General features: G+C 40.8%; 5 protein-coding genes across 23 annotated transcripts in view; 2 read left to right on the top strand and 3 right to left on the bottom strand.

The window, feature by feature from the left end:
• Positions 1-3,225, top strand: part of rrp12 (ribosomal RNA processing 12 homolog) — a 7,701-nt gene extending 4,476 nt beyond the window's left edge. The window contains exons 19-34 of the mRNA XM_072437582.1: positions 1-63; positions 141-234; positions 309-467; positions 546-626; positions 697-802; positions 885-992; positions 1,063-1,220; positions 1,297-1,388; positions 1,468-1,623; positions 1,698-1,867; positions 1,948-2,058; positions 2,131-2,174; positions 2,247-2,325; positions 2,406-2,467; positions 2,541-2,623; positions 2,709-3,225. The exon at positions 1-63 is cut by the window's left edge and continues 5 nt beyond it. Coding sequence (XP_072293683.1) covers positions 1-63; positions 141-234; positions 309-467; positions 546-626; positions 697-802; positions 885-992; positions 1,063-1,220; positions 1,297-1,388; positions 1,468-1,623; positions 1,698-1,867; positions 1,948-2,058; positions 2,131-2,174; positions 2,247-2,325; positions 2,406-2,467; positions 2,541-2,623; positions 2,709-2,811 — 1,669 coding nt within the window. The 3' untranslated portion in view covers positions 2,812-3,225. The remainder of the gene's footprint in view (positions 64-140; positions 235-308; positions 468-545; positions 627-696; positions 803-884; positions 993-1,062; positions 1,221-1,296; positions 1,389-1,467; positions 1,624-1,697; positions 1,868-1,947; positions 2,059-2,130; positions 2,175-2,246; positions 2,326-2,405; positions 2,468-2,540; positions 2,624-2,708) is intronic.
• Positions 3,226-5,107: 1,882 nt separating this feature from the next.
• antxr1d (ANTXR cell adhesion molecule 1d) lies at positions 5,108-23,829 on the bottom strand. Its single transcript, XM_072436318.1, has 18 exons — positions 23,525-23,829; positions 18,793-18,864; positions 18,646-18,717; positions 18,474-18,555; positions 18,323-18,353; positions 18,173-18,246; positions 18,015-18,083; positions 17,871-17,951; positions 17,745-17,805; positions 14,859-14,957; positions 14,703-14,772; positions 11,790-11,868; positions 11,438-11,533; positions 11,326-11,364; positions 10,036-10,134; positions 9,793-9,957; positions 9,618-9,698; positions 5,108-5,499 (listed from the first exon to the last, which is right to left on the bottom strand). The coding sequence occupies exons 1-18, from the start codon at positions 23,668-23,670 to the stop codon at positions 5,191-5,193; spliced, it is 1,725 nt and encodes a 574-aa protein (XP_072292419.1). The 5' UTR covers positions 23,671-23,829; the 3' UTR covers positions 5,108-5,190.
• A 1,269-nt stretch (positions 23,830-25,098) lies between these two features.
• On the top strand, positions 25,099-26,889 carry znf488 (zinc finger protein 488). The gene is made up of 3 exons (XM_072436814.1): positions 25,099-25,308; positions 25,439-25,667; positions 25,739-26,889. Exons 1-3 carry the CDS (start codon positions 25,102-25,104, stop codon positions 26,722-26,724), a joined length of 1,422 nt encoding a protein of 473 aa, XP_072292915.1. The 5' UTR covers positions 25,099-25,101; the 3' UTR covers positions 26,725-26,889.
• Positions 26,890-29,569: 2,680 nt separating this feature from the next.
• gdf10a (growth differentiation factor 10a) lies at positions 29,570-32,979 on the bottom strand. Its single transcript, XM_072436319.1, has 3 exons — positions 32,534-32,979; positions 30,599-31,659; positions 29,570-30,526 (listed from the first exon to the last, which is right to left on the bottom strand). The coding sequence occupies exons 1-3, from the start codon at positions 32,757-32,759 to the stop codon at positions 30,335-30,337; spliced, it is 1,479 nt and encodes a 492-aa protein (XP_072292420.1). The 5' UTR covers positions 32,760-32,979; the 3' UTR covers positions 29,570-30,334.
• A 22,740-nt stretch (positions 32,980-55,719) lies between these two features.
• Positions 55,720-59,502, bottom strand: part of ptpn20 (protein tyrosine phosphatase non-receptor type 20) — an 18,717-nt gene continuing 14,934 nt past the window's right edge. For 9 of the 19 annotated variants that reach the window (XM_072436267.1, XM_072436268.1, XM_072436269.1 and 6 more), the window contains exons 39-46: positions 59,425-59,502; positions 59,001-59,125; positions 58,786-58,934; positions 58,622-58,712; positions 57,845-58,179; positions 57,561-57,776; positions 57,414-57,476; positions 55,720-57,331 (exon numbers count right to left, since the gene is read on the bottom strand). The exon at positions 59,425-59,502 is cut by the window's right edge. In XM_072436267.1, the coding sequence (XP_072292368.1) occupies positions 57,221-57,331; positions 57,414-57,476; positions 57,561-57,776; positions 57,845-58,179; positions 58,622-58,712; positions 58,786-58,934; positions 59,001-59,125; positions 59,425-59,502 (1,168 nt within the window). In that variant the 3' untranslated portion in view covers positions 55,720-57,220. Of the gene's footprint in view, positions 57,332-57,413; positions 57,477-57,560; positions 57,777-57,844; positions 58,180-58,621; positions 58,713-58,785; positions 58,935-59,000; positions 59,214-59,424 lie in introns of those variants that run through there. The other 10 variants (XM_072436280.1, XM_072436279.1, XM_072436282.1 and 7 more) reach the window with 3 other exon arrangements.

Raw genomic sequence — 59,502 nt, 5'->3', positions numbered from 1 at the left:
TTGTACTTTCTTGGCAAAAGCAACAGAAAGATTAAGTGGCGCTGACAACACAGAGTTCACCCGGTAAGTACCTACATTCAATCTTTAGTTATCCTTACACTCCTATACACTTTTTGTATTCAGTAGTATCTTATTCACAGGCTTTCAATGATGGACCTAATTGTTGCCATGGCACCATTAGTCGACGAGGCCACAATGACTAAAACGTTTGAATTTACAAAGCCATATTTAGAGGTAAATGTTATATTTGGACTTTTCCTGAAGCCTCTTTGTTGGTCTTACGTTTCATCTTGTGTTTGCTTTGGCAGATCAAGGAGCAGGGGATGCAGAAGAAGGCCTACAGAGTGCTTGAGGAGTTGTGTGGTGGAGAGAGTGAAGAGTGTAAATCATTTGTTGTTAAAAATCTGGAAGCGCTTCAAGTCAGCCTGCTTGAGACTTTGAAAAATGCATCTTCACCAGCAAAACGGGTCAGATATGACAGTAAAGGAAACCTTGCTATGCTTTAGATTTTTTTAAATGAATTTCATTGTTTTTTTTTTCCTCAGCCAAGACTGAAGTGCTTACTTCACATTGTAAAAAGCCTCGGAGAAGAGCACAAGGACTTTATCACTGCTCTATTGCCGGAGGTACACTTTTGCATCCAATAAATCTCTCTGTGCTACTGACCTTTATCATCACAAGATGTTTTTCTTTCAGGTTATCATTTGTACTAAGGAGGTATCTGTTGGAGCTCGTAAAAATGCTTATAGCCTTTTGGTAGAGATAGGAAAGGCATTTCTGCGTTTCTGCAGTGACCCAAATGGTAAATATTCTATAAAAGCAGTGGTTTTGTGGCTGAAAGTTGCAGCTTAAGTAGTAATATCAGTCTTGTGTTCTTGCTTCAGATGCCATGGATCAATATTTGGTGTTGCTCTATGCTGGACTCACTGGCTCGGTCACTATGATCACTTGTACAGTTTTAGCACTGACCAGACTGGTCTTTGAGTACAAAGGTAAAAAAAAAAAAAACTAACTACATCTCGACATCAAGAGTTTTTACTTGATTGTTGCTTTTTGTTTCAGACTCCATAGAGGTTTGCACTATGGAGCAGCTCCTACAAAACATCTGTCTCCTGTTGACATCTCGGACGAGAGAGATTGTTAAAGCTTCACTTGGATTCATAAAAGTCATTCTCTTTGTCATGGATCCCAAAACACTTTCCTCCCATGTTACTGCCATGGTACGCACCTTTTGTAGTATTAAATGTATGCGTTCGTGTCATGTATAAACTAAACTTTCATGCACTACACGGTTAGATGGAGGGCATTGGGAACATTAAAAATGATGTAAGGAGGCATTTTAGGACCAAACTAAAGAATATATTTACCAGATTCATCAGAAAGTTTGGGTGAGTGTCATGATCATTTTAGTATCTTTCTGAAGTCTACCATTTACAATGGATTTTTTTCTCTTTCTACTGTGTTTAGGTATGATTTGGTGAAGAGTATGCTGCCTGCAGAGCACCACAAAGTTCTGGCAAACATCCGAAAAGCCGAAGCCCGCAGCAAAAGGTCAAAGCAGGCGGCAGAACATCAGGAGGACTCTGACGATGAAGAAGATGCACCTCAGAATAAGGCTGAAAGGTACAGTATTTTAGCCATTTGTATTTTGTTTGAAAGAAAATGTTCCAGATAAAACAATGACACATTTTTCTTAGTATTGAGGACATCCTGGCGGAGTCTGACAGTGACATGTCAGAGGATGAAGCTAAGCCTAAAAAAGGACAGAAAAAAGCAGGCAAAGCTAAAGCTAAAGCTTGGCTCAAAGAAGGAGAAGATGACGATCCACTTAACTTCCTGGATCCTAAAGTTTCCCAGAGAGTCCTAGGTGACTAACCAATGCATTTATCTTAAAATAATTGACATCTTGCAACAATATTTATCTTATACTTGTTCCCAATGTTGTAGCCACGAATCCGGAGCTGAAAAAGAGCACCAAGAAAGAACATGGCTTCAAGGTGACTTCAGATGGACGTCTTATCATCAGAGACGAGGAGGAGGACAATGTTAAAACAAAAGGTATGTTAATTTTAAATGTGCATGTGATTATTTCATACTATTTTCATGAATTTTCTTCTCTGCATCTCTCAGATGGAGAAATGGATGATATTCTGGAAGAGGCTGGAGTTAAAAGTGTAAGCGACTCAAACTGGTTGTGGCTCTTGATTGTATAATTTTCTCTTCATAATTTGTGTGTCTATATTTAGAAAAAGACACAGAAAAGACGGTTTAAAGATGACAACTTTGATGAGGAAATGGACATTGAGCCAGAGTTAAAATATAAAGGTAATAAAAATGGCATTTTACAGACTTAATCTTATGTCTCTTCCAAAGCATTTATTTAAATCAAAGCTTCTGTTTCCCAGCTGGAGGTTCTGGCATCCACAGACAATTGGGAAAAGACACTGGTGCAGAATATAAGTCAAAGGTACATTGCAAAATTGTATAATACCTATTAGATAATAAAATAGTAATGTGGGTGTGTCTTTTCTTTTTAATAGAAGGGGAAAGGAGACATGAAACAGAAAGGAAAGCTTGATCCCTATGCATATATCCCACTCAAAAAGGCTCAGCTCAATCGCAGGTATGGCAACAAATTGGAGATGTCAATATAGATGATTATATAATGACAATTATGTTGCTGAATACATGTTATGTTTGAATTTCAGGAAGCGTGCCAAGCTTCAAGGCCAGTTTAAGGGTATGGTACGAGGAGCCCAGAAGGGGGCACTAACCGGAAAGAAAATGCAGAAGAAAAAGCGGAAAGCCTGAGGAGTTCTAAGTGGACTTACAGAATGTGGGTTTTTCCAGTTCTGAAAAGACAATTATACAAATGTATTTGCTACAGTCCCTTTCAAACTAAAACACATGGAAATGTTTGTCTACTGTTTGGTGATAAATTCCATGGCTCTGATAAACCTGTTCCAAGAGTTTACTTGGACTTTTGGGTCTAAGACATATTTTTATGTTATGAAATAATTGAATACTTAAAAAGTTAAATATTGCAACATGTACAGTCTTTGTCTTTGACTAATATCATGCAAGTTCCACTTTGTGAGGAGGATCCAAGAAAAGCATGTTCACTGTTGAGCATAAAAACATTTATTTAAAAACACAAACCTGTTAGTACAGAAACGATGCAATGGACCATTTCAGTCATAAAAATGTAAAAAAAACAAGATGAAATATAAAAAACATCTCAACATTGATACCATAAAGATACAATCAAGGTGCAGTCTTTCTCTTTACTGTGTTAGTAAGAAGTTATACATTTGATGCAGTTTTGCTTAACATGCCAGAATATCATATTTCGCAATTAACGAATTTGCACAAGTGATCTTAGAGGACTTGTTTTCAGACCTGGAAATAAATACAATTTTGAAAAAATACTGCCCTGCAGTTGCAAACAGATTGGAAAGTTGCATTTGTAATTAACAATTTCATACAAAAAGTATGATTTGTTGAAAACATGCCATTTGATACTCTCATCATGAAATATTGTACAAAAAAAACTCGACAAGAGTAACAAGTCGTTCACCCTTAGATAAGATCAAAATTAGTGCCTTTCATTTTCAATAAGAAGCAAACAAAACCACACACCACTTTAGGGCTAAACCACAAGAACATGCTCAAATTACAAAATAGCACATGATATTTACCAGGCAATTGACTCAAGTGTGTTTGTTCCCACGTATGTACATACTAGTGTGACTTAAACCCACGTACGTACGTACGTACTAGTGTGACCTAAACTCAGGTACGTACATACTGTGTCACCTAAACCCACGTACATACATACTAGTGTGACCTAAACTCAGGTACGTACGTACTAGTGTGACCTAAACCCACGTACATACATACTAGTGTGACCTAAACTCAGGTACGTACACACTAGTGTGACCTAAACCCACGTACGTACATACTAGTGTGACCTAAACTCAGGTACGTACGTACTAGTGTGACCTAAACCCACGTACGTACACACTAGTGTGACCTAAACCCACGTACGTACATACTAGTGTGACCTAAACCCACGTACGTACATACTAGTGTGACCTAAACCCACGTACGTACATACTAGTGTGACCTAAACCCACGTACGTACATACTAGTGTGACCTAAACCCACGTACGTACATACTAGTGTGACCTAAACCCACGTACATACATACTAGTGTGACCTAAACTCAGGTACGTACACACTAGTGTGACCTAAACCCACGTACGTACATACTAGTGTGACCTAAACTCAGGTACGTACGTACTAGTGTGACCTAAACCCACGTACGTACACACTAGTGTGACCTAAACCCACGTACGTACATACTAGTGTGACCTAAACCCACGTACGTACATACTAGTGTGACCTAAACCCACGTACGTACATACTAGTGTGACCTAAACCCACGTACGTACATACTAGTGTGACCTAAACCCACGTACGTACATACTAGTGTGACCTAAACCCACGTACATACATACTAGTGTGACCTAAACTCAGGTACGTACACACTAGTGTGACCTAAACCCACGTACGTACATACTAGTGTGACCTAAACTCAGGTACGTACGTACTAGTGTGACCTAAACCCACGTACGTACACACTAGTGTGACCTAAACCCACGTACGTACATACTAGTGTGACCTAAACCCACGTACGTACATACTAGTGTGACCTAAACCCACGTACGTACATACTAGTGTGACCTAAACCCACGTACGTACATACTAGTGTGACCTAAACCCACGTACGTACATACTAGTGTGACCTAAACCCACGTACGTACATACTAGTGTGACCTAAACCCACGTACATACATACTAGTGTGACCTAAACCCACGTACGTACATACTAGTGTGACCTAAACCCACGTACATACATACTAGTGTGACCTAAACCCACGTACGTACATACTAGTGTGACCTAAACCCACGTACGTACATACTAGTGTGACCTAAACCCACGTACGTACATACTAGTGTCACCTAAACCCATGTACGTACGTACTTGTGTCACCTAAACCCACGTACGCACGTACTGGTGTCACCTAAACCCACGTACGTACACACTAGTGTCACCTAAAGACTGCCAGGTTTTTGCTGTCCAGCAACAAAAGGAGCACACTTAAATGTTTGAGGCTCCATGTCTGATCAGAGACGAGGCGGGGGCCGTGATGGTGGTGGACCTGGAGGTCCTGGAGGAGCCCGTGCGGAACGCGGGCCGGGAGGGGCTCTGGACACAGGAGGGGGCACACGGGACGGGGGCGTAGTGTGGGATGGGGGGGTGGTGCGAGGCCCTCTGGATGGAGGCTTTGTACGGGGCACAGAGTTGGAGACTAAAGGCCGCTGCTCGGTGGATGGAGCACGCGATGGGAGAGACTGATGAGAGTGACTGGAGGGCGTCCGGTGGTTCAAACTGGAGTCTGGATCTTTCACACGCTGAAAACTTATACAGCGACCCTGTCAAAACATCACCAATAAACAATTAAACAGGTGCACATCAGCAGAGATCTGCAGTCTGGAAATACAAACTACAAAGACACATTTCTTGAATGTTTACAATCCAGTTTATTCATAGTTTAGGTCATAAAAAAGTGAAAGCATGCTTGTACTGAATAAAAAGCTTTTTGCAATGTGCTTAGTTCAAATGAGTACAGTTGTATTTGTTTCCAAATGCTCTGCTCAGTGTCAATGAGCTCTTTAGATCCCTCGGCCAAAGCTTGTGTGATACGTGGCCCACTGCAGCTGACAGAGGCAGTATGTGTTTGGTCCTCTCTATACAAACAGAGCAGCCTCTATCTGCTTCCACACCTGCTCTACAATCGCTGTGATGGGAGCAAAGACGTCCTCTGACTTTGAGAGGGTGTAGTCTTCCTAACACATTTATGCTCTTTTTCTATGTCATAATAAAAGAACAGAAAGTGGATTATGTCTCGTGTGGCTTGTAGGAATGTTTTGCATGAAGACTTTTCAATAGGATTACAATGGTTAACACTGGGCCCCTTGACATTTAGCATAATTTACAAGTCAAAGAGAATGGAGATCTTCTCTTATTGTTCTCATTGATGGTTATTCCCTCCACATCTCTGGAACACCACACTGACTCTTTGAGAGAATGTGGGATAGAAACTCCTAGAAGCCCCTCTGTCGGAGCCTCTTGGTGGTCTGATTACAACACCTTATTAAACAGAGAGGCCCTAAAGTCACCTAGGGGTCATTAAGGAGGGCCTCAGCAGCAGTTAGCTTTGTGACTGAATGCCCATTGTTGATGAGGGTATATGAGGGTGGTGTAATTGATTAGGGGTAAGCACAGTTGGCGGGGCCGCCTGTTTCGATCTTGCCGTGAAAGAGGCAGTTTGTGAGCACCAGAACAACACCAGAGACAGCATATGGACACAATGACGAGACAAGCTCATGCATATTGGGATAGTTTGTGTGAGGTGACTGTAAGCATGCTTCCACCAGGACATATGGCCTGAATGAAGCCACTTGAATAACAGGAAGGAGGAGAGAGGAAGGTTATGGGGACACTAAGATACAAACTGCACACTGACAGGGCGGATGTATAATCCCAAGAAACAATAAAATATGTGTCCATGGGGGTCATCTAAATGATTTTTATTACTTGAGCCATTATTAATATTCCTGTATTGTCTCAAATGTCGTATTAGATGGGTTTTAAATTAAGTATTTTGACACATTGTAAAAAGTATACCTGATAAAGTGGTCTACAATGTTTAGGTCAGTTATTTGTTATAGTTTAGATGTTTTTCTGCACTTTTGGAAGCTATTTACAACGTTCCTGGAGAGAGATGGGGAAAAACAAAACCTCACACTGTTATATTTGTTGTCTTTGCCATAAGACTTTTCCAATCTCAGACAAACATAAAATTATATCACACACCATGTTTATCTAAGTGTAACATTGTTAAATAGACACATGATCTTATCTGACAGCTCGGCATGTCACCTTACACGACGTTACAGAAATCCACATGGGGAAAACACAGCGCGAGGACACAGTTAAAGCTCCCTGGATACATGAAAATAATGTGCACAAACTCAAGCAGAGGTCACCTAGTTCATGTAGTGATTACTTCAGCAGAAATCAAAGTATATTTGGAGTGTACAAACTAGAGAGAAAAATGCATACAAAAGGCAGTTAGAAAATATACATTATGAACAGAGGTGTACTATGTTACTCAAGTGAATGTAACTGAGTACTAGTTGTTTTTGGTTCTTCTCCCCACAAATCTACAAGTGACTAAAGCTTCATGTTGACAATATTAAATGAATTGAAAAGTTACACTTATTACAAATCACCTTCAAATATGATTTGTTTTTGAAATTTCAAAATCTGTGCACTTGTTTATGTTTTGTCTTTACACTACTAACTAAACTGTTACTCAGTACTCAGGTAAAAGTTTTTACAAAGGCATTTTTTACTTTTACATAAGTTATTATTTGGGGAACTACATTTTACTTCTAATAAGACTTGAAATAGGTCCTTACATGAGGATACATTTGGGCTAGTCTATCCACCTCTGATTATACAGTACTTTGTGTGACGAATTATCCCTGCTTTGTTGCATGAAATGAAATCACTTTGAAATATTAAGTTATAATATGTATTAAGTAGAAATGTAATCATAAAGGTGCATTTGGAAGGTGTTGATGGTGATTTTGTGACTAATTGCAGAAGCGCTGTATCTCTTCAAGTCTAGTGTTAACGCGCTCTGTGCTTGTGTCGGGACCATCACTGGCATCACTGTCGAGGGACAAAAGAAGGGAATCTCTTATGTCACAATTCGGCCCGTGGCTTCTACACGGCGCATCTGTTTGTGTGGCTCTGACACACACATGAAGAGTGACACATATGTTACTGTAAGGGAATGTAAGAGACAGGTAGTGGCAGAAACTGGCAGCACATTCATGACACGTCGCAGATCCAGTGAAGGGAGGATAATAAAGGATGGGTTAGGGTTAAAAGATGAGGTGTCAGCTGATGTTCAACAACTCCATGTGACTTATAAAGGTGCCTTTTGAGACACAATTATTCAAAGTTCAAGAATATGTTTGGGAAACCGCAAAATCGAAATGTAAACTCAAGATTCTGTGGTTTACAAATATCAATAAATAACACATCAGCTGCAAAAACAATGGACAACTTTTGTGGCAGATACATAGGTAATGATTCAGCAAATATTTAGAACAGTTATATATTCATTCGTGATTATTACCTATATTAAGCTGATTCTAAACTAGCCAAAGGGATCACAAATTCAGTGCGCTGTGCAGGTCCATGGTCATAGTGCTGTCCCTATTTGGAGATTTTACTACATTATTACTACTTTACATGCTCGAAAGCAGATTGTTTACAGTGGAGACACCGAAAAAAAGTAAGTTAGTTAAAGTTAATTTTCTTAGTAAATCTGTTGCAGACCCTGAAAGAAAGCTACTTTTAAACAATTCAAAATGTCAACAATTGAGCATAGTCATTCAAATTAAGAGCCTTGTAAATCTTTCATTGTGTGTCTGTTTTTTGACCCCTTGACAGCTCCTGGCAAGTTTTTTTTCCTTGTATCTTTTCATGTGCGGAATGACATTTTATTTTTTCGCAATTAATGGCGCGTGAAGTCATTTCTGTGGGTCATTGTTGCACAGGAATAGGCGGCCATGCAAAGAAAGACCGACAAAAGCCCTTGAAACTTCTGCCCTAAGAAAGATGAATTGCTCAGTTCAGAAACGATGCCAAAACGATGGAAAGAATGAATGAAACAGTCACTTTTATAGACTCCAGATACAGTAAATGCTCCCACTGTTAGGCCGTACAGACGACTTGTGTCTTATAGTGAACAAATGGGTCGAGATACGGCCCAAGTGATGAAAGGCGACATTGACACTGGGGCAGATGCTTCACCATGACAACCAGAGTGGTGACAAAAGAACGTGTGTGATTTTGGGGACATGATGAACAGGGTCAAGGTTAACTACCAAAGCTATGTTTTTCTTCTTCAAGTTATTTTATACCAACATTCAAGACTTCATTCAGTCAAGCTCTTATCTTAAATAATCCATTTACACATATTATATTGTACAATGGATCTCCAGAATTATCTATTGTATTTTGTTCTTTTAAATGATGGTTTTGCTGTTTTAAAACTGCTGGAAGTGTTCTGCACGTTAATGAACTTTGCTTCAAACGCTGTATATATGTTACAAGGATTTATTTACAATTACAGCATGTCATTTTTGGTCTGGTCTGAAGTACGGCTCACTATGTATGGGCACAAAGGAGGTCTTCATACAGCCACAGCAGTCTCTTATTCACTTGATCTGTGTAGTGTGACTGTTTTAGCAATCGACCACATAATACACGGGAAAATAGAAACACTACTAAATATCCGGTAACTGGTCTTAGTCTTGTTTGCTTTCTCTGGTTGCCAGACAAACAAAATACAAATGTTTTACAGTGCTTTATAGTGTATAGCTGCAACCCACATCATTTTACCAGGCTTGGAATTGACAAAATGAGGCTTTTGAGTTGAAACAAAGCTGTAGTTTGTATGCAGGCTCACCTCATCTCCAGGCAGTGGTCTCATCAATGAAACCTGGTCGTATCCTCTCCTGAACAGAGCTAAGAGAGCATCAAGTTTCCCCTAAAAAGAAGTGGACAGAAAAGAATAAGGGAATTCTTGAGGAAACTTCATATTTTCTTTGTACTGGATCATTATTTTTCCATGAAAGACGCACCTTAATGGGTGTGTACCACCTCCTCTGCTGTGGAAGACGGCGGGAAGTCTTCCTTGGTTTTGGCTCATATGGTTCAAATTCTTGTTCTGGCATCTTTACAACTGCATTTTTTGGTTTGTCCAGTTTGGCGCCTTCTTCTGTGGACCCTTTCTCGCCCCACCGCACCTTATGAAAAACGAGACATACAAACTTACAAATCGCACACATCCTGGATCTAGGAATATTTTGTTTTTTTAAATATACCTCCATGCGCTTTATCCCTCCCACGCCTCTTCCTCCATAATAGGACGCATCCACTGTGGGCCACTTCTTCTTAGGCATCCCATCGTCCTCATCAGATTCCTTTCAAAGAACACAGCAAGTAATTATATTGCCTACATTATATACGGGTGAAAAAGGTTAATACACATCATTATTACCGGTAATAGTCTTATTTTACTGCACTTCCAGAATCTGTGATTTTTTCCTTTTACTCTGCTTTTTAAAATATTTTTTTTAAAATCTCACAGTAAATCCAATATTTAACAAAGGAGTGCTTCATTTTGCTCATAGTCCCTGGAATTGACCGCAATATGATTAGAATAAATGACATACAGGTCTTTGTCATTACACAGCAATGCAGACTGTTCTCAAAACTCCTGCCATGGTCATGGTGAAAGGATGCCATTGGATCATTGGCGGCAGGAAAGAAGGCCATCAAAAAAACAGATGACACAAAAAGCACCAACAATCAAAAACTGATTATTTAATTGACTGGAAGATCACATTCGGACTTAACTTAAAAATTGACATATTTTAAAGGCATTGGGCATTAAAAAAAAAAAAAAATTCAGCCCGAAGGCTTTATTTGTCACAGGACAGTCACAGTGTGAAAGGTGGAGAGGGGGCGATAGGCAATCGGCCAATGACGAAGGCTGGTGTCGAACTTAATGACACTGCGGTGGCAGCAACCACACATGTGCAATGCCCTTAACCCCTGCACCACCTTCTGCTGCCTTTAAGAACAAAATAATGAAGTTCCTGTTCTCTCCCTGGTTGTATTCTGTTTTCTGTGATTCTAGTTATGAATTATATACTATTTAGAAACAGGGAAAAAAGAAGAAGAAAGAATAGTCTTCCAAAAGCTAAATTTATCACACGACATTGCATTATCATACATCCATCCATCCATCCATCCATTTTCTACCGCTTGTTCCCTTTTTGGGGTCGCGGGTGACTGGAGCCTATCCCAGTGACTTCGGGCCTTAGGCGGGGTACACCCTGGACAGTGGCCAACTTGTCGCAGGGCTGACACAGAGACATAGACATTACAGACAGTTCACGCTCACATTCATTCTCTAGGGCCAATTTAGACTTTCCAATTTTTGCCTAACACATGCATGTCTTTGGACGGTGGGAGGAAGCCGGAGAACCCGGAGAGAACCCACGGTAACACGGGGAGAACACTAACCGCCTTTGCCACCGTGCACCGTTATTATCATACATAATAATAATAATAATAATAATAATAATAATAATAGAAAAATGTCTGACTGGTTCAGGTGGGGGAGGCGGAAGAGGTTCTTTGATGACCTGAAAAAAAACAATGTAATCAGCCAAAAAACTGCCTTAGTATGGCTGTCGATAGATAAGCATTAAAACTGACCAGAGTGCAACAGAGGGGCCAGAACCACCACATCAGCAGCAGAGCCAACAGCAGAAACACCACCAGGAGTGAGATCAGCACAATTGTCCCATCAAACTAGGAATAATAAAGACATGTTTAAACACTGGGCAGAATCAGCTCCATGGGTTTTAATAGGGTTAACATAAAGTGAAAGTACTCACAGCCTCCTCTGATGAGAGACACAACAGAGGAGAGCTACGAGAGGAAGAACAGGGCAGGAGGACAAAGGAAAAACAAGCAAGTATGAAAGAAAGTTTATTTTGAAAAGTAGCATGCCAAAACATAGTGCTCAGAATAGTATTATTTGTAAAAGTACAGTATGCCCACTTACACATTCGGTGGTCGTGATGTGCACGGAGCTGGTGATGTAGGAGAGGCCTTCGTTCATGCTCACCTGTAAGTAAATCACCCTAAAAAACACAAACAATTATGTTTATAAAGCTGGTTATGCATGGGGACGGAAGGGCTGCACAATAATGTTTTTTCAAAGTAGGATTATGATCAGAGTGCACACACTTGGTAAATAACTCCAATAGCTTTAAGATTTGAGAGAAGACTGAAATCTGAACTGATAAATCAATACAAGAATCCCATCAATAGAATAATGTAATGCTATGTTTGTAGAGTTCTAAACTTCAGGTATAAGCACAAGATTGTTTCTACAAAGAGACAAGATATTATGTTCTTTGCAAAGGAAATTACTTCATCTAAATAATTGCAACCTTTGCAATTGATATTGATTGATTTTTATGATTTTTTTTTTTGGTTTGACCCTACTCTTGTCCTGGTCTAGTCCCGGTCTAGTCCTGGTCTAGTCCTGGTCTAGTCCTACTCTAGTCCTGCTCTAGTCCCGGTCAAGTCCCGGTATAGTCCCGGTCTAGTCCCGGTCTAGTCCTACTCTAGTCCTGTTCTAGTCCTGGTCTAGTCCTGGTCTAGTCCTACTCTAGTCCTGGTCTAGTCCTGGTCTAGTCCTGTTCTAGTCCTGGTCTAGTCCTGGTCTAGTCCTACTCTAGTCCTGTTCTAGTCCTGGTCTAGTCCTGGTCTAGTCCTACTCTAGTCCTGCTCTAGTCCCGGTCTAGTCCTGTTCTAGTCCTGGTCTAGTCCCGGTCTAGTCCTGGTCTAGTCCTGTTCTAGTCCTACTCTAGTCCTGGTCTAGTCCTACTCTAGTCCTGTTCTAGTCCTACTCTAGTCCTGGTCTAGTCCTACTCTAGTCCCGGTCTAGTCCTGGTCTAGTCCTGGTCTAGGTTAAGAAAGGGCAAGAATTTCAATCCTCAGTCAGTTTTTTTATGCTAAATGGTCCATGTTGATAATATTCAGGAAATTAATGTGAAAGCATTATAAAAAAAACAAAAATTCTTACGGGAACAATTTGAGAAATATGAGAATATGAGAATAATATGAGAAATATGAATATGAGAAAGAAAAATAATCTTGATTCATTTTTATCACCCAGCCCTAGTTCCAGATTTAATCCCAGGTGTAGGCACACTTTGTATTATGCATGCAGGTACTTGTGCCGGTTGTGAAGCAGATGCTCTGACTAAAAATATGCTGACAAAGAACCAGAGCATTGGGAGGTCAAGCAGTTCTCCACCCACAAGAGGAATTTCTTCTTTTTTTGGATAATCCCTGAGACATATGATACATAAAACACAGATAGCAAAATGACACAAATACCATAATTTAAAAGAAATTAGATTAGTTTATTGGAATGCACGGCTATTTAATACCTAGTAGTTTTATTTGAGAACACTTGAGAGCAGTTTTCTTGCAATGTTTGGAAATGAAAAAAGAAAAGTGAAATGTGAAGCAGATTTGCCTATTATGGTTTAGGGGGGCAAAGACAAGGGGGGGGGGCTTCCCTTTAGTATTTGGGGCTGAGTTGGGTTGACAAGGGGAGGGGAGGAGGAAGCAGAGGGGGGATGGTGTAAGAAAGCCTTCCTGTTTTACATCTCATCAGCGTGTCCCTCCCCTCTGAGACCCCCTCAGACCACCCCCCAGTGTTGCTCCTCACTTCCTCAGCGCTGACACTGTGTTGACACACACAGAGGTCCAGGTGTTGTCTTCTTCCCCCCTTTTATCCCCTCTTCGCCACAATATGGACAACCCACATTGAGGCAGTGTCAGATCTCAGCCCATGTCAATCAACAGTCTGCTCGCTTCATATGTCTGTGCCCTGTGTCCATGTGAATAGGAAGTAAAAGCAGCATCCAGGAGACTCACAGTCAAAATACATTTGTGTGATGGCAACACTGACTTCATTGTATGAGACAAGGCCTGGGTGAAACGTATATGAAGAAGAAGATGGGTTCTGTTGCCAACATCTCTCCATGAGGAGATATTTATAAAGTGATGACACCATAAATTCATACATACAGGTCACTAATATTTAGTTTAGATGGTTTTATTCTTCTAGAAAACAATTGAATATGTATACAATCGAAAAACATAACCGTTTTATTTGATTGCGTGGTTGGTATTTATTTGTTGTTTGATATAATTGATTACATTTTGTGTGTATATTTCAATAATTGTTGCCTATCTAGCGTTGCGTCAGAGTAACATTACTGAGAACTAATAATTTAATTCATTTAAATAACATGCATTTTGTTATGCTCAAAAGTATACAGTATTGACTGTTTTAAAGTAGTCACTTATTTCCATTCACTCTGTATCTGTTATTTGCTTTGTAAACATTGCTTCCAGACAAGATATGATCAAATCAAAGAACAAATCTGAGTGACAGCAACAAGACAGACGATGTCTAGGAGGTGTCCTAAGCTTCGGGCTGCAAAATGTATATTTATGCACTGGGCTTTAGGCGGTCTGGGGTCTGAGCAACAATGAAGAAGGTCACCCAAAGCACCCCAAAGTCTCATGGAAACTACTTTATTTCTAGTAGGAATCACCAGTATTGTGGCTATGAGGAGCCGGAGTCAGTGATCTGCAGAGGTCCTCTCCAGGAGACTCTCATTAAGTTGTGTTCCTGGGCTCTGCTGCTGTTGTCCCCGTGTGATTGGTGTCTGCCCTCGTTAGCGGTGACAAACTCTGATTGATCACAGAGACTCAATGACTTTGACACTAATTTGTTGAAGGGCAGCCGACTTCGAAGCCCACCAAACTATGCCTGATGTGACAATTAGACATGAGGAGGAACAAATCAAGGCCAAAGACACATGTGCAAGTGTCTTTTGGAAATGCTGAATGTCAGATCTAATAAAGTATGGACAGTGCCTCTACTTACTTTCCAACTTCCTCTACCACAGGAGCCGGACAGAGAAGAAAAGTGTCTTCTATTTCAGCTGGTCTCTCATCTGTGAAAAACAAATTCACATAAATATTTATTATTCTTTTCAAATATAAGTATACTAATGATTTCAGGTATTTTAATCAAACATACCAATTGTATGTGTCTCGTTGAGTTTGAAACTGCAGAGGACTTGGTCAATGTTTCTGGCATGAAGAAATCCATTTCCTCGCACCACAACCTGGAAACGCTCTGAAACAGTTCCAAAGTACGAGGAATAATTAACTATTTAACTATCAAAATCTTGTTCATACATGACACTGTTGCTAGTTGTCTCTACTGAAAACCCAGCCCTTCTTCAGTCTCCAAGAGAACAGATATTTGAGTCTGAACAGGGAAAGCACTGCATGCCTCATTGCTGCTTGTTTATATCAGTGTGTTTTGGCTGCATGTGTGGAAAGGCCATAATATGCTCCAATGGTGCTAGTGCTAAAGTGCTGCTTTCTCTGCTGTCTGTGCATGTGTTTGTGTGCGGCGTTGACCTTTAGCTTCCCTGGGGCACTGTTAAAGCTCCTGAAAGAGACTTGCCAGCATATGTTGCTGGGTCTATGTGGATGCTTGGCAGCATATGCTAGAGAGCAGAAAACACTTGCTTACAAACATGCCCACGGGGCAGACTATAGCACTGCACTTTTAAAGTAGTTCTGACGTGTGTCTTTTGTTTTAATTGCTCATATTCTTGCATGCATACAGTGTGTCAGCGGCTCAATCGAGCTGCATGAAGCCAAACAGTAGTGAAGGTTTGAAACCCCTTTAACATTTAGGCTGCAGCGTGAAGATCACTGGATAAAAGCATCATCGCGGGCATCGCTTTTTATGTAAAAGGTCAGAGTTGCCCAAATATTTGCATCTATAGCACTGATTACAGTTAGTTGGTGTTACCTAGTTATTACTATCCTGTTATTGAAATGTCAACATAAGTGAAGAGTTCTCAGTCCCAGTCTGTCCACTATCCCTAACACACACATGCTGTGATGGTCTAAAAGGTCAGGACTGTCACATGCTGCTGGTAAAGAGCTGGTGCCTCTGCCACATGTCCATCTGCATCTACACCTGAATGTTTGACAAGGTCTCCATTTGTATAAATGTGCATGACATTAAACATGTAGACTGCAGCGTGCATGTGTGAGGAACAGGAATATGCCTTGTCCGAACCTTGGCTCCTCAATCATGTTAGTGCAGTGAGACACTGAAGGACAGGGAGGGGCCATGGAGACAGGGGCAACAAGGAGGACGGGGGTCAGCCCTTAATGAAAGCAGCAATCTTTGCTGTCATGTCACATCTAAAGCGCTGGTACATGAGTGTGTGTGTGTGTGTGTGTGTTTGTGTGTGTGTGTGTGTGTGTGTGTGTGTGTGTGGGGGGGGGGGGTGTTTATCACATTGTGGGGGACAAACATCTTTATAATCTTTGTATACACTCAATTCATGGGGATCTGTCTCCTTTGTGGGACTAAAACTCAGGTCCTTTCAAGGCAAATCCTTTATTATTACGGTACATCGACAACATGATTTCAAGTTAAGGTATGTGTCACAAAAGGTTAAGGGTTGTGATTAAGTGGTAACTATGGTTAAGGTTAGAGTTAATCTACAGGAAGTGAATGTAAGTCAATGTAATGTCCCCATAGGACACGTAAACCCTGATGTGTGTGCGTGCTGTCAGCTCCGATAGTGTGGCCTAATGCTCACTGTCCAGTCTGATGGCCTGTTTGCGGCGGCTCGGACCGGTCACTTCACATCAGTGTAAGGTGCTTATATGTGCCCTTCATATGTGTACGCACAGAAAATCCAATCAAAAGAAGCTCATCTACACACAAGAGTAGCAGAGACACACTGTCACAATACCTATGTGCAATGTCAGAATGTATGAATACTTCGACACACAGAGTCGAGGAGATGCTCTCTAATATCTGCATTCAATTCAGGAGCAGCAAAGAAGACCATATTGGACAGGTCCTTCAACATGCATTTGTTCTCATCAAAAGTCAGAAACCCTTTTTGTGGCTGAAGGATACGCTTGTAGACATTACCTACGTGTGTAATGTAGAGTGCGTGGGTATTGTAGTGTTTCTGTGGCTGTCTGTTCTTGATGTGAATGTTGTTGCTTTCTGCTAACTGAGGCCAGCCTGAATAAATGCATTACTTTTTTTCTGTATAAAAATAAAATGAAAATGTTGCAATCAAAATTAAAGAGGCATCTTTAAAATAACACCCTTGTGAACTTTTGCCCTTCATTAATTAGACCAGAAACAAGTCTCATGCGTCTCTTAGTTCACTGACCATTACTCTTCTCATCAATCGAATAATAAATTAAGCTGTGGGGGGCAGTGGGCACATGTCGTCTGACTCACTGGCTTTTGGCAGCTCACTACAGCATGTAATTATCACCATAACTAAGATGTTTCTTTTGTGTGTGTTTCATGCACACTGCTTTGTTATTCATTCCCTGTATTCCATAAGAGATGCTGATTTGTATTGGTTCTCTGGGCAGCACAAATGCACTGTCTTAAGTGAGCCTTAATAACGTCATGTCAAAGCTCATCCATCCTGGTGGCTACAGATTAAGACTCTGCTGCAGTGTCTGGTCACTCTCACCACATCTCCCACTCTAATAAATGGCTGTCCAAAAGCACAACAGTAGAAATTGGGGGAGAGATTAAGCGGGTGATACATCCACATGGCTGTTTAGCATATAGGATGTGGCAAACTAGGCCAGAGGAGCAGTCACGCTTAAAGATTCATTGCTAATTTTTCTGACCATAGCCCCGCACCCCCTTCACCTCCATCAGTTTGTTCTCCCACATGCTGAGCTGGCACGGCTATGCTAATTTCCCCCGGCCGTGAATGACAATACGGTCTGTGTCACTGTGCAGTCATAAGCGTCCATGCAATTACTCCAGTCCAGAGGCTTTGGATGAGTGTCATCTGACACGATGGCACACTGGACCAGGCTCTGTCCGGGTTAAAAGAGGAACTCTTACCTCCTGCACACACACTGGATGGGTCCGCAGCTAAGATTTCAATACAGGACTTCTTTATGATCTGGAAAAAATGTAAAGGTCTCAGAAATTGTTTTATTGTACAAAATTCTTCATAAAATCTCATACCGAGTCGATGATTCCCCTGAGGGCCTGGAAGCCGCCCCACACAGGAAACACATGCTCTATGGTATCTGCTATAGTTGCAAGCTACAATCAAAGAAGCATCTTAGCTTTCCCAAATACACAAATAATAATATCTGGATTTCTTACCTGAGTCTGGTTGAAGTCTTTCACTCCAACACAGTAAACTATGGCACCTATTGATCTGGCCCTCTGAGCCTACAATAAGGAAAACTGTCTCTGTCAAGTATGTTTTGTAATAAAAATGTAAATTGTCTCTCTCTCTCGCATTTATTTTATTTTTTTACCTCTCTCTGAGCAGTATCAAACTGCCACTCATTCAACTCTCCATCTGTCAGGGCAATTATTACACTGGCCGTCCCTGCAAATACAAAACCATTCACGTACATGTTTCTAAGTATCTGAGCATTTGCTGTTTTTAATATTACACAGAGTACCTTGCTTTTCTTGATGAATTTGTTTATTAGCCTGCAACAAAACAATAATCAAATATTTGCCTACATTTCAATTTGAGTGAGGGAAATGGGACCAATGACACATAAATTCAAACAATGATGGATGGTATAGCACATATAAAAATGTATTGACCATTTCCAGTCCGAGGTTCATGTATGTGTCTCCACCAGGAACCACTTTCCTCAGAACCATTAAGCCTCCAGTGATGGCTTCCCTAAGACCAAAACAAATAACTGGATCAATAACAGGACAGCTAATACAATTCAGCAGATTCAAAGTGCAATAACTGAATCCGGCTTGGTACCTGTTCTCTGTCAGTTTCATGATGACATTTCCATGAGTGGAGAAGACTATAAAAGACATCCTGAGCATGGGGCTGTAAACACAGAGAATGGTCAGGCATAAGAATTACAGTCAGGCCATCAACTCCACGCACAGTTGGGATTTGTACCTGATAAACTTTTCCGCAAGTTGCTCAACAAAAGAATAAATCTCTGTCCAGTGATGTTTCACACTGCCTGACCTGCAATGTAAGACAATCAGTTAGTGGAATGTAAAATTAGAATGACTTTAAGTGGTTAATACAGTCATCTGCTTGTCCTTAGAGTTCATACTTTGATTGGCTAATTCCATCTTTCACTTAGGGCCTTAGGGAGGTTGACCAATAAGAAGAGTGGGTGGAAAAAAGTGTGTCATAGAGCAGCAGAAAACACTGAATAATGATCTGAACATGGGGTTGTAACACTTTTTTTAATGTTACACACCTTTTTAGCAGAGAACTGAGGATTTTAAAAACAAACAGTTCCACAAAAACAGAAGGCACTTTTTACAAGCATTACATCATTTTGTGTGTAACATATGTAGTTTGAGATATTTTCACATGTGCTGTGGTGTGACATCAACTGTCATACTTCAGTACACTCATGTACCAGTAAAATACAAGTACAATATGTTGGTCAAATAATTATGACTATCATTATACAACCCTGAAGGATATAAAGCAATAATTGAATTTTTAAGCTTTCACACTGCAGGACATCAAACTGGTGCACATTCAAAGTCGATCAGAAAAGTAGGATTAAAAAAAACAAGAATATAATAATGATCAGAGAATACGTACATGCCTTCCTTTATCTGCCCCATTTGTCTCAGTGTCTGTAGAATATGTCCAAGTGTAAATAGGTTTAAGTTAAACGTAAAAGTAATTATTTCCATTTTGTAAATGTCTAAAGTTATTTCAGTCCAGTCTTCGACAGTCTGTCTTTGACAGTCTGCTCAGTTTCCTTCATCGATTTTTTCATTATTGCCTTCTTTACTGCGGCCCAAATGTAGAATCCACAAGTATCCATCAATCATCTCCATCACTGGAGTCCAAGTCAAATTAAATAATGGTATCGATGTCTGCAGTGCCTCGCAAAACACATAATAGTGATGAGCCACTTGACATTCACAGTTTCTCCAACAACCAGTATTTCCATGTGAATAATGTGCACTTTATTTTCAACAAAGATTTTGTTGTCCTCCATTGAGAAGTATATATCTGTTCGACTGTCAAAACAAAATGACTTATTTGGAATATATATATATATATATATATATATATATATATATATATATATATATATATATATATATAAACAAACTTTTATTTATCGCCCTTCAAGCTCGGGTCCTCCAGAGGCCTGGGAGCTTGAGGGTTCTGCGCAGTATCTTTGCTGTTCCCAGCACTGCACTTTTCTGGACCGAGATGTCTGATGTTTTTCCTGGGATCTGCTCAAGCCATTCCTCCAGTTTGGGAGTCACTGCTTGGAAGTCCCAAGTGCTCCGATCACTCGTTAGTAGTTGAGTGGCTGTTCAAATGCATTATTTTATTTTCAGATATTATTCCCCTTGAAAGTCCTGATTTATAAGCTCTAATAAAAAAATCAGTGGGTTATAGTGGCCAGCTTTGGCTTGTTTAATTTATTGGTTGCAAAATCTCCCTATTTGATTGTTCCTGTAAAAGTCTTCTCTCAGTCAAATGATTCTTTTAGTTTTATGTTTTAGCGGTCATAAACACAGATTTTACCCAGGGATGGTTAATTTCATCCATATGACCCAACTGTTTGTCATCTGCCAGTAAAGCCTGTACAGGAGCCACAGGCACAACATTACCCTTTTTCCATTGAGCTTCACACTCCGGGTCGATGGTGTAATTAAAGAACGTATACATTGCTAGCACCTTTATTGACTCATTTGTCACTATTAAGTGACTCATTCTATAATTCTTTGAAAAGAAAAGTGCAGGACATTTTAGTGTGTTTTGTATGAAACAGAACTTCATTCTAAAACTATGTGTACTTTATAGATATAAGAAAAGCATTATTTAGAATTCAAACTGATAACGCAAAAAAATTAAATAACGTCAAGTACAAATTAATCGATTTGCTATCTGTATCAAAAGTATTATTATGACTAAATTGTAAATTCGATTTAACATATTGCTCTTGGATTATGGAAATATGCAATGCATTTCTTAACTATTTGACATTTGCTGATATTGCATTAGTAATTCAGTGATACTGTGTATGCTTGTGTTTAGCTTGTGCAGTTCTAAATGCAGTTAACATTCTTATACAGCAGCCAATCACCTGTCAAACTGAGGTTTGACAATTAAGCTGCTTAATATGACTGTCCAAATGAAGAGCTATCCCAGGGGAAAGCTAATGGTGGCTAATTGGTGGCGGGCCAGGGGGTTAGAGTCAGACAGTGACAGATGTAGCCCTGTGCCTCTAGCGGAGTGAGAGTAGCAGGCAGCTGTGCCATGTTTTACCGTGTCCCTCTGCCTTATGTGGGACCATGAGGGCCAACAGATGTCCCAGGGAGGGCAGCCAGTCCAAGCACAGGTTGGGGGGTCCAGGCAGTGAAAAGACTGCAGCTTGAACTACCGAGAGGCACAGGAGTGACCCTAAGAGGGAGCATTGTCAGTGTGCAATGTCCTATTGAAGGACACATCAAACAGCCCTGTGACACCCAAACTAAAGTAGGGTCGTAAAAGTGGGGGAGCTCCTCACATTCATAACTGCAGTAATGCTCTTTTGACCAGCCCTGAGTGGAAATCTGCTTCCTGCTCTACAACTATACTTAAACAGGTAGAATCAGACATCATACAACTGGCCTTGTAATTGATCATCTTTGAAAATAATATAAAGAATAATCTGTTTGTAAGTGTACTTGTGGTTACACATAACATTTTTGAGCAATAATACATTTTCTGCTAAACAAAAATGCATTTTTAGTGACAGTGGTCCAGTTTACAATAGCCTTCGCCCAATCACCCACCAGCCGCACACTATTGTAGTCAGGAACGTTGCACAGACTAATAACAGAAAATTCAGCTAACTCATCGTGCAACTATGGTTACCCAAGAATAAAATCCACACAGAAAATAAAACAAAAACATTCATTGGAACTAAACACAAGCAGAGCAGATTGTAGGGTAACTGAGTGGTTAATGGGCATTCCCAGCAGCAACAGCTTATAATGCAGCACAGTCATATCAGCCCTCTGCTGCCTCACAGGTGACGCTGACGTCTCCTACTTGGTTACAATAGACAGGCATTTAATGAAAATATGTTAAGTGCTTCTTGCATAAAGCATCTGCATCAAATTACAAGAATATAAAAAAGTAATACTGTCTCTGTTGACTCTTTTAACATTACACCTCTTATTCTGTATGTGGGATACCAAATAGAGGAGAAGAATGCAGTCTGGTATTTAGAGTGGTGTCAGACATGGAAGAGGAATGCACTGAACTGTGGTGCTCTTGTTTGTTTAATTTAAGGTAGTACATTTCTGCAGACGCCATGTCTGTACAGAGACAGCAAAACATAAATACATGTATAGTAATAAGATAGGTAAACGTACACCTGATTGGGTCATAGTGCATGGCATTTAGGAGGTGAATAAAACCAGTGTAATGCTGATGAAAGAGGAGAAGAGAAATACCAGAGCCATCCTAAAGGTTAAATCATTTGGACCAGTCAACAAACAAACAGAGGCCATGTGCAGCCCAATGTCCACAGAAATACTACACAAATATCAGTAAGGTAACACATGTTAATTTTGCAATACAAATAATACAGTTCTTAGATAATAAAAGAGGAATAACACTTTGAAGCCAGGACTGTAATTGATCTTAAAGCCTCAACACTTTGCACGACAGGCCTACAGTTTTCTTTTGTTTTTTTTATGTTTATGTGTGTGTGTGTGTGTGTGTGTGTGTGTGTGTTTATAATCTCTTTGAAAGTCAGGTTTGGTGTAAAACTGGCATGTTTTGACAGGTTTAGAGTCCAAGTGCAAGTGCCTTTCATGCAAGTACACTAAGATACACAAAAGGGCGCATTTCATTGTACATGTCATTTTCCACTAACATGGAATTTGAAAAGTACAGTATGTATTGCAAGTTCAATAAATACCACTGCCTTATTCCTGTAAAGGAAATGCGTTCTTTGCATTGAACCCGATTTGACCCATCGCCACCGGGGAAACTGTGCAGCTGCAACGCTCTGGACCCATTTCCAGATGTTGCACTATTGGTCATGGACTGTAACTTAAACAACACTAGTGTTCTACTCTATATGCATGTGCTTGGATCCACATAACGGATGATTTGCGAACTGAATGAGCCTGGACTGACTGATTGTTCTGCAGAAGCGGTGAGCTCACTGTCTGAGGTGTTGTGGGCAGCTGTGTCCGCCCGCGTCATCGGCTGAAACTCTATCCATCTGCACGCCCTGCCCACATCCCGAGTGCCTGTTTGTCCCACCAGACTCAGACACAGAGACACAGCGGATTGGAGCTAAAGCAAACAATACTTACGATTCACAACGTCCACACAACAACAAAACACTCATAAAAGTTCAAACGCATGCGTTACTTTTAAGATAACTATCAGTAAAACGCGTGCTCTGGATTCACCACAACCAACACCTTCTTCATTTAGGCAACAGTCGATTTAAGTGCGTGAAACAAACAGGTGGTTATAACAATGTTTTAGATCAGATCCATCTGATGCACGGGGTTTGTAGTCGTTTTCAGCAGTTGCAGAGCTGGTATTTGCACTGATGCGCTTCGGTGTTTCTTGCATGGCAAAGCACAGCGGCTCCAAATGAACAAAGCTATAAATAAAAGAAGACACTCACTTGTCCAGGACAAAGTAGAGGTCGAAAGCGCCTTGACACGACCTCTCCTCCTCCTCCTCCTCCTGGGGAAGCTCTCCATTCACTGCGCTCCCAACAATGAGAAGTCCCAGCGCCGCCGCCAGCAGCAGCACGCCGCTCTTCGCCATCTTTCTGCTCTTCTCCAGCGCCGTGACAGCTTCAAAACCCTCACATTTTGCCTTCACTTGACTTTCAACTCAACTCAAAGCCAAAGTTGATGCGTTTAGAAACGTTGTGGAAAAAGTAAACGTGTCAAGTTGTCTGTTGTTGTTGTTGCTGTTCCGAGTTACGCCGGCTCCTCCAGTCTTTTCTGGGCTTTGAGAGGAGTAAAGAAAAGGGCTGGAGCAGAAGAGGAGAGGAGCGACACCCGAGGAGACAGACCAAACTCCACTTCTGCAGGAGAAAACACAACCAGAACACACACTCACGCTCTTGTGCGCATCGGGGAGGTTAAAAAGCACGTATTGACTCACTGTAAAGCGCATCATGTTTGAGCACTTTCTCAGATTGATGTTTAATCAAAATCTGCAAAGGATTATTTATATTCCACTCCATGTGTTCCATTACACATGTGGCTCAGAGCCCAACTGATTTAGCCTAAAACGAAGCTTTGGTGCAGAATAATGCATTAAATGCTCATTAGTTAAGTAATGAATAATGTATTTGCCCGATGGCACAAACACTGCTTCATGACATGGCAACACCAGTGTGTAACACAGAGCAGGTTCATTTGCATTACACATACAACTGTGATAAGGTGATGAAATGTTGGATAAAGATAGGATTCAGACGGAGTCACAAAGGTGTAATGTGCCGATAAGAAATATGAACAGTATTATCCAGGTGCGATGTGTAATAACATCATAAACCAGATGAAAGACGCGCCAGCATCTTGTGCCAGAGCATGATCATAAGCTCTATCTCCTTTCCACGCTGAATAAACTGAAAGAACCGTTACTCAGACCAAAGGCACTTTGACAAGAAGCTAGATTCCTCACGCGCGTGTGTGAGAGCGTATGCGCGCGCACTCGGCCCGCGCGCCACGCTCCAGTGCGCTGTGTGGAGGAGATAAGAGCGCGCGAGGGAGGAAGAGGACGCCAGTAGCAGCGGTCACTCGGATAAACCTTTGCTGCTTCGCTCACATTGAAAGTGCAACGGCGTCTTCACAGAACAGCCTCTGCTCCAGCACTTATGTTCACCAGGTAAGACCGCGTTATCCAGATTTAAACCGATTTAAACATGCGAATGACTGGGAACGTCAACGAGTGGATTCAAAAGCTGCTGCAGCCTGTGCCACTATTGTTTATTATAATGATCAAGTTCTCTGGACCGGACCAGGGAGCTGCAGCAGATGGGAAGACAAAAGGGGAAGCAAAGCAAAAACCAAACAAAGCAGGATGGAAATGTTGGGAAGCAGATGATTTGATCTCTTCACGAAATTGAGGGTTTAGTCTGGCCACCGCCGTGAAAGAAGTTTAAATACAATGTAGTTTATTTGTGATCTTCACTGGATGACTTTATTAACACATGCATTTGTTGTTGTTTTTTACAGTTTATCAATGGAGCCCACGTTGGTTCCTCGGTTCGCGTGGTCTGGTGAAAGTAAACCCATGCAGCCTCCTCCAGACGTACACAGTGTGGTGGTCACGCGCAGCATCCCGTCTGGCACCTGTTTCGGCCCGTGCGCGCTTCAGGGCACAAGTGACAGCATCACTTTCATAGCCCAGAAGTCCAGTGATACCCGGAGCAAAGCCTATGTATTCAGGGTATGAGTGATTATACTTCATTATGTTTATTCAGTCGCATCCTATGTCAAAGCTGTAAACTCTGGACAGACGCCTAAAGGTCTAGTCTGCTGCATGTAGGGCCTCATTCTGACTCTTTTCTTGTTTACAGGTGGACCCCGAGGCTTTCAGTAACTCTGCGCTGCTGCTCTCTTGGTTGCGCCTCATCCAAGCAGCGCGTAACGCACAGGAGCAGAACACAGAGGCCTTTCTGGAAGCAGAGCAGCTTCACATACGCACCACGCGGGAGGTGCGGCCCGAAGAGGAGCTCCTCGTGTGGTACGACGAGGAGCTGTGTCGCCTGCTGGGATTCATAGAGTTGAGGAGAGAGCTCTCTCAAGGTAAAAGGTCTTGTGCGCGCAGTGCTGCACATTCACGTCTACAATTGTCTCACTTTTGTTTCCCCTCACAGACTTTAAGTGTGCCAGATGCAGTCAGGTGTTTGAACATGAATATCCCTTCCTGGCCCACTGCCGCTTCCTCTGCAGCCACATGAGCCCAGACTACACTAAACACATGGTGCACAGCATCAGCAGAAGGACGCACAAAGTGACAGACTTCCACAACATCGCCAGGGATTTGGAACAGAAAAACAAACTGGAGGCGGCTTTGAACGTTTCACCAAAGAAAAGAAAGTATGAGGATACACTTTATCACAAAAGTTTTAAAGCAGTTTTGTTGGAGAAAACAAATATCTCAAATGATGCCAACATCACAACATATGGACAGCCGGCAGTGGCAGCTCCAAGCGCGGATAAAAGTGGATGTAAAAAAGACGACGGGCTCGATACAAAGACGAGTGCACAGTTGGAGACAGGGGAGAGCTCCAACAGCAGCGCATTTTCATTCATTCGGTCCAACACTCACGGAGAAATGAAAAGTGCTTTTTGCAAACCTCTTAAAAGGACCTTTCCTCTCAACATTGCACCACCAGCGGCCTCTAGCGGCGTTGAGGACATGACAGCTCCCGTGGCATCTTCCAGAGCCCTGATGGGATACAACTTGATGACATCCAGTGTTCTGAACACAGATGTGCACAGATCTTTGTCCTCGGCGGTGGCGCTGAACAGTGCGTTCCATTACGCGCCTGAACACTGGTCTCGAAGCATCGGCACAGTTCATCTTCACTCCAAGTCATCTCCTCCGGCCTCTCTCACCGCGCTTCCTCCTACTTTCACTTCTTTTGGTGTTTCTGTGCAAAACTGGTGCGCCAAATGCAACTTGTCCTTCCGCATGACCTCTGACCTCGTGTTCCACATGCGCTCACATCATAAAAAGGAATTTGCCGCCGAATCTCAAGTGAAAAGGAGGCGAGAGGAGAAACTGACCTGCCCCATTTGTCACGAGTACTTTCGGGAACGACATCACCTTTCTAGACATATGACCTCCCATAATTGACCACACCACGGACTTGGACATTATTTATTTATTCATTATTTAACTCAATTAAACTAGTAGTGAATGTAGTCTCTCCACTAGGGGGAGACAAAGGTACGTGCACTGTGTGTTTGCCTGCGTGACTGCCTTATGAAATGTAAATGCGGTCAAATAGTTTTGAACTTTGTGGGGAAAAAACTTTGTTTTTGCACATTTGAACTGAAAAAAAAAATACAAACTGAAAAGCCTTTTGTTTGTGTGTGTGTGTGTTTGTTTGTTTCTCAAGCATTATTGAAATGTGTTTGTTTTTGCTTCCTCTGGTTGATGGTGACTATTCCCCCAGCTTTTTGTCATAGCTTTATTTTGTACAACACAATTAATAAAATATTTATTGAAAAATGTTATTAGGCCTATTATTATCAGTGTCTGTTAAGCAAAAGACAGCTGAACTGATTAACATTTTGTAACAGTTTCTTACTTGATTTGATTCCCACTAAAGCCCTGTTTGTGGCTTAATCAGCTCAGTCTTGGTGCAGATAAATAGCTCTTTCTGTTGCAGGTAATGAGGCAAGAGAAGCCACAAGGTTCAAAAGAAGGTCAAGTCTCTGCTTTTTAAGATCTACCAAAGTAAGCAAAAGGTCACAAATTCTTTATGTGAAAGTTGTTTTTTCCCCCTGTGTTCTTATGATAGTTTTGTGAGCCTCCAGCCTTCAAAACAACATGAAACACACTTTGAACATATAGTTTTCAGGATAACTTTACATTTTTGCTAATTGAAGCAAGTCTTTACTGGTAGTATTCACACCAGCTTATCGTTTCATAACAATGATGACCCTTTAGTACTCAATGCCAATAGTTTTCTGTAATCATGTTGTTTTACGTTGTACTAATTACATTTGTTTTGATGGTTAATTTTGTTGCATGTGGTCACTGCATTCTAACTCATAGAATGGATGTATTATTTTCCCAGGCTGACTTAACGTTGAGGGAAAAAGCTATTCTAGTCTGCACACTAAGGTCCCTCTGTTGCCCAATAATGGCTCTATTGCTGCCCATTAATTGAACAGTCATTTTGTGGAAAAACAAATATTATTCTTGGTTCCTTACTTTTGACTTTCTTTCTTTCTTTCCTTTTTTTGAAAATGAGCCGAGACTGCTGTGGTTTTGCTGCCTGGAATAGACCATTGTGAATAGTCTTTAGTAAAGTGTGCTTGTGGTGGCAAGCTTGGTTATGTGTGTATGCAGATTGTACTGCAAAATATAGAATGTAAAAATACTGTAAGATAAATTAATGGATTATTATTGTTAATAATATAAAAAAATGTGGATCACAATCTCATCTATAGATCACATTTTTTATTCTATCACAATTCATGTACTCATTTGCTTTATATTGTCTTCAAGAGGAAGTAAAATATGCGTCTTCTGAGAGTTCACACTCAGAGCATGAAGAACAGAGGAATATGAATTGCATATGGATATAATAAACAGAAAAGCACTGATGTCAGACTGTCATAGTTGAAGATCCCAATTTAATCGTATATGCTCTTGTTGTGTGTAAGTGTAAGGAACAGAACAATACCTGGTGAAACTATGGTTCAGTCTTACGGTGGTAATATAGTGCCTGAACTTTAACACAAATACAGAAATGGACTTATTCAGGGCCAAATGCTTGTTCCATTGGCTCGATAATTCACTAAATCTATTGGTTCTTTAGTGAGTGGGGCAAACAATCTTGCAAATGAAGGCCCATCTTGATTCTTTTATTTGATCATTAAAAACATCTCTGAAATATGTGACTTCATCACATCAAAATCAAAAATCTAAATCTTTGTTTATTTCCCTTGACAGAGAAGACGCTGAACTGCCTGTTTTTCTTTCATGTGGACAGGCCCAGTAATTGCACAAATATTAACCAAGCCAATCTGCAATCTAAACATTTGACCTGTGCTCCGGCTCAAATCACAACAACACGACCTATTGACCCTTTACTGAACCTTTCCTGAAATATCAAACTGCATTTTTGTTAATGCATAAAACCTGCAGCGTTGTTAAGCATGAGTATTTTACATTCTAGTCAAGGAATGTCTGTGAAATGCGTTATGCCAACCTTTTAAATGTTATCCGAGTGTTGACATTTGGCTTTTTATGACTATTTTTATTCAGCATCTGCAGCCAAGTATTAAATGTAATCCCTTCAGGGTCATGATACTCCAGATTGCTGTATTTTAGAGCTGGACTAATAGCTACACAGCCAGACAGCCAGTATTACATGCAAGTCTATACATTAGGAGTGGTTTCCAGCAATCCTATCGTCATTGAGACAAATTTAGCGTCCAGTGTTTTGCGCAGACATCAAAGCGTGCGTTGTTACAAACAGATGTGGTGCTACGGGGCCGACTGCGACTCCAGGCTAAGAACTCCAAACTAACTAAGGTTAATGATACAAAGGTGCACTGTCATTTTGTTTTCATCCTGCACTTGACTGAAACCATGAATTAGACCTTTCCCTAAACATCCGTGTTAAAAGGCCATTGAAGGGAGCATCCTGCACTTGGGATGTTTAACTGTGGGTCGTAGGCACCGATAGAGAGGAAGTGCATTGTGTTTTGAAGTCGGAGTGGCTCTGGTCTAATTCCCGCATAAGTCTGCTTCCTTCTGCCGCCATTAATCCGGCGCGGCCACATCGTTCGCTGGACAAGAGGCTTTGGTGTGGGGTGGTAATGGCTTCAAGGAGCTTCAGTGGAATGCTGGGTATCTGTGAGTGGGACTTTCCGGCCTTTGTAGTGTTTTAAACGGTCCAAAGAATTAACATAAGACAAACATGTTGACTCAAAATAACACTTAACAGCAATCCTTTAAAATGTATGGAATTAAATTATTTTATTCTAACGCAAAGACACACATTCTTTTATAAATTAAGAAACACATTTATAAAATAGTGTCTAATATAACACAGAGTAACAGAACCTATAAACCCTGACACATTGTCAAGTTTCACATTTAAAATAGAAAAATATTTCTGTTAACTTTCCCAGCATTATAAGGGCACATAAATGAAAGCCAGATGAATACTTCCTTTTTTACATACACAAAACAAGACTTTTAAGTATCCTCAGTCTTGTAAAGACATTACAATGGCATGTTTGTACAATCTGGCCTATAATTATCTTTAGATGAACTACAGCTGTACATAGTATGTAACAAATTAATATATGCAGTCATGTGTGAATGACTGCTGAGCTGCCCGATGACACACTGATAAAGTCTTTCATTGTAGCTTTTGCATCCGAAGACAACACGAGTTTGAACCCGCTGCAAGCTGTTTTTGAACATTAGATCAAAGGGAAAATTCCCTTAAATGTTGCTGTCCATGCAATTTCCAATATCGCCAAAATCAAAACAACTGCTCTGAGACATGTGTAGTCCTGAGCCTGTTCCTGTGGCTGAGACAGACTCCAGACAACGAGTCTCTCCAGGTTTGCTGCCGCGGGACCAACAAGGTGGAAGTAATTTCTCAAGAGGCTATATGTTCCACAAGGAAAAAACATGTCCAGTTACTTCACAAAACCGCAGTAAACCAAAGGTTCAAACCTGTTTTGTCTTTTTCTCCTGTTAAATGGCTCAGCCCCTATCTGCAGGAGCAGGACTGGACAGACATATTGGGGTAGACTTTAAGCACTGGGTTGTTGGCTTCGTCCTGGTACAGCACAGGCAGCGGGCTCATCTTCTCTGGGACACAGCATGGTTCAGGGATCCCAGGAATGATCCCAACAGCTCGGACAATGCTCTGTATGGTGGCATGGTTAGATGGCCTGGTAATCTGCAAAAAGAGAATTGAGTTTAGCAGGGGATATTTACCTTTAAATAACATAGAATATAGTCCCTGTCCTACCTTGGGTAATGGAAAACCACAAGTACCAGCGCAGTAGTAGGCATCAAATGCCTTGGGTGCAATAACCCACTCACTCCAGCCAATATCTGCAAAATCCACCCGCAAGTTTCTCCTAGAACAGGTCCTTTCATGACTCTCACTGGACTGTCTCCGGCGGGCTTTACGCATTGTCTTTTCATCAAAATTCAAAAGTGGAGACTCTTGAGTTGAACTGCCTTTGTGCTTCTTGTCACTGTTCCTCCTCTCGTACCTTTGTCCTTGTGTTGTGGATTCCTCATTGTGAATTCTTACTGAGGCTTTTTCTGCCTCTCTCGACAACTCTGCATCTTTACTCTGGTCCATCACCTTATTCTGACGGTTTAACTTTTTCTTCTGTTTCTGTCCTGGCTTAACTTTAAGTCCAAGATACCAAGAACTTTCCAACATGTCCTCCTTCCTGTACCCATCAGATTTGTAGTTGATGCCCGGTAGCTCGTTATTGTGGATGAGGGCCCTCCTCACTCGTCCTGGAGCAGTGTTAGGTTTGTGTTGTGGGAAATGAGAGGGATCCCCGGCCTCCACAGATGGATCGTATCTCTGAAGACTTGCAGCAACACTGTTCGGTTCTCCAAGCGCCTGATCCTCAGCATACACCAAAAAGTAAGGCAGACTTCCTGTGGAGAGCACCTCCGCAGGACTCCAGTGGTACTGCGAGCCCACGTCCATCTCCAGTGATAGCAGGAGCTGACCCCTGTCCCGTGCCTCCATTATGACCTGGGTCAGATCTTTCATCTGCCACACCCCTCTCTTGTGGGGATGGAAGGTTACGTTGCCTAGGAGTGACCCTGTTGACCCCGAACTGACCTCTGACCCAGATGAGACAGAGCGAAGGAGCAGGCTGACGGACATGGCTGAGTGGACGGCTGGAGAATGACATAAAGAGTTCTTGAAGCGTTTACAGAACCAGGGTTTATGAGGTGGGCGCCGCTCCAACAGGAAGTGAAATGTAACCGAGAGGATGACCTCGGAGTCCTGCAGGGTCGTGAGGTTTACGCTGTACACCGTCCTTTGATCAGAGGGTTCTGCAATGATAATAAATCAGTCAGTGTCACGTGAACAAAGCTCAATATGAGTACATAGACCACTCTTCATTTGCAGATGTAGTCATTAGGGTTTTGTACGCAGAAACCATAAAAACACAATATAGAATTTGTATTTACTATTATTAACTATGTCCTTGCACTTTAGGTTCCAACTGAACTTACAGGTCCCTTAGGTATTTGGAAGAACGTTGCATAATCATTCAGTTAATTTTTACAACTGAGTTATTGTCCATTGTGTAAGAATGGAGCAGAAGTAAAGGAGACTCTTGGGTTACTGTATTAACCCTTTATTCAGACTGCATATGGAAAAGCTTAGTTTAGTTTAAGCTTTAGCCTTTCTCTTAAGTCTAATACAACCAGCACTTTCTTCCCAGACACCAAGACATTATCAACTGATTGAACAGATCTTACATTGTTGTGAAAAGTGCTTTACATCTCGACTTGGATTACACCCCGCCTCTGCAGTCAAAATACAAGCGTGTTATGATATGCCATTTGAGAACTTTGTGGGATATATAAATGCCTATGGGTTGTGTTTTTAAAAACGGCATCAGACAGAGAGAGGCGGCTGATGTAACCCTTCTGACTCCAGGACGCAGTCACACATAACAGGAAAGTGGATGCTGTGGCAGTGGAGCAGCTCCTAAACACCACTGCGGCTTCACACAGGCCGATTGGCACCGCGTCTCATTCGTCCTGTGCTTGATCGGACAGAGCTGAAAACAATTGCTCTTTTTTTTTTTAACATAGCCAAGCTCCCACAGTGAGTGGTAAACCTTGTCTAATGGCGGAGACAACCAGACTTGTTGGTATTTCAAACATTCTGAACCTCAAAGTAGTTTGAAACGTTCACCTGGCGTGGCTCTGAAGCTCCTCACAGTGTTGCCCTCCCTGAGCCGCTTGTCCCTGCGGCTCTTCTCGAACACTCTGAACATGTGTCGTGAGAGCGTGTCCTCCTGCCCCATGTCGTCCGTAAAGTTATCCAATGGTGAATGCGGGACGCGTCTCTCCTGTGCGTCCCCAAAGCCCGCTGCGCCCAGTAAGCACCCGCACAACAGGAACAGGTGCGGGAAAAGCATCTCCAAAAACGGTCAAATCCAAATCTGTCTGTGAGCACGAAACTGTCCGTGGATAATGTCTCTCTAAGTCGCGCGCAGACAGTTCTTTCCACTTTGAGACGCTCCAACGTGATGCGGCTGAAGTCCTTGTGTCGAGGCAACAGTTGGAGCAGTTACTTTTCCATGTGCGACAGTGAGCGCCAGGAGCTTAGTGAAGCTGCCGAGAGCCGCTGACGTATGTTCCTGCCACAGCCAACGAGGGCGCACCAGGGCCGCACCAGGGGCTCACCCACGAGCTCAGGTCAGCGCGCCTCCCGCCCCCCGCGCACAGCCATGATACACTTAATCATGAGGAGCGCGAGAAAAGGAGGACAATTAAGTGAGAAGCGGACTGATCTGGGTCAAAACGTGTTTTATAAAACGCAATGTGTTTGTATCCAGACACCGCAGTCTTTCCACTTCACCACATCACTTCCAGTAAGTGTTTTTGACACATAATTAGCCAAGAAACACATAGGGCTATTGTTTGTTGTTGTTGCATTTTTATGTTGCCCATATTAGACATTTTGTACAAAAGTGACATGTTTTTTCTTTCCAATGCTTTGTTACTACTTGTAATTACTTTGTAATAAACTAACATAGCCTACATAGGTCATTATTGTATATTTTGTTCATCGTACACCACAAGTAAGTCATCTAAAATGGCTTGGTAAGAAGATTCACTGACTTCTTGTCAGTTAATGCAAAAATGCAGAGTTGATAAACCCCACCAGGATTTTTTTTACCACAGATTTATTTTGACAGGACAGTGCTGCATGAAATGACAAGAGACAAGACTGGGGAATGACATGCAGAAAATTGTTGGAGCCAGATTGGTACTCTCGACACTGCTTAGTGACACAAAATATGTGCTATCTCTGCTCCACCTTTTCATTGTCCTGTAGAAAACAGCAGCTTTTCATTTACTTGGTTTCATTGTCTTAAAATATGTAGCTACACAACATTTCTGAATCTTACATATCTAACTCCACATGAATACGTTTGGGAAAGTGGGCGGACATAGGGGGTAGGTGAAAACAAAGGTTTTCTGAGCGCTCAGAGTAAGGCCTCCAATGCAGGACAATACAGGAACTATGTATGAATCAATCTCTAAAACTCAAACTCTACTGAGGAAACACAAGCTCATAAAGATTGATTTAGCATACTCTGCCTGCTTTAAGAGCAGAAGTGTTAATAATGATAATAATTCTTTGTGAAAATGATAAAGCATGACATCTAATGTTTTCAACCTGGCCTATGGATTTGAATATGTCTCACAAGGCGTTTTGAGTGTCTCATGTCTACAGCCCTATACCAACAATGCTTGTTTTGTGGAAGTGGTGGTCTCCAGCAGAGAAGCTGTAACTAGCTGGGCCTCTCGGGTCACTTTTGGCTCCTCTGCACACACACAGCCCTCTCTCTTTCACACGAACATGCCACATACGTGCACGAGCGTCCAAACCTACTGGCAGGTCGTTTTCTATCCCTCAAGGGCCCCACAAGATACTCTTTCTCATGTGTACCGCTGCAGTGACAGGTCTTAAATCTGTACTGTTCTCAAGATGTTTGTCACAGGAGACATGGTTTCTTGTGACTGGGACGTTGTTCCAAGAGTCACTTATCAATTAAATAGACTAATAATTACTGACCTGGTATTTAAAGTTTAAGTATTGGTCCAACACTCTTCCAAACAAACAAAAACCCTGTACAAATAGCTAGGATGCTTGTAATCAAATGTGTAAAACAGCACTAAAGAACAAAAGTGTAAGGATAAATTATTTACAATAAATGCTGTCAATAATTATCCCATTCTAATGCTTAGTCTTTTGTTAACCTCATACAATTCAAAAGTCTTTGTCAGCAGGGCAGCACAGAAGTGTTCCCCACTGTTCTTTTTATGGCAATTGGAATTAGACACAGACTGTATTTTATGCAGTGGTTATAATTGTGGTCTTTTTACCAGCCCGCTACACACATATATGTATATATACATATGTATACTGAGGAGGACAAATAAGAGATAATACTGATCTCTGGAGGATGGTCACATAAAATGTCCCCCATGTGGTTATCTAGGTCAGAGTGAGATTACACCACTGTAATGACATCTGTAATACAACCTTTACTGTCAGAGAAAGCCTTATTAGTACAGAAGCACACTAGCTTTACATGTTATTACAAATTATGATATTACTTTGTCGCTAATATTATTGATTTTATTTAGTTAAGCGTCTCAGGAGATAGTATTTTTTTTATATGTTTTAGATTGCGGTTTATAGCTTTAAAAGAATTGGGCACAAAAGACAAATATGAACAAAAGTGGCCTGCTATAGACATTGATCCTGGCTAGTTTCTTATGCCACAAAGCCACAGGAAGCCATTGGCCTCCAACACTTTGAATGTGCAGCTTTACTTACTTTTTTATATCAATCTTTAAAAATGAACTGCAACTACGTGGACAAATCCAAGTGTTTCTCCTTGGGTGCAATAGCTGTGGTTCATGATTGGTGCTGGAGCTGGCCTTTAGGTAGTGAGCGTTCAGATCAGAGAGAACTATTAGGTTCAAACCACCTGGATATCGGCATTGAAACTGGCGACACAAATGATCAGATTGAGAGCCAAAACACCAAATTATAACATAAATAACTTGGCCATCATGTCCATTGTTTTTGTAACTAAGACTCAGCATTGCAGAATCTATATTTGATTTGAACATGTTTACGTCATATCTGGGGATACTGATCATGTTGATAGAATTTAAAATCTAAATCTTATGTGGTTCCTTTAATATCGGCAATTACTGACGTACTCACACGCAATTAATGTCATATTCATGTGCATATAACTGATGTAAATAAGAGTGTTTACATTACCATTATTATTAGTATTATTTGTCTTATGCCAGCTATTTTAATTTTAATTTTATTTTTTCCCCCTCCATTCCCTATTAAGATATGAGAGGTCCTGTCTACAGGAGTTTTGTTAATAAGAGTCTTTTTTGTTTGTTTATAAGAGTTCTTATATTAAGAGTGTTTAAAAAAACAAAAAACTTCCTATAAGTTATCTGTCCTTTTCTCTGTATCTACTGCGTTGTAACACCGACATTTCCCCATGTGTGGACAATAAAGACATATTTTATCTTCTTTTCATGAATATTGTAAACATGAAAATCATTGCATGTTTTATAAGTTCTATGCAGTGTTTCATTCTGCATCCGATCTGTTGACTTTTTGAAAATTATAAGGGGAAAAAAACACATTCTTCCTGTGGAAAGATATAGTCGTCATGAGTAGGTAGTTAAATGTGAGCGATGGAGGGCTATGTGATTGCGCTCTTTTCAATAAAACATCCTGTGAGTTGCTGCTGCAAATTATCACAGTGGGGAGCAGTGAACCGCAGCACCCGTTGTATCAGGATACTGTGTTGTCGTGTGGTGCAGTTTGTTCACCACGGAGGTCCCCTTTACCGGGCCATCCAAGCCAAACAAGAACCCACAGAACTGCGTGTGTGGTACAAACTTCTGGAAATGCTTTGAGTTTAACACCTCTTACTTGTTGTGGAGGGCCTTATATAGTCAGTCAGGCAGTGTGGCTGTGGTATGAATCCAACGTTGGCAGTTTTCTGTGTCCAATCTAGTCCAAAATGAACAATGGTGCTTTAAGGGAGAGCGACTAACTGGAAATGTTTTCAGCTCATAAAAAATAAAGACTTAGTCACCGTAGCAAAATGTTGGTGTGTTGTGATTCTCCATGATGTTTACAGCTGCTGCGAGTAACGTTTCTTTGGCGCAGCTGAAACATTTTATAGGCAAGAAAAACAACAGGTCACATTGTAATGCACAGAAGGTCACCCGAGGTCACAAGAACATAGGTAAGGAAGAGCTTAACCACAACAGTCTAAACAAAGGATCTAGTTAAGTCGTCAAAACACAAGGGTGAAATCTGAGCTAAATCGCTGTATTAAGGGCTTTTTATGTCAGGGGCACCTTCTCCTTTGATTTAATAGTCATATTTTTACATTCTGTTAAATATTTTGGTATAGATTGCCAGAATAACAGGATATGGTAAGTATTTAAATCATTAACATAAATAGACTCAAAGGCTATGAGTTTGATCAGAATAAGATGCACAATACGTTATTGATACTCAAGGGAAATTATTCAGAAATGGCCAAAAATGTTATAAATAAGAATCTGATGTGGTATGTTTGGTCACCATAGCTTTAATTGAGTCGGATGCCAAATTAGAAAAGTAAAATAGTATTATATATTAGGTCATAAAAAAAAGAAAGAACGCTGCGAATAATTTTACTAGTATCAACTCGTAATAGTAATCCTATTAGTACGTTTTCTTTGTCACTAGTGCAAGAAATAGTTTACAACCACCTGAGGACCAAAATTAATATATTGTAGAGATCAGCTCACTTTCATTTAAGGCTATCTGTTTGTTTAATAGAAATGCAAGCTTAAACTAGGCATATTAAGGTTTTTTATTTAACTTAATATCAAACTATAACAGAAGTAGATCATCATTTTACATTAAAACAAAAACAACTTTGTAATAGAAACAGGTCCATTTACTTCCTGTCAAAAACTGCATTTGTGACATTTCACAGTAGCATTTTGATTTATTTTTTAATGACAGTTCCAGAAATGTTTAACCCAATTCTGCAACTCTGTCTTCATTTTTCAAATAATCGCAACAAAGTGCAAGGATGTGGGTGGAGCTAGGGGATAGGTGAAAACAGTCGAGCCTCATTTGAAGGAGAATAGATTACTAAAACATGCAAGAATTCATCAAAATACAACTTTAAGTAGGATAATTCCTTCATCCATTTTCTACCGCTTGTTCCCGTTCGGGGTGGCGGGTGACTAGAGCCTATCCCAGCGACTTTGGGCCTTAGGCGGGGCACAGCCCTGGACAGGGGCCAGCTCATCAAAGGGTTAACACAGAGACACAGAGACAAACATTCACTCTCACATTAATTCACTAGGGCCAATTTACAGTTGGCAATTGACCTAGCACATGCATGTCTCTGGACGGAGAACCCACAGTAACACAGGAAGGACATGCAGACTCCACCCAGAGAGATCGTGTGGTTGGAACATGGTTTAAAGCTCATAAAAGTTGATTTTTGCATAAGATGTCCCCTTTAATACATGTCATGTTTTAGGTGCGTGTTCGAGACAGTGTCAGTGACTATGGCGACTGTAGTTATGCTGGGGGTGTGACTCTGTGACCAGTTCACATGGTTAATAAAACAGTCATGAAGCAGAGGAATGTTATGGTTTTTGTGTGAATGAACATGCGTGTGTGTGTGTGTGTGTGTGTGTGTGATGTCGGGCCTCCTGCTATGACCCCACGGAGTGCACCATTCTGTGGTCAGACAAAGGGCCGGCTGTTCCCCCCATAACTCCAAAACTGCTCTGACACAGCCAAACGCTTGCCGCCAACCTAACTAAATATTTCTCTTCCTCTGCTGAATTTGTCTCAATAAATAGTTTTGTGTTTTAGGATTGATTTTCTCCTCTGGTTTTGTGCTGTAGATTGGGCTCCCAGACGCACAGGTGGTCATGTAATCTGACTGCTCCAAAAGGCAGAATGGGATGTTTTGTTTCAGGAGCGAGGCTGGAGTGCACCTCGTGTGACATCTTGACTTTTGTGTAGAAAAACATCCCACTCTACCATACCACAGCGGGAGTATTATTACATGTTGAGTTCACATTTGAGTGACTGGAATTATTTTAGCGCCACCTTTGTCTTTAGCCTGTGGCCACATCCAGGGCCTGTAAAACAGGGACTGTATTTATAACATATGACAGAGGAGCCGATCTGTGATTAAAGAAAAATAAATCGTTTCTGAGAATGGATTTTTGTTCTGGGCATTCATCCACATCATTCAATGGCTCCATTATTCAGACACTGGTCACTTATACTTTAGTCTTGATGTATTTTTCTTCTGGATTTCAGGATTGTTCTACAGTATGGCATTAAATGTATCTACCTTACAGGTGTGTTTATTGCTCAAATGACCTAGAAAAACTAAAATTCTCACTGCAATCTGTCTTGCCTCACCACAGATCGGGGGTCTCGTTTCCAAAAGCCCTGATGTACAAAGTATGGAGTTTTTGAAACAAAAAGCTCATATCTATGTAAAGTTATCTTGCATAGGTGTATTGTGGAAAGTGCACACGCTTTATAAATGAGACCTCTGACCTGTAATCTGCACTTGTGGTGTCACCTCTCCATGGAGATAGATTCCATACTATATTACAGGAAAATAAATAACATAAGCAGATGGTGTGAAAAGGTACATTGTACAAGTTTTTTAGACCTTACAAACCACTTGTCTTTATGCAAAATAAAATATCTTATTGTGATATGGTTTGGATAGTGTCCGTCTGAGAAGTCTTCAGTTAAAGAATCTCACACAACGTTTCTGTCTGTTTTTGAGGAGGTTTACAATAGTTTTAATTATGGACAATCTACTCTATATTGTTATTTTGCATATCTCCAAAACCACTATACTATACTTTATCCACCTATATCCTCTATTAGAACAATTGCAGGAAAAAGAGACTCTAATGTATTGATCAGCGTAAAACTTTGTGATAATAATAACTTTGTGACATTGCTCAGTTTGTGTGGTTTGAACAGAGTTTGGGTGCAGGTATCAGAGGTGTCCAGTGTTGTCCAGTGTTGGCTGTGTGATTTGAGCGCTGACTGCTAGTGTTGTGTTTACTCTGACGCCCCTGATATTCATTACAGACTGAGCTGTGTGCGGCTGCTTCCTGAACATGTCCCGTTAACCCACTGACCTTCACCCCTGCAACCCCCCATACACCCCCATACTCCCCGTCCACAATCCCATTGGGCCTGAGCCAGGATACAGGAAATTACACTGGGAGATTGATTGGCCAAATCCTTTAATTATTCATATTTCACAATGGGGGCTTGGGTAAGTCTTTACCTTCATACCTTCAGTCAAGCAAAGGCATACACGTTTGGCTTGTCTGACTTCAAGTTCATGAGAAAATTGAGCTTTTATTAGGGGGTTGGGAGTTGGGGCTGGTTTCAAAATATTGACAGAACGTTGAACTGAGTAATGACTGTGTTTTTACCATTGGGCAAATCAAAGGGCCATTATTTGTAACTTCCCCTGCACTTATCATATGTTTTTAGACCTAACTTCTGTGATGTAAAGAACTGATCCAGTGTGTATTATCAATGGGGTGTGATAATATTTGGGGGTCTTTACCAGGAGGAGCCCACACACAAACACTGCATCCTGCTGGGATTCCCATGTCATTTATTTCTATTGGGCTTGACTTCGACTCACTGGCCTCAAGGCTTCCTCAAAATGTAGTTATCCCCAGGCCTTGACTCTTTTAAGTAAGCACATATTGCTTTGGGAATAGAATAAGCAGACCTTTTTGTCATATTCACCCATGCTCCAATTTGCCTCTGTCTTTCTCATTTAGACAAAAAAAAGTGTGATACATCCGCATAAATTCACCCTTCACCAACGTAATGCTATATCTATTTCCCATTAGCAGGGGATTTGGGCTCCTGTTGTTGTTATTGGATGTGATTGCAGCCCATGATGTCATGTGTATTAGTAGAGCTGGGTTGAAATAATCGATTTTCCGATTTTTAATCGATTTGATTATCGATTCGTACGTTCAAAGATCGATTTTTTTTAATTTTTTTTTTAACTAAAATTCTTTTCTACATTTCCCTCAGTGAACTTCAATCTACCTTCAAGAAAGATAATTCAGGACTCCTGGATTATCTTTCTTGAAGGTAGATTGACCCTTAACCTTTTCATCAGTCTTCCAGCCATCAGTAAATACCAATACAAGTAAGATTTGCTGTTTAATATTGATATAATACTAGTTTTAATATGTTGCTTCTCTACACAGTCATGAAGTGAAGGAAACGGTTCAAATACATTTTTCATTTTTAATAACATTAACCCCCGGATCGAATCGAAATCGGATCGAATCGGATGGGATCTGAGAAATCGGAAAAAAAATATTTTGAAACGTAAAAATCGGAATCGAAACGATTCTTGAAATCTGAATCGAAACCCAGCTCTATGTATTAGTTTCAGAAAGTGTAAATATAATCATGTGCAGTACTGTGACATAATGTCAATCATCCCTGGTGCAATATTTTCTGTCCATATAATAGCTGTAAATAAGAGTGTCTCATTTTTCTGTAATTTCTATTTACATTTATACTAGATTTAAATGTTTTCATACAGATTTAAGTATATTTTTAAATATTTTTTTCCACTTCTGTTTCTAATCTGTGGTTCTGTACCTAATATGTGTAGCAACACTGGGTTAACAACTGAAAACAAAATATTATATCTTTCGAATGGAAAAAAAGGCTTCAAAGTGTTGCATAACAGATGGTGTGCACAGTGAATGTCTCAGGCAATAGGGAACAGAGGATGAGGTGCTGGAGGAGTGACCTTCATGGCAGGATTGGCCCCTACATCGGATATAACACCAGAACATCAATAGAGCGGGCCGGACTGAAGGATAGCACAGGGACACTCATGGCTACACGGGAACCGCCAATAATCAGTCATTGGAGCACTTAGGACAGTGACCTCCAAATTGAAGGAGTGGCAACAGCAGATATATAAGAAGGTAGATTAGTTCAAGATTTATTGAAAGTATCTGGTTTCTGTTGCTATTGAAACACCCTCGCCTATGGCAGATGAAATTGACAATGAATACAGTGAGTTAATGACTTGCATCGAATTACCGTTTGGGATTAATAAAGCCTCGCTCATGTATGATTTGATGTCAAATTTGAAATTGTTTTGCTCGGGGTTAAGTTTCACATTGAAAAGGGCACAATTTTGTGTAATTTTGTACATCCCAAGCAACTCATAGCAGATTGGTTACCATCTTGAAGAATGGGACAGGCAATAAAGACAAATTATAGGCTTGTATATTGTAGGAGTATCTTATTTTTATGCTTTACAGGAGATTAATTCAACAGGTTCTCAGATGTTTTGCTCCATAAAATATAAGGATTAATCGTCAATATTTTCCATCCATTTAGTCCATAATGACATTTAGTGTGTTGTCATCCTTAATGTCTTAAAGCAGGAAATTATTAAAGTTTTTGTGATAACCATTAGGCCATTTGCTGAGCGTGGGAAAGCTCTACTCACTATTGTAAGTCTTTGGCTACAACCGTGTCTAGAATTTGACAAAGGAATAAATTTGTTGTTCTGGTCTTATTTTATGATATCTGTTTTATGCATCTGTTTAGACTACAATTGTTCGTGATTGATAGTTGGTTAAGCTTACCTCTGTATTTTCATCTAAAATGCACAATTATTTATGAATGGTATCAAATTTGGGCTGCAGCAAGGGTTCAAGTTCAGCCTCTGTGTAAAATGAAACCCTGGTCTTTCTGATTCACAAGGCAATTTTTGTGTGAAATGAATAGTTTACCCGACTGACACAGTGGGAACTACAGGAAAGTGGTGTCAGATATTCCAGTCTATAGACTCCTGTGTATTTGTTAAGTGTGTCGCAATATCCACATAATGCTCATATTTATGTGCTGTTTTCAATTACGATAGTTTCAAGCAAAAACCTGGCATTCACCCAAAATTGACTCATTTGTTTATTTTTATCACTCACTATTCAGACAGTATAAGCTAGTGCAACTATATTGTCGGATCCGTCTTTATCCCTTGTGTGGAGTTCACACTGCAATCAACTGATATATATTGATATATTTTTGTTAGCATTATCCAATAAAATAAATACAATAAATAAAATAAATACAATAAATAAAATAAATAAAATAAATAAAATAAATAAAATAAATAAAATAAAACAAAATCATATTTTTGATACTGAAGTTGCAAATCTTTATGCAAATCACTGATTTGGAAAAGATAGAAATTTATTTCAATGTTATGTGTCAACATCAGTCTGAATCTATAGAAAGGGATTATTCTTTGTTAAAATTATGATCACAAATATTCTGTATTGTATTCAACAATAAGCCCCCAGTTCAACTGTTCTGATCTGTGTAATAGAGTTGTATGAGACGAGTTGAGATGAAGCTGTAAGTGAGTGTGAATGGGTGGTGACAGTGTCAGCCTGAGACATGTGGCACACCCACCGTCTGTCTGCTCACAACAGACGCCTGCCGCTCCACTCACTGCACGGGCCAGACTGAGCCAATTGTCCCGTGACTCTGGGCTCGTCCATTGAGGCCGCTGTGGTTTCCTGGTCCATCCTGGTTCCACAGAGCTTTCTCCTAATGCTGAATGACAGGCAGGCCCTGATCAAAGCTGCTCTCAAGACCTCCTGTCACCGTCCAGAGGGGCAGAGCAGGCAGCAGTGTGCCTGTGCTGGACCCGAGCCAAGGATCAGGGATCAGACATTGTGGCTGGACTTTATTAGCTTCATCACAGATAATACACTCTCCACAGTGGACCTCCAGCACTGCCAGATTATCTTGCTCTTTCTTTTGTTAGCTCGGTGGCTCTGAGCCACACCACTAAGGAGTCCAGGAGCCTGGAGGTAGAGCATCTGACTTTGGGTTTATGCACCATAAAATCATACGTACAACTTAATGGATATGCACTTAGTTAAATAGACTGTGAATGTTGCTGTCTTAAAACGTGTTCATGAGAGAACAATGATGTGTCTATAATGAGCTTCACATCCTCTTTTGCGTTCTCCAAATACATGCTACAATTAAATATACTTTCTCACATATTTTATTATCTTTTTGATTTGATACCATTGGCTACTGAAGCTGCAAACAAGCAGAACTTTTCTAGAATGTTTTTGTTTCTTCCACACGGCTTTGATCAGCTGCTGCTGTTTCCACTGCACAGCTCAGGTTAAACTATAGGAAGTGCTGGTGACCCCTCTGCTCTCCGCCTGAGGCCCTGTGACACAGTGCACAGTGGTAAGGCCTGTACTAACTCTATGATAAGAACAGTGCTTGTGATGGATGAGTACCGAGCAGCATTCTGGACCTGATTTTGTTTCTTTTCAGTCACCATGTTGCCAGTACAAACCTGGACTAGCAAAGGCAAAGAGGAGAGAGGCCAATAACTCTCTCTTTTGAAACTCTGCACTTTCAAAATGGATCAGTAGCTAATAGTTTAATGTAGTTCAGTGAAGCTCAGTGGAATAAATGTCAAATGTATTTTGAAAGAAATGAAAGTCCCACATATTGACAAGACAAGTTTACGATATGCTCCAATTTAATTTAGTTAGATTTGGCATATAGTTTGAGCAAGATAAGAAATGTCATCATATCAGCAGCAAATAGTAATTTCTAGGTTTTTGTTTTTGGAAAATGACCATGTGAAATGTTTTAGTCCCTACATGTATAACCCAGAGTCTACATTTTAAAAAGTATAACACGTAAGTACTGGAATGTGGGCGGGGATAGGGGGTAGGCGATTTTAGTCTTGAATGCTGGACAATACAGAATTACTCATGCTTGAATCAATCAAAATACAACTGTGAGTAAGCTAACGATGAAGGAACACCATTACAATATAGTTAAACGTTCATAAAAACAGATTTTCCATAACATGTCCCCTTTAATTCAGTCAATGCATAGGCATATGAGAATAACATCAAAATTGTCTGTTTATTCTCACTTGAAGCTGAGGTTGAGCTCCTAATACTCCATTTGATCTCCATATCTTCAAACGTGTTCTCTTAAATCCTGAAGTGCAAATCATAGACCCGGAGGATTTCAGTGGTGCCTTGTGGTCTGTGTGCAGTTTTGATGGGGTGAGATTCAAAAGAATAATCACGGTTTTGAGGGAATGAAAAATGAGACCGTAGCCACGCGGGGTCGCCTCAGAAATGCTTCCGTATGGTTCTTGAGTCCAAAGCCTATCATTTCATAGTTCACTATGTGCCTCGAATTCATATCGTTACGCCCAAATCCACACGATTAAAGTCAGACTCCCCCAAATCGTTTCAGTTAAGCTCAAAAGTGGTTTGTTGAATTTAGCGCCCCATCCACACCGCACTAAAACAGTTATTGTGGTTTGAGGCGTGCTCCTGAAATAGAGCTCTATGTGTCTGCTTTAATGGCACAGATCAGCTTTAGGACTTTGAACAGAGATCCATTCAAAACAATCTGCTGACAGAATGTGTGGCCGTATCTATTTGATACTTTCACCTACCGGTATACTTTTTAAAATTCAAACTCACATGAAACTGTTGAATATTGTGACCCATAAAAAATCCTCTAGTTGTTTAGTCAATTAATAGGTGAATTGTGTCACATTATTCTTAGTTGATGATCTTATTAAGATTATAAGGATTTATATGGACAACAGCAGAAAGGGAAATGACTGGAATGATTGAGGTGGGGATTTGGGAGTGAGTGGTTTAGTTGTTTTTGTGCAAAATACATCCTCACAGCACTCTATCAAAACCTCTTCAGCAACAGAAGACCTACCTGTTGAATTGAACCACTTGGTACAGTTTTCCTTCTCATATTTATTCCCTGTTATTCTTACTGGCTAGCAGATTCATTTGACTGTTTATTTTATTTATTTATTTTATTTTAATTTTACAGTCTGACCATTATACAATTTAGGAACAGGTAAGGTTAGATATGATGGATATAATCAATTTTGTATAGCAACAACATTCTTATTTCTTGTTTGCTCGGCATTGAATCTACTTTCCACATTGATTTTTTGGATTCTAGATTTTATGAGCACATTTTGTGTGTCGAGTTGGGTGCTCTCTTAACAAACAAAACTCATATGATCGTCTCACAATCTTTAACATCATCTTTGAGCCACATTTGAAGTTGCTCTGGGCAACTGTGGTTTTTCATTGTGATTGATCACCAGTGTGTGAGATCAGGCTTTCTTTAGACCCTGGCAGGAAGGAAATGGAGTGCTGTGTAGTATTAAAACATGGGACAGCCAAACGACAATAGTATGTTTGATGCTGTAGGAGGGTTGCTTGTTTATCAATATGTTTTTGCAAACTGTGGAGTGAAATGTAAAAATATGGCATTTCATATAAATGCACAAAATGTCTCATTTGTTACACTCTGCTACTTTCTTTGTGCTTCAGCTTGCACTGTCACATTTTCCCAAGTCTTTGAAAGTTGAGGGGACTGTGTGAGTTCATGGGAATTTTTGTTCTATCCTTTGCCGCAGAAACACCATGTGGATACTCCTTTATTTGTCTTTAGATGCTGTACTCAAACCGGTTTTAGACGTAGCATGACCCACGGTTAATTTGGACTCCTTTTGCCTCTGTGCATATGTTTTATGTCCGTGTTTCTTTAATGGACGCTCCTTTTGAGTGCATTGCTTTATCAGTGTGGCCTGCCTGCTGTGGAAAGAAAATTCCCTGCAGTGTTGGGTCTAATGAGTCCAGCTTGTTGACTATTCCACACCAAGATCCAGGTCTCTTTGATTGCTTCACTTTCCACTAAGGTCACTAGGAAGGAGGAGATAAAATTGTTATTTATCTTAAGGTACAGGCATTTTTCTGTTCCGTCCAAACCCCTCTAACAGTGGACCACTCTCACCAGCTGGCAGTCTATGGCACTGGAAGAAGAGGGCTTTGTGATGAGGGTGGCCTGCTGGGCTGCCTCTAAACACACCCACAGTGCTCCAGGGGAGAGGAGCTGGGAAAGGAGAGGCCTGAGGGGACACACAGGCCCCAAAACAGCAACCACTGACCCGGGACGTTGGTAACATTCAACATGGTTGTCCCAGCATCGTTACAAAGCAGAATGAATAGAGGAACCCACTGACAGTTCTAAAAGTGTCTAAGAAAAAGTAATATTTTTGCTTCAGGGTTTAAAACCTTTTTTTAAAGAAAATTTTGAAAGAATCATGCCCAGAAATAAAAGCAAGTAGGGGTGGATCATGATTTTCTTAGAGCGATTTCACGATTTCATCATGATTCATGTACAGTGCACACCTTTTATTTCTCTATTGTCATATGAGGAACATAAAGTCACAGTGATTGGTTAAATCCAAATGTCACTCACTCAGAGTTTAACAGAGGACAAACAATTGGAGAAATGGGTGTTTCGATTTTTATCACCTTATTGCTCAACCCTGATCCCAAATACGCAGCCCCAACAGAGAAGAGGCTTGCCTGGCCAGCCAAGATACAAACCGCTCCAATATTTTAGAAAGATGTGAGTCTGGACTAGTTATATCTCCCTGAGATTATGACAGGCGGATTAACCAAAGAAGAATCAATGAGAGAAGACAAAATGATGCTAATCTGAGGTAAGAGAAGTTTGATTTTGTTCTAAATGATAGATGACCAATGAGCTGAAACAGTGAACAGTTTTTCACTGGAATAAACAAACCTGATTGCACGGTTCCGTCAGAGTTTGTCCTGAGACACAGATTATGATGATGACCAGACTGAGATCTTCTTTATAGACTATACAGAGAGACTGAGTCTGGATCCCAGGCAAAAGAAAAGGCCCCAATCCCTCCAAAAAGGTCTGTCAGACGTTTGAGTGACAGTGGATGATTGATTATGTTGGCTTCTCTGGAGGTGTCACAGCATCATGTTAACATGTCATAACAGAGGAGCTGGAATAAGGAGGTAATAGCTGTCAGACATGTACACAACTGTACCCAACAGTGCGGCAGAGCTACAATCAGAATCAGAAAAGGTTTATTGCCATTGCCAATGAACAGAATTCACAAACATAAGAACTTGCTTTGGTGATTTGGTGCAACATAAAACAATGGACAATGATAAAACAACCTATATAAAATCAAGAAGAGCATGCATTAAAGAAAAACAATTTAAATCTGCTATTAGTACCAGCGCCGAGGACAAACGCACGGGCAAGCCAACACCAGACCCTCCAGAATAACTTCAGGGTGGCCCCGACCCATGCCGGAACCACTACTCAACCATAATGTGAAACTAGGCAGACCGATTTCATCCTGCGTCAAGAACCCCGAGGACAAGGTGGGAAACACCCCCAAAGGTGATGGAGAATGACTGAGCCAAGGTCCTCTGGGACTTCCAGATACAGACAGGCCGAATGGTAATGGTGAACCAACTGGACATAGTGGTGGTTGACAAGGTGCAGAGGAAAGTTGTGGTGGTGGACATTGCAGTACCATGGGATAGTAACAGCCGGAAAAAGGAACACGAGAAACTAGAGAAATACCAAGGCCTCAGAGAGGAGCTGGAGAAGGCCTGGAGTGTGAAGGTATCGGTGGTGCCCGTAGTGATTGGAGCACTTGGGGCAGTGACCCCCAAACTGGAGGAATGGCTTGAGCAGAGCCCAGGAAAGACATCCGAAAAAACTCGGTCCAGAAAAGTGCAGTGCGAGGAACAGCAAAAATACTGCGCAGAACCCTCAAGCTCCCAGGCCTCTGGTAGAGGACCCGAGCTTGAAGGGGGATGAATAGAGACCACCCGCGGAGGGTGAGAAAGAGTTTTTAAAAAAAAATATAATCTTGAGAACAAAATAATCTTGAGAATAAACATTCTCATCATTCTGAAACCCATGGATTGTCTACAAAAAAGAGAAAGTTTTTCCCTGTGTATCAAAATAAAATACATTTTAGTAACACTATCACCCCATACTCCCTTATATTCTATATTTTGCTTGAGAAAACTCTTCAGAAAGCCCATAATTGCTGTGGTAAAAGAGTCACATTTCTCTAGAACTGTGCTTGAAAATGGAAATGTCTCAGTGCTCTTCTTTGTCCACTTACTTCTGTTCACTGTTTTGTTCCACTGCTTCTGGTGTTTCCATTCAGTCATACTCGACTCGGTGGTGCCATGATGTGAAATCAAATTGCGAGGCCCTTGTACCCCACCCTTCACTCATTAAACCACCTTCATCATTGAAGTTTCCAGCCTGTGTTCTCTCTGAGATCTTTACCTGATAAACACCAACATCTAACACAGTGGAACATGTGCCTGGAGGAACTCTGGACCACTTTGCAAAGTATTTGTAAACCGTGAAAGAGAACAGTGTGGGCATCCTGTTTTTTGTGTTGTTTTTTCTTTCCCTTTACGTCTTCAGTTGATGTGTAATCTGGAAGGTAATATTGATATTAAAGATGCAGGGGTAGAATTAAATGCCACTTTAGAAGAACAACATTTTTATAGGTGTTTATGTCACTTTTCTGGTGGAAGGTCTGCAACCTGCTCGTTTCCATACTCCATGACTATCAGAACAGTTTGATAGTCCTCCTTTTAGATTTGTTGTAATACTTATGTTGTGGTGTTAGCCTAGATGAAGTTAAAATGGATCTGATTTGCACGTTAGCATCTTGTGGGCGTTTTGTTGATACATTTTTTCATCATTTTAGCTGATAAGGATTTATTTGGGACAACAGCAGAAAAAGAAGGAGGGAGATATCTGAAGATTACCTTTCTGTATAAATTGTTGTTTTCACATTACTTACCATGCAGTTGTTGTCTGGTAAGTGCTGGATCAGTCTAGATCAGATCAAGTTTTGAGTTTTTGCCAGTTTCATTCCACTTCCCGACTACATTGCTAGTAGTTTGTACTGATATCATGTTGATATGTACGGGTAATATTTTGCACACCTAACAGGGATTAATATGCTCTGCTTGTGACTCACTGGGCACGTGTCACGGTGTATTTGTGTTGAGAGGAGCGGACATGAGGAGAGGGCTGTCGAGGTGTTTCCTCATGGAGTTTCCCCCTAAACGCTGCTACCTCATTACAGTTTCCATCCCCTGTTATTTCACTCACACGTTCAATATGCACAAATGAGCACTGTATTATGATATTCTTACATTTGTGCTTGGATTTTTGCACCTCTTCTTCTGAAAGAGAGTCCACATTGTTAGCCATGTTAAAGAGCTGGGAGTAGCAGCAGACTCAAAGGTCTTCTCTGTATTTTACGGCCTCTGTTATAAGGTCATGGGCTGCGGTGGTCACGGCTCAGTAACAGTCACATGGTCACGCTCGGTTTAAAGGGTCTGATTGATGCTCTACTATAATGATGTCCATGTCCCTCAGTGTGAGCGCCAGTGACTCTTAAAAACACTGAATTATGGAAGGGCATCTCAGTCATGCAATCAATGTCCTTTTAAGTTAACAGCTCGGCGGCTTTGCAAGCACGTTTTGTAAACCAGTGCAATGAAGATAAATAAAAACTGTATTCTGCTTCTTTTACATAATCTGGTATATATTCCAATGATAGTCATTGTGAACCACAGTAAGTGAACAACAGCAACGACAGTCTTTGGCAAACTTTAACAATTTAGTTTGTTTACGATGGGGCAGTAGCATACCTGCTAATTTACCTAATTGTTGTCTCAAAGGGCTGGGGTTACAAAAGGGCAATCAGCATTTTAGGGTGTATTTACAATAGTCCTAACAATGAAACAAAAAAGGCACAATTGGACACTTTTATACCACCACCACTAGTAAGAACTATGAATCAATGGCTTGACATAGAAAAATGTATCAATAGCCTTTAGAAATATGTGTTTCAATGAAAAAAATACTTTTGTTAGTCGTTGACCAGTTTTGAATGAGATTTGATTGATCATTCATGTGGGTGTAAAGCAGTAGATGACAAATTCATCAACGTGTTTTCACCTGTCAGTTTGTTTTTGGGATGTGTGTGGGAAAATGTCAAAAACCCTGCTAAGGTCGCCCTCGTTCGCCCACACAGAAACATAAACAAGCACACAACAAATATACATGTAGTACTAAGGATGTTTACTTTTCCCGTGATTAATTACTGTTCAGTGATAAATGATGCCTTAAATAAGTGTTAATGATCCCAGCTCCATGCATACACACGCCAACGCTTTCATTTACATCAATAATACCTAATGTGCGGATGAAGATGTGAGCTGTCAACAAATGCTGGATATGATCGGTTTGTTTTTCCACACTGGTGACCCTTATCCCACATTACAATGAAACTATTGCATTAACGCAAAGAGCTTTTCATGCTCTGAAAGTAAATATTTTATCAATAATTTAATTCAGTTGTCAGCACTCCTCTGTTTTGTCAGTTACATTTAAAAACACACAAGTCTTTACAATGTCAGCTCCACACCCTTCTTCAGCACTCTGTGTCCTGGTCCTGCTGTCTTCTCTTTGTGTGCTAAAAATGTCATCAGGGCTTTAAAAGAATGCCTCTGATAGGCCTCTTTTGACATGCATTGTTGGTGCTGCAGAATTTAGCCCCTCAGCCCCTGGCCTTGGCCCTCGTCTTTGGTTTTAACGTAGGCAGGGCTGCACTGTGACGAATGCCTCATAGAGCGTCTACTTTGGGTGTGAGTGTGTGTGCATGCTTTTGCAGAGAGAAAGTGTGACTAATGCCTTCAGAATGGCATTTATACATTAGAGAGCCATTAGTATTTAGGCTCCTGGGTGGAACAGCGGGGCACGAGACAGACATCGTGGTACCCCCGGTCACCCCTAAGCGCAGACGTCGCCACTGCAGCACGTTAAAGAAACACACAACAGCTGCCTCTGTAGGTGCACTGGAAAATGTTCCTCTCAACATTTAACATTCAGGATAAGAACAAGAAACACGGCACTAATGTCTGAAGTCTTTCTTCACTAAATCCTTCATGACATTTTAGCATTCTTAATCTTGCTCTTAAAAATAGCTGTGACATCATGAGTCCCTGGCATTCAAGTGTAATCTGCTCATAGCCCAGACAGAAAACAGCACTTACTGTATCTCAAAGGAAAAAGCCACTTATTAGAAAAGATACACACTGAGCAGGTGTGCACCCTGATAAGTTGTTTCTGTAAGACAAAGGAAAGCAGGAGCAGACGCATGTATAGGGCAAGAGATAACAGATGATAGCCTCACTAGGGATACCATGATCATAGTGTAGTGTTACAATTATTATGAGAAGAAACATTGCAATTTAACAATGATTCACAATTATTTGACACCATAACAAACAAATAAAATGATTTCCTCTCATTCAAGATGTAAACAAATCACTCTTCCTCCCTTCCTTGTCTGTGGCAAGCTTTATAAAATCAAATTTCAGGTTTGCTTTTTACATATAATAAAACTTTATTTTGCTTCAAAAATGTTCCCTATTGTAACTTTTCACTTCTTGTGATTATCGATCATCCGGTTAATCTTGACATGTAATCCTCACTGTTTAATGGAGTCGATAACTCTCAATACATTATGTTCAATAGCATTTTCTTTTTACTGGTCATACTGTTCATTTTAGACTCACTATTTGTTTGTTTGTTTGTTGAAAATTCATAGAAACATCTTAATATTTTGTTACGTATCCATATCACAGAAAACCCTCAAGGCCATGGTTTCCTGTTTAGTGGTCCCATGAATGAGCTCGCAGAAGGTGTAAAAATACCAGGCGGCTCCAAGATAAACCCGGTATCCCACGGCCTGACATTTGCAGGGCAGGAGCGTGGGAGAGCCAGGGGGTTGCCCCGTGCGTGTGTACCTGTGCATGTGGGAGGGTTCCCTCACCTCAGAGAAAAGCCCCATTCATGTCCTCTTGCTCTGTTGTCCCTGTGTCAAGTGTGGACCAGGGTCAGAAGGAAACTCTGGGATTTTCCACTTTTGGGTATGTATGTACGCTGAGATGTTTTCCATGTTTGCACAGTAACATGTGAGGGTGAAACATTTAATTGAGAGGGGAAATCTGTTTTCAGAGAACTGCTTTAAGGGACTTATGCTTGTTTGCTAGAAAGGATCTATGTCATTTATGTATATCTGTGTGTAGGGCTGCTCGATTTTGGAAAATGTGTATATTTATTGCAGTTGCATTTAGATACAGAATTTATGTTTTAAAAATAGGATGCTGTTCAATGTTCACATTTCATAAGTGTCCAGGGGAATTGACAAAAACCCTGTTTGTACAGAGTTAAACTACATGGTTTGCAGGTTTTATGCAGAATAAGAAGACATTTTGTTGTTTGTAGAAGACATTAAGATACCTGTACTTCAAAAAATTGCAGCATTTTTATTTTCTAATTGTGTCCATGAAAATTGAAATTTCAGCCCTAGTTGAATGTACAGCAATGAATTGTATTTACTATAGCTGGAATTGATCAGGCTCTAGTTCCCCAGTAAAGTTACAGTTGTATCTTGAAGCATGCAGTTCCATTATCTTTTGTCACGTTTGTCATTTGTCCCATGGAAACTGAGCAATCACACTTGACCTTTGACAGTGAGTGTCTGTCTCTGTGTCTGACATAGACAACACCGCAGTCGTTTAGTGGCTTCAATAAGAGAGCATTCAGCTGCCCGTCCACTTGGCTGTGACACGAGGACATGCCAGACCTGATGTTCGTCACACTGACACTGACCTACTTAACTGCCAGCTTCTCTCTTAAACACATCACCACTTGACATTTAGAGAAACACTTTGGTCAATATTCACCAAGAAAATTGAATCAGAGACAAATGACTATTTAGTGTCTTTCTGAAGGTGGCTTCTAACTGTTGTGTGCATAGAGCAGACAACGAGGGCCTAACTAGAGTCCATCAGTGCTAATGTGTAAACTTGAATCAGACACAGATTGATGGCAGCGAGGTGGAGAATGCCGCTCTTCCTTGTGTTTTGGAGTGAGGCAAACGCAGGAGGCAGTGACCCGGAGCAGGGGTCCCATCAGACCCTGTCCTGTCTGAGGCCCCTCTGCCTGTCAAAGTCACATTTTAATCACAAACATAATTTGAATTTACACTAATGAATACAAATGACTCCCAGGACTCCACAAGCTGAGAGCAATAAATTATTACAATCGCATTTCTGTAGGCCTTTTTCAATTAGCCGCCCCCGTGGAGATGGCGGTGGAGAGCCCACTCAAATGAAGACAAACGATGCTCCGGCAACATTGTGCGTCTCCTCCCAATGGTTTAATGACTTTCTAATTTAGGAACATCTTCAGCGTGATGGGGCGTAAACTCTTTTTTATTATTGCAGGCCGCTGTGTGATTTGGGAGAGCGCCTGATTGAAAGCAGGTGTTAATCAACCTTGTTCTGGAGCGGCGTATGATTTAGAAGAGAGTTTGACAAGAAAAGATCATCCTTGCCACTCAGAGACACAGATTGTTCAGTTCATAAAGTAAGCTTTCTGCTTCTCTCTCTACACATTTTTGCCTGTTTGGATAAATAACCTTTAAATAACCTTGAAGGACATTTTTATTTAAAAGGGACACATTATGTCAAATTGACTTTTAAGAGCTTTCAACCATGTTAAAACGATGTTCCCTCAGTATTAGCTCACCTAAAATTGTTTTTTCGATTCATACAGTAGGTGTCATTGCAAAAGGAAATACAACTGCATGGACAAAAGTTTTAAGGGTTCCAAGTAGCTTCTTCAGTTCTCCTGACAGAGACCTTGTAAGTCAGCTCCTCCCTTTAGACACCAGTTCTTTGGCATAACTGTTTCAATGTGTAATCTGAGGCTTGAGTGCTCAGAGAATTTAAATTTTCGCCAACCTACCTACTTTTCTGTTCTACTTGCAAATATTTTAAAAATCCAGACTCCGGGACGGACATCTAGGGTTCACAAATGTCACATAGCCATTTTTCAAGAACAACAAAAAACACATCTGCTGCTTGTTACGATGAAATGCCACTATGAAGAGGCGGAGCTTATCCGTTTGACATTTTGAACAGATGAAGTTAATAAACCTGTTTTTATTATTAAAAGCTGTTTTAGATCAATATTGCACTTTACAATGAACAAATTGTAAAATAATGATTGTATGTCTTCTTTAAAGGCCTCACTCCAGATGTCTGATGTGTGTGCACTGGCAGTTGCTCATTTACTGTTGAGGTCACCTTTTAATCATTAGTGATTAATGGATGTGGAAATGGAGCCTTTCCTCCAACTGCATTGACTGATCTGTCCCCACAAAGTTACACAAACCAAAATACACTCAGTTTGATGGTACCTTTACAGTTGCTTGATAATGCCGACCTTTTTATTTTATGAATCCAGGATATACAAAGTTCCATTTGAAATTCACGCCAATATTTTTGCATTACACATTTCATATTTATTTTCCTGTTCCTGTTGATCCAATGTCTTCTAAAGCAGACCAGCATATTTATTTGATGACCAACAGTCTCTAAGTACTGGGTGTAATATGAGACCTCATTCATGCACCCCAAAGAAAGGTTGATGGGCAACAGAGCTAACCCTTTAAATAACAAGCTAGAGATAATTTCTAGTGAACGTACAAGAGTCCCTAATAAACTCCCTCTGACAACACAGTGGTTTTGGACGTTCCCAGAAGTGACATTCTGCTCCACAGACGATGAATGGGTCTCTGTGTCTCTGTCAGTGTGCTGTCATCAGAGTGCAGCCTGTGGGGTCGACTTACAAGGGCCAAAGTCAACAGCAAGCCACAAAACACATTATGGCTCATTTTGTCATGACTTTAAAGCTCCCATCTCTAATCAGTCTAGTGTTGTTTCATTCTCATACAAACATGTGTGAGAATGAAACAAAACAGTCAGGTCCTAGTGTAAAAATGTAAATCTTGTATCTAGAAGTTGCAGTTTGTTGTGAAAAACACTTCATAGTAACAACTGTGGTTATTGTGGAGACAGTTAGGTGCAAGATGCTCAGGAGTGTGTGGACATAAATCCATCCTGTGGCTTCCCCTCTGCGTCAGGTTTATGTGTGTGTGGAGTGTGTGGAGTGTGTTCATGTTTTGAGAGTTTCTGTGCCATCACAAAGACCCCTCAGAGACCGGCGTATTTACCCTGCAGTAAAACCCGAGAGGGAGTATACCCTGCAGTAAAAGTAAAGAGGCGTTCAGTGGAGTTAGATTTAGGGCCACCTCCGGATTTCTGTTCTCTATGTGCCATCAGGGAAAACCCAGTCTACAGGTCTTGTTCCGCTGTTGAAGTTGAATTATTTTGTGTCCGTACACAAGGGCTGAGTATGACACAGAGAACCTTCAAAACAATCTTTATTTAAGAAGGAGGTATTACATGGTGTCAACAAACAATTTAGAAGCTGGTACAGTGACAATAATAATTTAGCTTTTATAAGCAGTTGTGCAAATAAGAGTTATTACATTTCACATTGCCTTTGCATAAGCACTTTCTTGAGTGTACATGGTGCATTTTCACAGATGAGCCCAATATGTGTTTGTCAATATGACACTGATGGACACTCCCGAAAACCTTGAATAATAATGTTGCATTCGCAGGATGAATGCTGGCTCAGACATCCACATGGCTAAAGGTTCAGCACCACCAGCATGCTCCATGGTCCAAAGGATGCTACGTTCAAACTCAGGTTCTCCTCAGAGTGGAGAACAGCTTTGTACATTCCACAGTTGAAGTTCAAGTTTAACCAAACCCTGAGCTCAGACTCGGCCTCAGACTTGGGCTCAGACTCGGCCTCAGACTTGGGCTCAGACTCGGCCTCAGACTTGGGCTCATGCATTACAGAAGCTGGTGTGTGTTTGTGAAAGCAGCAAAGATCAAAGCTTACAAGCACTTACATCCAAAAGTGGTTTGAACCTGCAACAGGAAATTGTTGATCTGTGACTCAGAGATGCAGTCTGTTGTTTACATCATATACATCTGAAGTGGCAAAATTGAAGATTGTAAACCCTTCAAATATTTTTTTGCATTTTGAGTTTGTATTAAAATAGCTATGGAATACAGATATAGCGTGACGTCTCAAACATTTTTTTCTCTATAAAACCCAAACAAATTTTTATCCACATCCAAATTTTTATTAAAATACATGTTTGTATTTGTTACGAGCATCAGTTTTTTATCTGTATTAGGATGTGCAGGCTATATGCTAATAGACTTTCAGTATGATGACAATTATTGTATAAAATGAACACAAAGACAAAGAAATGTACAGGCATTAGGTTGCTAACAGTTTGCTATGTTACATTATATACCTATCAAAAGCTGACATGTAATCCTCAGATCAACCAAGCCTCTACTGCTACAAACACTTTATCCACTGATGCTCTCAAAGTGTATGCTCTCTGTCCCCAAACACAGCATTGTTTTGGGTAAATATGAAGTGAACAGCAAGTCTTTCCAAGGCACTTGAGTCTTTTCTTGTCCTTAGCTCATGAACATAAGTCTACTGGACTTTTGCTAATGCCCTTCTGTTGAGGGGAAATGCACTTATATAAAAGTAAATCTGTCACATTTAACTCAGGGCAAGTCATAAACTGGATCCAAATGTCAATGTTGAATATGGAAAAAACACTTGCGATAGTAACAAGTACATTTAAACCTATGAGACACAGAGAGCATCTCTGCACCCACAAAGGCAGATTGAAAAACAACACCAAGAGCACATTGCAATCAAACAACTGGCCTTAACTTAGACAACAAAGTATTAAATATATTGTGACCTCAGAAACAGGAGAAGACTGAGAACAGTGCATTGCAAATAGGAGGAGACGAGGGAACATATTCAAACGACTTTGTGGTCTCTGGGACTGTCTGGCTGCCACTGATTGCCATGAAGCTCCAAAATGCCTTGTAAAACCTCCAGCCAGACTTTGTAGCAGAAAAGATATTGGTCCTGAAACAAGAGACAAAGGCCATGTCGAGCTTCTGGGAACAGAGCTTGAACTTTGAACTCTAAGCTTTCTACTGTCACCAACCTTTGTCTGAATCATGCCATGCCGCTGGCGCCTCATTTCCTTTACAATGTCACTAACGTTAATCTAGGTATAGACAGACATGCAACAAGGATTAAGATAAAATTTGTATGGAACAACTAAAATAACCAACGAATCACTTTTACTTACAGGCATATCAATAACGATAAGGCTGAGGATTATGTCGGTGCAGATGAGAACTCCCGCTCGCCCGATGCCTGCGCTGCAGTGCACTGTGATGGGGCCTTTATGGTGCACTGCCCTCAGGTACCGAATGAACCGAACCAGCTGCTCTGAGCTGTGGGGAACTCCATGGTCCGGCCAGTGCGTGAACTTTAGGTGACGGACAATGTGGGTCTCACCAGTCTGAAAAATATGTTTACTACAATAAAGTTTTTCTGAATTGTATTCACAGTTTAACCATTTTCACTCACCTGTTTTTCAACCATGCGAATGATCTTTATCTGAAAACACTCCAGAAACTGTTGGTTCTCTAAATGAAGCTGGTACTTGTCCACGTCCAGAGGCATATCTAATCTTTCTGGCCAGTACTTGTGGCATTTCACCCTTCCTTTTTCTACTTCCTGGGTCATCATGGCAATAACATCTGACCTGTTTTCCCAGATCATCTGCCAGAAAGCCTGTATTGTGGAAGGCAAAGGGCCCTGACAGGAGATGTAGAAGAAGTCTTCTTCTCCAACATGCATGCGGATGTAGCTGGCATTGATGTAGTCCTGGTCCTCACCAATGCAAACACGAGTTTGGTCATCTACAGGTGAGAGAAGAATCAAGACTATGTATTTCTGTTTGCAAAAACTGTCACTGCAAAAATGTGGACACAAAATACACATTTAGCACCCTTAAGATAAAAGAGTCATTATTGTTAGATTTATTTACACATTCTTGATAAATCCATCAATCATAGAGATCAAACACAACCACCTAATTTTGCCAGGGGAAAGCAAACAGCTCAGAGGTTTGGAGTCAGCCTGGACAAACCAGTGCTGTGAAGATGTTTGCTCAGGATGATGAGGCTGATAGCCCAGACGCTGTTAGGAATGCATGGCTTGCCTTTGGCTTGTGAGGTCAAACAAGCCTGAAACCTCACTACATAAATAGTTTGAGGTGCTGAGGCGTAATTCTGATGTTCAAATTTACATTCAATTGTTCATTGACTATGTCTTATACAATATTATTTTATTGAGACTTACAAGGGAGAATATCTCTGTAGCGGTTTTTGTCTCTGTTTTCAGGAGATTTTGCCACCAGGCAATTGTCCGTGGGCTTCAGGTGCTCTAGAGCCTGCATGGAATAACAAGTGTCTCAATTGCAATTTAGTTCAAGGTAATGCAGCAATATAAAGTACATTAATCACCATAAATTCTTTAACCAGCTCCTGTTGGTCCAGCTGGTGCTGCAGAACCTGGATGAGGGCCTTGACTCTGGAGCCAGAATATTGGCTGGTTTTAGATGGACTGATGGCAGCAAGAGCAGAGAGCTCCTCCTCAGATACTATTGGTGTGTCTGAGGAAAGAGGAAGTCTTTCAGGAATTGTCACAAACTCCTAAGAACATAGCCTCACACAGTCACCTGTCTGAGTTGGTATTTCTTTGATGTTGTCAAATACATCATCTTCTTCGCTGCTCCAGCCATCGGTCTGTGTTTTCCGGGGGCCTTTGCAAGACTGATCCAAAAGTTTGGTCACAATTTGTTTCCTGGGGGAGTCAGGGGGCAGGGGTTACTCTTCAGTAGGAATGGCTGAAATCATGCAAGGCTGACTTCCTTTCCCTGCGACTTTTCCACCTAAAATTATAAATGAGATTCTAGAACGTTCATGCACTTCTGAGATGTCGCTACTCTGTCAGTCAACACCTTGTTTTCTGACTTAAGGGGCAGCCTACTACACTATTTTATTTCTTGCTCTTTGCTGCCTCCTTGTGGTTAGACATGCAACAGACAGGAAAATGACAGATAAGTACAGTACACTGTAGTGAGTATTAAAGTAGGTCACAACCTGTCAGTAGCTCCATGCAACATGTCAGTGACATTGAGGGGTGGACAGCAAGCTTGGTGAGAAGGAGAGCTGTTACAG

Source organism: Eucyclogobius newberryi, unplaced genomic scaffold, assembly GCF_026437365.1.
Source record: "Eucyclogobius newberryi isolate DKJ021-1_F unplaced genomic scaffold, fEucNew1.0.hap1 SCAF_8, whole genome shotgun sequence".
In the NCBI taxonomy this organism is placed as follows: Eukaryota; Metazoa; Chordata; class Actinopteri; order Gobiiformes; family Gobiidae; genus Eucyclogobius; species Eucyclogobius newberryi.
This window is presented reverse-complemented; position numbering and strand designations above follow the sequence as displayed.

Coding starts and splice junctions, on each gene's coding strand:
- antxr1d (XM_072436318.1), bottom strand. CDS start 23,670: ATGGCGAAGAGCGGCGTGCTGCTGCTGGCGGCGGCGCTGGGACTTCTC. Junction 18,556..18,645: donor ATGAAACTGACAGAGAACAG/GTACCAAGCCGG, acceptor TTTTGGTCTTAG/GGAAGCCATCACTGGAGGCT. Junction 9,699..9,792: donor GGTGGTACACACCCATTAAG/GTGCGTCTTTCA, acceptor ACTTCTTTTTAG/GGGAAACTTGATGCTCTCTT.
- znf488 (XM_072436814.1), top strand. CDS start 25,102: ATGGAGCCCACGTTGGTTCCTCGGTTCGCGTGGTCTGGTGAAAGTAAA. Junction 25,309..25,438: donor GCAAAGCCTATGTATTCAGG/GTATGAGTGATT, acceptor TCTTGTTTACAG/GTGGACCCCGAGGCTTTCAG. Junction 25,668..25,738: donor GAGGAGAGAGCTCTCTCAAG/GTAAAAGGTCTT, acceptor TTCCCCTCACAG/ACTTTAAGTGTGCCAGATGC.
- gdf10a (XM_072436319.1), bottom strand. CDS start 32,759: ATGCTTTTCCCGCACCTGTTCCTGTTGTGCGGGTGCTTACTGGGCGCA. Junction 31,660..32,533: donor GAGCTTCAGAGCCACGCCAG/GTGAACGTTTCA, acceptor TTATCATTGCAG/AACCCTCTGATCAAAGGACG. Junction 30,527..30,598: donor GTGGTTTTCCATTACCCAAG/GTAGGACAGGGA, acceptor CTCTTTTTGCAG/ATTACCAGGCCATCTAACCA.